Genomic DNA, 72089 nt, shown 5'->3' with positions numbered 1-72089 from the left:
AGAAGTTCGGTTTTTATTGCATATATCGACGTTTCAGCCGGAATAGAGCGGTTTTACGTGTACATCTTCCATCGGTAATATAAACGAAATATCAGGAACATTTTAGTTATTTCTAATGAAAACAAATTGATTTTTATCATTTGTATTGGAAACAACATTGTCATATGTCTTTTCTTTAATCTAAATAATACGAAACCTCGCTTTTTGATTCGAAGTTAAAATCCTTAAATTTGGTTTGATAGTGATTTTTTCACGTTTTTCATGTAGTTTGATATTACGGAACTATATTCATTTATACCAATATTTTGATACTATTTCATGTATTATCACGATATGTGATTTGGCCTTCAAATCTCAGAATTTCGCATAATATTGCATTTTAAGCAAGTTTTCTTCCATTTTGTTTCGTACTAAACATCACCGAATTTAGCAGGATTTTGACGTTTATCATACCCCTTTTCCTTTATGTGATATAAACAAAATATCATCGAATTAGGCAATATTTTGCTGTTTTTCCACGTTTTTGTGAATTTCCAGTTTATTGGTATTAATTCATTAAATATACGATAAAAATGATACAAACACAAAATTGATTAGATAATAACCTTAAATACTTCAATTTCAATCATCTATTTGTTTCTCGTTGAAATACTGAGTAAGATATTAAAAAGAGGAGAAGTTCGGTTTTTATTGCATATATCGACGTTTCAGCCGGAATTGTGCGGTTTTACGTGTACATCTTCCGTCGGTAATATAAACGGAAAATCAAGAACATTTTAGTTCATTCTAATGAAAACACATTGATTTTTATCATTTGTATTGGAAACAACATTGTCATATGTCTTTTCTTGGATCTAAATAATACGAAACCTCGCTTTATGGTTCGAATTTAAAATCCTTAAATTTGGTTTAATAGTGACTTTTTTCACGTTTTTCATGTAGTTTGATATGACGTAAATATATTCATTTTTACCAATATTTCGATACTATTTCATGTAGTATCACGATATGTGATTTGGCCTTCAAATCTCAGAATTTCGCATAATATTGAATTTTAAGCAAGTTTTCTTGCATTTTCTTCCGTACTAAAAATCATCGAATTTAGTAATATTTTGTCGTTTATCATTTCCCTTTTCCTTTATGTGATATAAGCAAAATATCATCGAATTAGGCAATATTTTGGTGTTTTTCCACGTTTTGTGAATTTCCAGTTTATTGGTATTAATTCATTCAATATACGATAAAAATGATACAAACACATAATTGATTAGATAATAACCTTAAATACTTCATTTTCAATCATCTATTTGTTTCTCGTTGAAGTACTGAGTAAGATATTGAAATGAGGAGAAGTTCAGTTTTTATTGCATATATCGACGTTTCAGCCGGAATTGTGCGGTTTTACGTGTACATCTTCCATCGGTAATATAAACGGAATATCAGGAACATTTTAGTTCATTCTAATGAAAACACATTGATTTTTATCATTTGTTTTGGAAACAACATTGTCATATGTCTTTTCTTGGATCTAAATAATACGAAACCTCGCTTTATGGTTCGAAGTTAAAATCCTTAAATTTGGTTTAATAGTGACTTTTTTCACGTTTTTCATGTAGTTTGATATGACGTAAATATATTCATTTTTACCAAAATTTCGATACTATTTCATGTAGTATCACGATATGTGATTTGGCCTTCAAATCTCAGAATTTCGCAAAATATTGCATTTTAAGCAAGTTTTCTTGCATTTTCTTTCGTACTAAAAATCATCGAATTTAGTAATATTTTGACGTTTATCATCCCCCTTTTCGTTTATGTGATATAAACAAAATATCATCGAATTAGGCAATAATTTGCTGTTTTTCCACGTTTTTGTGAATTTCCAGTTTATTGGTAGAAACTCATTAAATATACGATAAAAATGATACAAACACATAATTGATTAGATAATAACCTTAAATACTTCATTTTTAATCATCTATTTGTTTCTCGTTGAAATACTGAGTAAGGTATTGAAAAGGGGAGAAGTTCGGTTTTTATTGCATATATCGACGTTTCAGCCGGAATAGAGCGGTTTTACGTGTACATCTTCCATCGGTAATAAAAACGAAATATCAGGAACATTTTAGTTATTTCTAATGAAAACAAATTGATTTTTATCATTTGTATTGGAAACAACATTGTCATATGTATTTTCTTTAATCTAAATAATACGAAACCTCGCTTTATGATTCGAAGTTAAAATCCTTAAATTTGGTTTGATAGTGACTTTTTTCACTTTTTCATGTAGTTTGATATTACGTAACTATATTCATTTATACCAATATTTTGATACTATTTCATGTATTATCACGATATGTGATTTGGCCTTCAAATCTCAGAATTTCGCATAATATTGAATTTTAATCAAGTTTTCTTGCATTTTCTTCCGTACTAAAAATCATCGAATTTAGTAATATTTTGTCGTTTATCATTTCCCTTTTCCTTTATGTGATATAAGCAAAATATCATCGAATTAGGCAATATTTTGCTGTTTTTCCACGTTTTGTGAATTTCCAGTTTATTGGTATTAATTCATTCAATATACGATAAAAATGATACAAACACATAATTGATTAGATAATAACCTTAAATACTTCATTTTCAATCATCTATTTGTTTCTCGTTGAAGTACTGAGTAAGATATTGAAATGAGGAGAAGTTCAGTTTTTATTGCATATATCGACGTTTCAGCCGGAATTGTGCGGTTTTACGTGTACATCTTCCATCGGTAATATAAACGGAATATCAGGAACATTTTAGTTCATTCTAATGAAAACACATTGATTTTTATCATTTGTTTTGGAAACAACATTGTCATATGTCTTTTCTTGGATCTAAATAATACGAAACCTCGCTTTATGGTTCGAAGTTAAAATCCTTAAATTTGGTTTAATAGTGACTTTTTTCACGTTTTTCATGTAGTTTGATATGACGTAAATATATTCATTTTTACCAATATTTCGATACTATTTCATGTAGTATCACGATATGTGATTTGGCCTTCAAATCTCAGAATTTCGCAAAATATTGCATTTTAAGCAAGTTTTCTTGCATTTTCTTTCGTACTAAAAATCATCGAATTTAGTAATATTTTGACGTTTATCATCCCCCTTTTCGTTTATGTGATATAAACAAAATATCATCGAATTAGGCAATAATTTGCTGTTTTTCCACGTTTTTGTGAATTTCCAGTTTATTGGTAGAAACTCATTAAATATACGATAAAAATGATACAAACACATAATTGATTAGATAATAACCTTAAATACTTCATTTTTAATCATCTATTTGTTTCTCGTTGAAATACTGAGTAAGGTATTGAAAAGGGGAGAAGTTCGGTTTTTATTGCATATATCGACGTTTCAGCCGGAATAGAGCGGTTTTACGTGTACATCTTCCATCGGTAATAAAAACGAAATATCAGGAACATTTTAGTTATTTCTAATGAAAACAAATTGATTTTTATCATTTGTATTGGAAACAACATTGTCATATGTATTTTCTTTAATCTAAATAATACGAAACCTCGCTTTATGATTCGAAGTTAAAATAATTAAAATTTGGTTTGATAGTGACTTTTTTCACTTTTTCATGTAGTTTGATATTACGTAACTATATTCATTTATACCAATATTTTGATACTATTTCATGTTTTATCACGATATGTGATTTGGCCTTCAAATCTCAGAATTTCGCATAATATTGCATTTTAAGCAAGTTTTCTTCCATTTTGTTTCGTACTAAACATCACCGAATTTAGCTGTATTTTGACGTTTATCATCCCCCTTTTCTTTTATGTGATATAAACAAAATATCATCGAATTAGGCAATATTTTGCTGTTTTTCCACGTTTTTGTGAATTTCCAGTTCATTGGTATTAATTCATTAAATATATGATAAAAATGATACAAACACAAAATTGATTAGATAATAACCTTAAATACTTCATTTTCAATCATCTATTTGTTTCTCGTTGAAATACTGAGTAAGGTATTAAAAAGAGGAGAATTTCGGTTTTTATTGCATATATCGACGTTTCAGCCGGAATTGTGCGGTTTTACGTGTACATCTTCCGTCGGTAATATAAACGGAAAATCAAGAACATTTTAGTTCATTCTAATGAAAAGACATTGATTTTTATCATTTGTATTGGAAACAACATTGTCATATGTCTTTTCTTTTATCTAAATAATACGAAACCTCGTTCTATGATTCGAAGTTAAAATCCTTAAATTTGGTTTAGTAGTGACTTTTTTCACGTTTTTCACGTAGTTTGATATTACATAAATATATTCATTTTTACCAATATTTCGATACTATTTCATGTAGTATCACGATATGTGATTTGGGCTTCAAATCTCAGAATTTCACAAAATATTGCATTTTAAGCAAGTTTTCTTGCATTTTCTTTCGTACTAAAAATCATCGAATTTAGTGATATTTTGACGTTTATCATCTCCTTTTTCCTTTGTGTGATATAAACAAAAAATCATCGAATTAGGCAATAATTTGCTGTTTTTCCACGTTTTTGTGAATTTCCAGTTTATTGGTAAAAACTCATTAAATATACGATAAAAATTATACAAACACATAATTGATTAGATAATTACCTTAAATACTTCATTTTCAATCATCTATTTGTTTCTCGTTGAAATACTGAGTAAGGTATTTAAAAGGGGAGAAGTTCGAATTTTATTGCATACATCGACGTTTCAGTCGGAATAGAGCGGTTTTACGTGTACATCTTCCATCGGTAATATAAACGGAATATCAGGAACATTTTAGTTCATTCTAATGAAAACACATTGATTTTTATCATTTGTATTGGAAACAACATTGTCATATGTCTTTTCTTGGATCTAAATAATACGAAACCTCGCTTTATGGTTCGAAGTTAAAATCCTTAAATTTGGTTTAATAGTGACTTTTTTCACGTTTTTCATGTAGTTTGACATTACGTAACTATATTCATTTATACCAATATTTTGATACTATTTCATGTATTATCACGATATGTGATTTGGCCTTCAAATCTCAGAATTTCGCATAATATTGCATTTTAAGCAAGTTTTCTTCCATTTTGTTTCGTACTAAACATCACCGAATTTAGCAGTATTTTGACGTTTATCATCCCCCTTTTCCTTTATGTGATATAAACAAAATATCAACGAATTAGGCAATATTTTGCTGTTTTTCCACGTTTTTGTGAATTTCCAGTTTATTGGTATTAATTCATTAAATATACGATAAAAATGATACAAACACAAAATTGATTAGATAATAACCTTAAATACTTCATTTTCAATCATCTATTTGTTTCTCGTTGAAATACTGAGTAAGATATTAAAAAGAGGAGAATTTCGGTTTTTATTACATATATCGACGTTTCAGCCGGAATTGTGCGGTTTTACGTGTACATCTTCCGTCGGTAATATAAACGGAAAATCAATAACATTTTAGTTCATTCTAATGAAAACACATTGATTTTTATCATTTGTATTGGAAACAACATTGTCATATGTCTTTTCTTGGATCTAATTTTTTTTTTTTTTTTTTTTTTTTTTTTGAGATATATACAAGAGTTGTTACATTCTTGTACAGCCACTAGTACGCATAGCGTTTCGGGCAAGTCCTTAATCCTACGGTCCCTGGAATACGATCCCCTGCCGCGAAGAATCGTTTTTTCATCCAAGTACACATTTTACTGTTGCGTTAAACAGAGGCTACAGTTTAGGATTTGCGCCCAGTAAATCCTCCCCGGCCAGGATACGAACCCATGACATAGCGCTCGCGGAACGCCAGGCGAGAGTCTTACCACTACACCACGGAGACTGCAATAATAATAATACGAAACCTCGCTTTATGGTTCGAAGTTAAAATCCTTAAATTTGGTTTAATAGTGACTTTTTTCACGTTTTTCATGTAGTTTGATATTACGTAAATATATTCATTTTTACCAATATTTCGATACTACTTCATGTAGTATCACGATATGTGATTTGGCCTTCAAATCTCAGAATTTCGCAAAATATTGCATTTTAAGCAAGTTTTCTTGCATTTTCTTTCGTACTAAAAATCATCGAATTTAGTAATATTTTGACGTTTATCATCCCCCTTTTCGTTTATGTGATATAATATCATCGAATTAGGCAATAATTTGCTGTTTTTCCACGTTTTTGTGAATTTCCAGTTTATTGGTAGAAACTCATTAAATATACGATAAAAATGATACAAACACATAATTGATTAGATAATAACGTTAAATACTTCATTTTTAATCATCTATTTGTTTCTCGTTGAAATACTGAGTAAGGTATTGAAAAGGGGAGAAGTTCGGTTTTTATTGCATATATCGACGTTTCAGCCGGAATAGAGCGGTTTTACGTGTACATCTTCCATCGGTAATAAAAACGAAATATCAGGAACATTTTAGTTATTTCTAATGAAAACAAATTGATTTTTATCATTTGTATCGGAAACAACATTGTCATATGTATTTTCTTTAATCTAAATAATACGAAACCTCCCTTTATGATTCGAAGTTAAAATCCTTAAATTTGGTTTGATAGTGACTTTTTTCACTTTTTCATGTAGTTTGATATTACGTAACTATATTCATTTATACCAATATTTTGATACTATTTCATGTATTATCACGATATGTGATTTGGCCTTCAAATCTCAGAATTTCGCATAATATTGCATTTTAAGCAAGTTTTCTTCCATTTTGTTTCGTACTAAACATCACCGAATTTAGCAGTATTTTGACGTTTATCATCCCCCTTTTCCTTTATGTGATATAAACAAAATATCGAATTAGGCAATATTTTGCTGTTTTTCCACGTTTTTGTGAATTTCCAGTTTATTGGTATTAATTCATTAAATATACGATAAAAATGATACAAACACAAAATTGATTAGATAATAACCTTAAATACTTCATTTTCAATCATCTATTTGTTTCTCGTTGAAATACTGAGTAAGATATTAAAAAGAGGAGAAGTTCGGTTTTTATTGCATATATCGACGTTTCAGCCGGAATTGTGCGGTTTTACGTGTACATCTTCCGTCGGTAATATAAACGGAAAATCAAGAACATTTTAGTTCATTCTAATGAAAACACATTGATTTTTATCATTTGTATTGGAAACAACATTGTCATATGTCTTTTCTTTTATCTAAATAATACGAAACCTCGTTCTATGATTCGAAGTTAAAATCCTTAAATTTGGTTTAGTAGTGACTTTTTTCACGTTTTTCACGTAGTTTGAAATTACATAAATATATTCATTTTTACCAATATTTCGATACTATTTCATGTAGTATCACGATATGTGATTTGGCCTTCAAATCTCAGAATTTCGCAAAATATTGCATTTTAAGCAAGTTTTCTTGCATTTTCTTTCGTACTAAAAATCATCGAATTTAGTGATATTTTGACGTTTATCATCTCCTTTTTCCTTTGTGTGATATAAACAAAAAATCATCGAATTAGGCAATAATTTGCTGTTTTTCCACGTTTTTGTGAATTTCCAGTTTATTGGTAAAAACTCATTAAATATACGATAAAAATGATACAAACACATAATTGATTAGATAATTACCTTAAATACTTCATTTTCAATCATCTATTTGTTTCTCGTTGAAATACTGAGTAAGGTATTTAAAAGGGGAGAAGTTCGAATTTTATTGCATATATCGACGTTTCAGTCGGAATAGAGCGGTTTTACGTGTACATCTTCCATCGGTAATATAAACGGAATATCAGGAACATTTTAGTTCATTCTAATGAAAACACATTGATTTTTATCATTTGTATTGGAAACAACATTGTCATATGTCTTTTCTTGGATCTAAATAATACGAAACCTCGCTTTATGGTTCGAAGTTAAAATCCTTAAATTTGGTTTAATAGTGACTTTTTTCACGTTTTTCATGTAGTTTGATATTACGTAACTATATTCATTTATACCAATATTTTGATACTATTTCATGTATTATCACGATATGTGATTTGGCCTTCAAATCTCAGAATTTCGCATAATATTGCATTTTAAGCAAGTTTTCTTCCATTTTGTTTCGTACTAAACATCACCGAATTTAGCAGTATTTTGACATTTATCATCCCCCTTTTCCTTTATGTGATATAAACAAAATATCATCGAATTAGGCAATATTTTGCTGTTTTTCCACGTTTTTGTGAATTTCCAGTTTATTGGTATTAATTCATTAAATATACGATAAAAATGATACAAACACAAAATTGATTAGATAATAACCTTAAATACTTCATTTTCAATCATCTATTTGTTTCTCGTTGAAATACTGAGTAAGATATTGAAAAGAGGAGAAGTTCGGTTTTTATTGCATATATCGACGTTTCAGCCGGAATTGTGCGGTTTTACGTGTACATCTTCTGTCGGTAATATAAACGGAAAATCAAGAACATTTTAGTTCATTCTAATGAAAACACATTGATTTTTATCATTTGTATTGGAAACAACATTGTCATATGTCTTTTCTTGGATCTAAATAATACGAAACCTCGCTTTATGGTTCGAAGTTAAAATCCTTAAATTTGGTTTAATAGTGACTTTTTTCACGTTTTTCATGTAGTTTGATATTATGTAAATATATTCATTTTTACCAATATTTCGATACTACTTCATGTAGTATCACGATATGTGATTTGGCCTTCAAATCTCAGAATTTCGCAAAATATTGCATTTTAAGTAAGTTTTCTTGCATTTTCTTTCGTACTAAAAATCATCGAATTTAGTAATATTTTCACGTTTATCATCCCCCTTTTCCTTTATGTGATATAAACAAAATATCATCGAATTAGGCAATAATTTGCTGTTTTTCCACGTTTTTGTGAATTTCCAGTTTATTGGTAAAAACTCATTAAATATACGATAAAAATGATACAAACACATAATTGATTAGATAATAACCTTAAATACTTCATTTTCAATCATCTATTTGTTTCTCGTTGAAATACTGAGTAAGGTATTGAAAAGGGGAGAAGTTCGGTTTTTATTGCATATATCGACGTTTCAGCCGGAATAGAGCGGTTTTACGTGTACATCTTCCATCGGTAATATAAACGAAATATCAGGAACATTTTAGTTATTTCTAATGAAAACAAATTGATTTTTATCATTTGTATTGGAAACAACATTGTCATATGTCTTTTCTTTAATCTAAATAATACGAAACCTCGCTTTTTGATTCGAAGTTAAAATCCTTAAATTTGGTTTGATAGTGATTTTTTCACGTTTTTCATGTAGTTTGATATTACGTAACTATATTCATTTATACCAATATTTTGATACTATTTCATGTATTATCACGATATGTGATTTGGCCTTCAAATCTCAGAATTTCGCATAATATTGCATTTTAAGCAAGTTTTCTTCCATTTTGTTTCGTACTAAACATCACCGAATTTAGCAGGATTTTGACGTTTATCATACCCCTTTTCCTTTATGTGATATAAACAAAATATCATCGAATTAGGCAATATTTTGCTGTTTTTCCACGTTTTTGTGAATTTCCAGTTTATTGGTATTAATTCATTAAATATACGATAAAAATGATACAAACACAAAATTGATTAGATAATAACCTTAAATACTTCAATTTCAATCATCTATTTGTTTCTCGTTGAAATACTGAGTAAGATATTAAAAAGAGGAGAAGTTCGGTTTTTATTGCATATATCGACGTTTCAGCCGGAATTGTGCGGTTTTACGTTTACATCTTCCGTCGGTAATATAAACGGAAAATCAAGAACATTTTAGTTCATTCTAATGAAAACACATTGATTTTTATCATTTGTATTGGAAACAACATTGTCATATGTCTTTTCTTGGATCTAAATAATACGAAACCTCGATTTATGGTTCGAATTTAAAATCCTTAAATTTGGTTTAATAGTGACTTTTTTCACGTTTTTCATGTAGTTTGATATGACGTAAATATATTCATTTTTACCAATATTTCGATACTATTTCATGTAGTATCACGATATGTGATTTGGCCTTCAAATCTCAGAATTTCGCATAATATTGAATTTTAAGCAAGTTTTCTTGCATTTTCTTCCGTACTAAAAATCATCGAATTTAGTAATATTTTGTCGTTTATCATTTCCCTTTTCCTTTATGTGATATAAGCAAAATATCATCGAATTAGGCAATATTTTGCTGTTTTTCCACGTTTTGTGAATTTCCAGTTTATTGGTATTAATTCATTCAATATACGATAAAAATGATACAAACACATAATTGATTAGATAATAACCTTAAATACTTCATTTTCAATCATCTATTTGTTTCTCGTGTAAGTACTGAGTAAGATATTGAAATGAGGAGAAGTTCAGTTTTTATTGCATATATCGACGTTTCAGCCGGAATTGTGCGGTTTTACGTGTACATCTTCCATCGGTAATATAAACGGAATATCAGGAACATTTTAGTTCATTCTAATGAAAACACATTGATTTTTATCATTTGTTTTGGAAACAACATTGTCATATGTCTTTTCTTGGATCTAAATAATACGAAACCTCGCTTTATGGTTCGAAGTTAAAATCCTTAAATTTGGTTTAATAGTGACTTTTTTCACGTTTTTCATGTAGTTTGATATGACGTAAATATATTCATTTTTACCAATATTTCGATACTATTTCATGTAGTATCACGATATGTGATTTGGCCTTCAAATCTCAGAATTTCGCAAAATATTGCATTTTAAGCAAGTTTTCTTGCATTTTCTTTCGTACTAAAAATCATCGAATTTAGTAATATTTTGACGTTTATCATCCCCCTTTTCGTTTATGTGATATAAACAAAATATCATCGAATTAGGCAATAATTTGCTGTTTTTCCACGTTTTTGTGAATTTCCAGTTTATTGGTATTAATTCATTAAATATACGATAAAAATGATACAAACACAAAATTGACTAGATAATATCCTTAAATACTTCATTTTCAATCATCTATTTGTTTCTCGTTGAAATACTGAGTAAGATATTGAAAAGAGGAGAAGTTCGGTTTTTATTGCATATATCGACGTTTCAGCCGGAATTGTGCGGTTTTACGTGTACATCTTCTGTCGGTAATATAAACGGAAAATCAAGAACATTTTAGTTCATTCTAATGAAAACACATTGATTTTTATCATTTGTATTGGAAACAACATTGTCATATGTCTTTTCTTGGATCTAAATAATACGAAACCTCGCTTTATGGTTCGAAGTTAAAATCCTTAAATTTGGTTTAATAGTGACTTTTTTCACGTTTTTCATGTAGTTTGATATTACGTAAATATATTCATTTTTACCAATATTTCGATACTACTTCATGTAGTATCACGATATGTGATTTGGCCTTCAAATCTCAGAATTTCGCAAAATATTGCATTTTAAGTAAGTTTTCTTGCATTTTCTTTCGTACTAAAAATCATCGAATTTAGTAATATTTTGACGTTTATCATCCCCCTTTTCCTTTATGTGATATAAACAAAATATCATCGAATTAGGCAATAATTTGCTGTTTTTCCACGTTTTTGTGAATTTCCAGTTTATTGGTAAAAACTCATTAAATATACGATAAAAATGATACAAACACAAAATTGATTAGATAATAACCTTAAATACTTCATTTTCAATCATCTATTTGTTTCTCGTTGAAATACTGAGTAAGGTATTGAAAAGGGGAGAAGTTCGGTTTTTATTGCATATATCGACGTTTCAGCCGGAATACAGCGGTTTTACGTGTGCATCTTCCATCGGTAATATAAACGAAATATCAGGAACATTTTAGTTATTTCTAATGAAAACAAATTGATTTTTATCATTTGTATTGGAAACAACATTGTCATATGTCTTTTCTTTAATCTAAATAATACGAAACCTCGCTTTTTGATTCGAAGTTAAAATCCTTAAATTTGGTTTGATAGTGATTTTTTCACGTTTTTCATGTAGTTTGATATTACGTAACTATATTCATTTATACCAATATTTTGATACTATTTCATGTATTATCACGATATGTGATTTGGCCTTCAAATCTCAGAATTTCGCATAATATTGCATTTTAAGCAAGTTTTCTTCCATTTTGTTTCGTACTAAACATCACCGAATTTAGCAGGATTTTGACGTTTATCATACCCCTTTTCCTTTATGTGATATAAACAAAATATCATCGAATTAGGCAATATTTTGCTGTTTTTCCACGTTTTTGTGAATTTCCAGTTTATTGGTATTAATTCATTAAATATACGATAAAAATGATACAAACACAAAATTGATTAGATAATAACCTTAAATACTTCAATTTCAATCATCTATTTGTTTCTCGTTGAAATACTGAGTAAGATATTTAAAAGAGGAGAAGTTCGGTTTTTATTGCATATATCGACGTTTCAGCCGGAATTGTGCGGTTTTACGTGTACATCTTCCGTCGGTAATATAAACGGAAAATCAAGAACATTTTAGTTCATTCTAATGAAAACACATTGATTTTTATCATTTGTATTGGAAACAACATTGTCATATGTCTTTTCTTGGATCTAAATAATACGAAACCTCGCTTTATGGTTCGAATTTAAAATCCTTAAATTTGGTTTAATAGTGATTTTTTTCACGTTTTTCATGTAGTTTGATATGACGTAAATATATTCATTTTTACCAATATTTCGATACTATTTCATGTAGTATCACGATATGTGATTTGGCCTTCAAATCTCAGAATTTCGCATAATATTGAATTTTAAGCAAGTTTTCTTGCATTTTCTTCCGTACTAAAAATCATCGAATTTAGTAATATTTTGTCGTTTATCATTTCCCTTTTCCTTTATGTGATATGAGCAAAATATCATCGAATTAGGCAATATTTTGCTGTTTTTCCACGTTTTGTGAATTTCCAGTTTATTGGTATTAATTCATTCAATATACGATAAAAATGATACAAACACATAATTGATTAGATAATAACCTTAAATACTTCATTTTCAACCATCTATTTGTTTCTCGTTGAAGTACTGAGTAAGATATTGAAATGAGGAGAAGTTCAGTTTTTATTGCATATATCGACGTTTCAGCCGGAATTGTGCGGTTTTACGTGTACATCTTCCATCGGTAATATAAACGGAATATCAGGAACATTTTAGTTCATTCTAATGAAAACACATTGATTTTTATCATTTGTTTTGGAAACAACATTGTCATATGTCTTTTCTTGGATCTAAATAATACGAAACCTCGCTTTATGGTTCGAAGTTAAAATCCTTAAATTTGGTTTAATAGTGACTTTTTTCACGTTTTTCATGTAGTTTGATATGACGTAAATATATTCATTTTTACCAATATTTCGATACTATTTCATGTAGTATCACGATATGTGATTTGGCCTTCAAATCTCAGAATTTCGCAAAATATTGCATTTTAAGCAAGTTTTCTTGCATTTTCTTTCGTACTAAAAATCATCGAATTTAGTAATATTTTGACGTTTATCATCCCCCTTTTCGTTTATGTGATATAAACAAAATATCATCGAATTAGGCAATAATTTGCTGTTTTTCCACGTTTTTGTGAATTTCCAGTTTATTGGTATTAATTCATTAAATATACGATAAAAATGATACAAACACAAAATTGATTAGATAATAACCTTAAATACTTCATTTTCAATCATCTATTTGTTTCTCGTTGAAATACTGAGTAAGATATTGAAAAGAGGAGAAGTTCGGTTTTTATTGCATATATCGACGTTTCAGCCGGAATTGTGCGGTTTTACGTGTACATCTTCTGTCGGTAATATAAACGGAAAATCAAGAACATTTTAGTTCATTCTAATGAAAACACATTGATTTTTATCATTTGTATTGGAAACAACATTGTCATATGTCTTTTCTTGGATCTAAATAATACGAAACCTCGCTTTATGGTTCGAAGTTAAAATCCTTAAATTTGGTTTAATAGTGACTTTTTTCACGTTTTTCATGTAGTTTGATATTACGTAAATATATTCATTTTTACCAATATTTCGATACTACTTCATGTAGTATCACGATATGTGATTTGGCCTTCAAATCTCAGAATTTCGCAAAATATTGCATTTTAAGTAAGTTTTCTTGCATTTTCTTTCGTACTAAAAATCATCGAATTTAGTAATATTTTGACGTTTATCATCCCCCTTTTCCTTTATGTGATATAAACAAAATATCATCGAATTAGGCAATAATTTGCTGTTTTTCCACGTTTTTGTGAATTTCCAGTTTATTGGTAAAAACTCATTAAATATACGATAAAAATGATACAAACACAAAATTGATTAGATAATAACCTTAAATACTTCATTTTCAATCATCTATTTGTTTCTCGTTGAAATACTGAGTAAGGTATTGAAAAGGGGAGAAGTTCGGTTTTTATTGCATATATCGACGTTTCAGCCGGAATACAGCGGTTTTACGTGTGCATCTTCCATCGGTAATATAAACGAAATATCAGGAACATTTTAGTTATTTCTAATGAAAACAAATTGATTTTTATCATTTGTATTGGAAACAACATTGTCATATGTCTTTTCTTTAATCTAAATAATACGAAACCTCGCTTTTTGATTCGAAGTTAAAATCCTTAAATTTGGTTTGATAGTGATTTTTTCACGTTTTTCATGTAGTTTGATATTACGTAACTATATTCATTTATACCAATATTTTGATACTATTTCATGTATTATCACGATATGTGATTTGGCCTTCAAATCTCAGAATTTCGCATAATATTGCATTTTAAGCAAGTTTTCTTCCATTTTGTTTCGTACTAAACATCACTGAATTTAGCAGGATTTTGACGTTTATCATACCCCTTTTCCTTTATGTGATATAAACAAAATATCATCGAATTAGGCAATATTTTGCTGTTTTTCCACGTTTTTGTGAATTTCCAGTTTATTGGTATTAATTCATTAAATATACGATAAAAATGATACAAACACAAAATTGATTAGATAATAACCTTAAATACTTCAATTTCAATCATCTATTTGTTTCTCGTTGAAATACTGAGTAAGATATTAAAAAGAGGAGAAGTTCGGTTTTTATTGCATATATCGACGTTTCAGCCGGAATTGTGCGGTTTTACGTGTACATCTTCCGTCGGTAATATAAACGGAAAATCAAGAACATTTTAGTTCATTCTAATGAAAACACATTGATTTTTATCATTTGTATTGGAAACAACATTGTCATATGTCTTTTCTTGGATCTAAATAATACGAAACCTCGCTTTATGGTTCGAATTTAAAATCCTTAAATTTGGTTTAATAGTGACTTTTTTCACGTTTTTCATGTAGTTTGATATGACGTAAATATATTCATTTTTACCAATATTTCGATACTATTTCATGTAGTATCACGATATGTGATTTGGCCTTCAAATCTCAGAATTTCGCATAATATTGAATTTTAAGCAAGTTTTCTTGCATTTTCTTCCGTACTAAAAATCATCGAATTTAGTAATATTTTGTCGTTTATCATTTCCCTTTTCCTTTATGTGATATAAGCAAAATATCATCGAATTAGGCAATATTTTGCTGTTTTTCCACGTTTTGTGAATTTCCAGTTTATTGGTATTAATTCATTCAATATACGATAAAAATGATACAAACACATAATTGATTAGATAATAACCTTAAATACTTCATTTTCAATCATCTATTTGTTTCTCGTTGAAGTACTGAGTAAGATATTGAAATGAGGAGAAGTTCAGTTTTTATTGCATATATCGACGTTTCAGCCGGAATTGTGCGGTTTTACGTGTACATCTTCCATCGGTAATATAAACGGAATATCAGGAACATTTTAGTTCATTCTAATGAAAACACATTGATTTTTATCATTTGTATTGGAAACAACATTGTCATATGTATTTTCTTTAATCTAAATAATACGAAACCTCGCTTTATGATTCGAAGTTAAAATCCTTAAATTTGGTTTGATAGTGACTTTTTTCACTTTTTCATGTAGTTTGATATTACGTAACTATATTCATTTATACCAATATTTTGATACTATTTCATGTATTATCACGATATGTGATTTGGCCTTCAAATCTCAGAATTTCGCATAATATTGCATTTTAAGCAAGTTTTCTTCCATTTTGTTTCGTACTAAACATCACCGAATTTAGCAGTATTTTGACGTTTATCATCCCCCTTTTCTTTTATGTGATATAAACAAAATATCATCGAATTAGGCAATATTTTGCTGTTTTTCCACGTTTTTGTGAATTTCCAGTTTATTGGTATTAATTCATTAAATATACGATAAAAATGATACAAACACAAAATTGATTAGATAATAACCTTAAATACTTCATTTTCAATCATCTATTTGTTTCTCGTTGAAATACTGAGTAAGATATTAAAAAGAGGAGAATTTCGGTTTTTATTGCATATATCGACGTTTCAGCCGGAATTGTGCGGTTTTACGTGTACATCTTCCGTCGGTAATATAAACGGAAAATCAAGAACATTTTAGTTCATTCTAATGAAAACACATTGATTTTTATCATTTGTATTGGAAACAACATTGTCATATGTCTTTTCTTTTATGTAAATAATACGAAACCTCGTTCTATGATTCAAAGTTAAAATCCTTAAATTTGGTTTAGTAGTGACTTTTTTCACGTTTTTCACGTAGTTTGATATTACATAAATATATTCATTTTTACCAATATTTCGATACTATTTCATGTAGTATCACGATATGTGATTTGGGCTTCAAATCTCAGAATTTCGCAAAATATTGCATTTTAAGCAAGTTTTCTTGCATTTTCTTTCGTACTAAAAATCATCGAATTTAGTAATATTTTGACGTTTATCATCCCCCTTTTCGTTTATGTGATATAAACAAAATATCATCGAATTAGGCAATAATTTGCTGTTTTTCCACGTTTTTGTGAATTTCCAGTTTATTGATAGAAACTCATTAAATATACGATAAAAATGATACAAACACATAATTGATTAGATAATAACCTTAAATACTTCATTTTTAATCATCTATTTGTTTCTCGTTGAAATACTGAGTAAGGTATTGAAAAGGGGAGAAGTTCGGTTTTTATTGCATATATCGACGTTTCAGCCGGAATTGTGCGGTTTTACGTGTACATCTTCCATCGGTAATATAAACGGAATATCAGGAACATTTTAGTTCATTCTAATGAAAACACATTGATTTTTATCATTTGTTTTGGAAACAACATTGTCATATGTCTTTTCTTGGATCTAAATAATACGAAACCTCGCTTTATGGTTCGAAGTTAAAATCCTTAAATTTGGTTTAATAGTGACTTTTTTCACGTTTTTCATGTAGTTTGATATGACGTAAATATATTCATTTTTACCAATATTTCGATACTATTTTATGTAGTATCACGATATGTGATTTGGCCTTCAAATCTCAGAATTTCGCAAAATATTGCATTTTAAGCAAGTTTTCTTGCATTTTCTTTCGTACTAAAAATCATCGAATTTAGTAATATTTTGACGTTTATCATCCCCCTTTTCGTTTATGTGATATAAACAAAATATCATCGAATTAGGCAATAATTTGCTGTTTTTCCACGTTTTTGTGAATTTCCAGTTTATTGGTATTAATTCATTAAATATACGATAAAAATGATACAAACACAAAATTGATTAGATAATAACCTTAAATACTTCATTTTCAATCATCTATTTGTTTCTCGTTGAAATACTGAGTAAGATATTGAAAAGAGGAGAAGTTCGGTTTTTATTGCATATATCGACGTTTCAGCCGGAATTGTGCGGTTTTACGTGTACATCTTCTGTCGGTAATATAAACGGAAAATCAAGAACATTTTAGTTCATTCTAATGAAAACACATTGATTTTTATCATTTGTATTGGAAACAACATTGTCATATGTCTTTTCTTGGATCTAAATAATACGAAACCTCGCTTTATGGTTCGAAGTTAAAATCCTTAAATTTGGTTTAATAGTGACTTTTTTCACGTTTTTCATGTAGTTTGATATTACGTAAATATATTCATTTTTACCAATATTTCGATACTACTTCATGTAGTATCACGATATGTGATTTGGCCTTCAAATCTCAGAATTTCGCAAAATATTGCATTTTAAGTAAGTTTTCTTGCATTTTCTTTCGTACTAAAAATCATCGAATTTAGTAATATTTTGACGTTTATCATCCCCCTTTTCCTTTATGTGATATAAACAAAATATCATCGAATTAGGCAATAATTTGCTGTTTTTCCACGTTTTTGTGAATTTCCAGTTTATTGGTAAAAACTCATTAAATATACGATAAAAATGATACAAACACAAAATTGATTAGATAATAACCTTAAATACTTCATTTTCAATCATCTATTTGTTTCTCGTTGAAATACTGAGTAAGGTATTGAAAAGGGGAGAAGTTCGGTTTTTATTGCATATATCGACGTTTCAGCCGGAATAGAGCGGTTTTACGTGTGCATCTTCCATCGGTAATATAAACGAAATATCAGGAACATTTTAGTTATTTCTAATGAAAACAAATTGATTTTTATCATTTGTATTGGAAACAACATTGTCATATGTCTTTTCTTTAATCTAAATAATACGAAACCTCGCTTTTTGATTCGAAGTTAAAATCCTTAAATTTGGTTTGATAGTGATTTTTTCACGTTTTTCATGTAGTTTGATATTACGTAACTATATTCATTTATACCAATATTTTGATACTATTTCATGTAGTATCACGATATGTGATTTGGCCTTCAAATCTCAGAATTTCGCATAATATTGAATTTTAAGCAAGTTTTCTTGCATTTTCTTCCGTACTAAAAATCATCGAATTTAGTAATATTTTGTCGTTTATCATTTCCCTTTTCCTTTATGTGATATAAGCAAAATATCATCGAATTAGGCAATATTTTGCTGTTTTTCCACGTTTTGTGAATTTCCAGTTTATTGGTATTAATTCATTCAATATACGATAAAAATGATACAAACACATAATTGATTAGATAATAACCTTAAATACTTCATTTTCAATCATCTATTTGTTTCTCGTTGAAGTACTGAGTAAGATATTGAAATGAGGAGAAGTTCAGTTTTTATTGCATATATCGACGTTTCAGCCGGAATTATGCGGTTTTACGTGTACATCTTCCATCGGTAATATAAACGGAATATCAGGAACATTTTAGTTCATTCTAATGAAAACACATTGATTTTTATCATTTGTATTGGAAACAACATTGTCATATGTATTTTCTTTAATCTAAATAATACGAAACCTCGCTTTATGATTCGAAGTTAAAATCCTTAAATTTGGTTTGATAGTGACTTTTTTCACTTTTTCATGTAGTTTGATATTACGTAACTATATTCATTTATACCAATATTTTGATACTATTTCATGTATTATCACGATATGTGATTTGGCCTTCAAATCTCAGAATTTCGCATAATATTGCATTTTAAGCAAGTTTTCTTCCATTTTGTTTCGTACTAAACATCACCGAATTTAGCAGTATTTTGACGTTTATCATCCCCCTTTTCTTTTATGTGATATAAACAAAATATCATCGAATTAGGCAATATTTTGCTGTTTTTCCACGTTTTTGTGAATTTCCAGTTTATTGGTATTAATTCATTAAATATACGATAAAAATGATACAAACACAAAATTGATTAGATAATAACCTTAAATACTTCATTTTCAATCATCTATTTGTTTCTCGTTGAAATACTGAGTAAGATATTAAAAAGAGGAGAATTTCGGTTTTTATTGCATATATCGACGTTTCAGCCGGAATTGTGCGGTTTTACGTGTACATCTTCCGTCGGTAATATAAACGGAAAATCAAGAACATTTTAGTTCATTCTAATGAAAACACATTGATTTTTATCATTTGTATTGGAAACAACATTGTCATATGTCTTTTCTTTTATGTAAATAATACGAAACCTCGTTCTATGATTCGAAGTTAAAATCCTTAAATTTGGTTTAGTAGTGACTTTTTTCACGTTTTTCACGTAGTTTGATATTACATAAATATATTCATTTTTACCAATATTTCGATACTATTTCATGTAGTATCACGATATGTGATTTGGGCTTCAAATCTCAGAATTTCGCAAAATATTGCATTTTAAGCAAGTTTTCTTGCATTTTCTTTCGTACTAAAAATCATCGAATTTAGTAATATTTTGACGTTTATCATCCCCCTTTTCGTTTATGTGATATAAACAAAATATCATCGAATTAGGCAATAATTTGCTGTTTTTCCACGTTTTTGTGAATTTCCAGTTTATTGATAGAAACTCATTAAATATACGATAAAAATGATACAAACACATAATTGATTAGATAATACCTTAAATACTTCATTTTTAATCATCTATTTGTTTCTCGTTGAAATACTGAGTAAGGTATTGAAAAGGGGAGAAGTTCGGTTTTTATTGCATATATCGACGTTTCAGCCGGAATAGAGCGGTTTTACGTGTACATCTTCCATCGGTAATAAAAACGAAATATCAGGAACATTTTAGTTATTTCTAATGAAAACAAATTGATTTTTATCATTTGTATTGGAAACAACATTGTCATATGTATTTTCTTTAATCTAAATAATACGAAACCTCGCTTTATGATTCGAAGTTAAAATCCTTAAATTTGGTTTGATAGTGACTTTTTTCACTTTTTCATGTAGTTTGATATTACGTAAGTTATTTCTAATGTTATATATTCATTTATATATTCATTTATACCAATATTTTGATACTATTTCATGTATTATCACGATATGTGATTTGGCCTTCAAATCTCAGAATTTCGCATAATATTGCATTTTAAGCAAGTTTTCTTCCATTTTGTTTCGTACTAAACATCACCGAATTTAGCAGGATTTTGACGTTTATCATACCCCTTTTCCTTTATGTGATATAAACAAAATATCATCGAATTAGGCAATATTTTGCTGTTTTTCCACGTTTTTGTGAATTTCCAGTTTATTGGTATTAATTCATTAAATATACGATAAAAATGATACAAACACAAAATTGATTAGATAATAACCTTAAATACTTCAATTTCAATCATCTATTTGTTTCTCGTTGAAATACTGAGTAAGATATTAAAAAGAGGAGAAGTTCGGTTTTTATTGCATATATCGACGTTTCAGCCGGAATTGTGCGGTTTTACGTTTACATCTTCCGTCGGTAATATAAACGGAAAATCAAGAACATTTTAGTTCATTCTAATGAAAACACATTGATTTTTATCATTTGTATTGGAAACAACATTGTCATATGTCTTTTCTTGGATCTAAATAATACGAAACCTCGCTTTATGGTTCGAATTTAAAATCCTTAAATTTGGTTTAATAGTGACTTTTTTCACGTTTTTCATGTAGTTTGATATGACGTAAATATATTCATTTTTACCAATATTTCGATACTATTTCATGTAGTATCACGATATGTGATTTGGCCTTCAAATCTCAGAATTTCGCATAATATTGAATTTTAAGCAAGTTTTCTTGCATTTTCTTCCGTACTAAAAATCATCGAATTTAGTAATATTTTGTCGTTTATCATTTCCCTTTTCCTTTATGTGATATAAGCAAAATATCATCGAATTAGGCAATATTTTGCTGTTTTTCCACGTTTTGTGAATTTCCAGTTTATTGGTATTAATTCATTCAATATACGATAAAAATGATACAAACACATAATTGATTAGATAATAACCTTAAATACTTCATTTTCAACCATCTATTTGTTTCTCGTTGAAGTACTGAGTAAGATATTGAAATGAGGAGAAGTTCAGTTTTTATTGCATATATCGACGTTTCAGCCGGAATTGTGCGGTTTTACGTGTACTTCTTCCATCGGTAATATAAACGGAATATCAGGAACATTTTAGTTCATTCTAATGAAAACACATTGATTTTTATCATTTGTTTTGGAAACAACATTGTCATATGTCTTTTCTTGGATCTAAATAATACGAAACCTCGCTTTATGGTTCGAAGTTAAAATCCTTAAATTTGGTTTAATAGTGACTTTTTTCACGTTTTTCATGTAGTTTGATATGACGTAAATATATTCATTTTTACCAATATTTCGATACTATTTCATGTTGTATCACGATATGTGATTTGGCCTTCAAATCTCAGAATTTCGCAAAATATTGCATTTTAAGCAAGTTTTCTTGCATTTTCTTTCGTACTAAAAATCATCGAATTTAGTAATATTTTGACGTTTATCATCCCCCTTTTCGTTTATGTGATATAAACAAAATATCATCGAATTAGGCAATAATTTGCTGTTTTTCCACGTTTTTGTGAATTTCCAGTTTATTGGTATTAATTCATTAAATATACGATAAAAATGATACAAACACAAAATTGACTAGATAATAACCTTAAATACTTCATTTTCAATCATCTATTTGTTTCTCGTTGAAATACTGAGTAAGATATTGAAAAGAGGAGAAGTTCGGTTTTTATTGCATATATCGACGTTTCAGCCGGAATTGTGCGGATTTACGTGTACATCTTTTGTCGGTAATATAAACGGAAAATCAAGAACATTTTAGTTCATTCTAATGAAAACACATTGATTTTTATCATTTGTATTGGAAACAACATTGTCATATGTCTTTTCTTGGATCTAAATAATACGAAACCTCGCTTTATGGTTCGAAGTTAAAATCCTTAAATTTGGTTTAATAGTGACTTTTTTCACGTTTTTCATGTAGTTTGATATTACGTAAATATATTCATTTTTACCAATATTTCGATACTACTTCATGTAGTATCACGATATGTGATTTGGCCTTCAAATCTCAGAATTTCGCAAAATATTGCATTTTAAGTAAGTTTTCTTGCATTTTCTTTCGTACTAAAAATCATCGAATTTAGTAATATTTTGACGTTTATCATCCCCCTTTTCCTTTATGTGATATAAACAAAATATCATCGAATTAGGCAATAATTTGCTGTTTTTCCACGTTTTTGTGAATTTCCAGTTTATTGGTAAAAACTCATTAAATATACGATAAAAATGATACAAACACAAAATTGATTAGATAATAACCTTAAATACTTCATTTTCAATCATCTATTTGTTTCTCGTTGAAATACTGAGTAAGGTATTGAAAAGGGGAGAAGTTCGGTTTTTATTGCATATATCGACGTTTCAGCCGGAATAGAGCGGTTTTACGTGTGCATCTTCCATCGGTAATATAAACGAAATATCAGGAACATTTTAGTTATTTCTAATGAAAACAAATTGATTTTTATCATTTGTATTGGAAACAACATTGTCATATGTCTTTTCTTTAATCTAAATAATACGAAACCTCGCTTTTTGATTCGAAGTTAAAATCCTTAAATTTGGTTTGATAGTGATTTTTTCACGTTTTTCATGTAGTTTGATATTACGTAACTATATTCATTTATACCAATATTTTGATACTATTTCATGTATTATCACGATATGTGATTTGGCCTTCAAATCTCAGAATTTCGCATAATATTGCATTTTAAGCAAGTTTTCTTCCATTTTGTTTCGTACTAAACATCACCGAATTTAGCAGGATTTTGACGTTTATCATACCCCTTTTCCTTTATGTGATATAAACAAAATATCATCGAATTAGGCAATATTTTGCTGTTTTTCCACGTTTTTGTGAATTTCCAGTTTATTGGTATTAATTCATTAAATATACGATAAAAATGATACAAACACAAAATTGATTAGAAAATAACCTTAAATACTTCAATTTCAATCATCTATTTGTTTCTCGTTGAAATACTGAGTAAGATATTAAAAAGAGGAGAAGTTCGGTTTTTATTGCATATATCGACGTTTCAGCCGGAATTGTGCGGTTTTACGTGTACATCTTCCGTCGGTAATATAAACGGAAAATCAAGAACATTTTAGTTCATTCTAATGAAAACACATTGATTTTTATCATTTGTATTGGAAACAACATTGTCATATGTCTTTTCTTGGATCTAAATAATACGAAACCTCGCTTTATGGTTCGAATTTAAAATCCTTAAATTTGGTTTAATAGTGACTTTTTTCACGTTTTTCATGTAGTTTGATATGACGTTAATATATTCATTTTTACCAATATTTCGATACTATTTCATGTAGTATCACGATATGTGATTTGGCCTTCAAATCTCAGAATTTCGCATAATATTGAATTTTAAGCAAGTTTTCTTGCATTTTCTTCCGTACTAAAAATCATCGAATTTAGTAATATTTTGTCGTTTATCATTTCCCTTTTCCTTTATGTGATATAAGCAAAATATCATCGAATTAGGCAATATTTTGCTGTTTTTCCACGTTTTGTGAATTTCCAGTTTATTGGTATTAATTCATTCAATATACGATAAAAATGATACAAACACATAATTGATTAGATAATAACCTTAAATACTTCAATTTCAATCATCTATTTGTTTCTCGTTGAAAAACTGAGTAAGATATTAAAAACAGGAGAAGTTCGGTTTTTATTGCATATATCGACGTTTCAGCCGGAATTGTGCGGTTTTACGTGTACATCTTCCATCGGTAATATAAACGGAATATCAGGAACATTTTAGTTCATTCTAATGAAAACACATTGATTTTTATCATTTGTTTTGGAAACAACATTGTCATATGTCTTTTCTTGGATCTAAATAATACGAAACCTCGCTTTATGGTTCGAAGTTAAAATCCTTAAATTTGGTTTAATAGTGACTTTTTTCACGTTTTTCATGTAGTTTGATATGACGTAAATATATTCATTTTTACCAATATTTCGATACTATTTCATGTAGTATCACGATATGTGATTTGGCCTTCAAATCTCAGAATTTCGCATAATATTGAATTTTAAGCAAGTTTTCTTGCATTTTCTTCCGTACTAAAAATCATCGAATTTAGTAATATTTTGACGTTTATCATTTCCTTTTTCCTTTATGTGATATAAGCAAAATATCATCGAATTAGGCAATATTTTGCTGTTTTTCCACGTTTTGTGAATTTCCAGTTTATTGGTATTAATTCATTCAATATACGATAAAAATGATACAAACACATAATTGATTAGATAATAACCTTAAATACTTCATTTTCAATCATCTATTTGTTTCTCGTTGAAATACTGAGTAAGATATTGAAATGAGGAGAAGTTCAGTTTTTATTGCATATATCGACGTTTCAGCCGGAATTGTGCGGTTTTACGTGTACATCTTCCGTCGGTAATATAAACGGAAAATCAAGAACATTTTAGTTCATTCTAATGAAAACACATTGATTTTTATCATTTGTTTTGGAAACAACATTGTCATATGTCTTTTCTTGGATCTAAATAATACGAAACCTCGCTTTATGGTTCGAAGTTAAAATCCTTAAATTTGGTTTAATAGTGACTTTTTTCACGTTTTTCATGTAGTTTGATATTACGTAAATATATTCATTTTTACCAATATTTCGATACTACTTCATGTAGTATCACGATATGTGATTTGGCCTTCAAATCTCAGAATTTCGCAAAATATTGCATTTTAAGCAAGTTTTCTTGCATTTTCTTTCGTACTAAAAATCATCGAATTTAGTAATATTTTGACGTTTATCATCCCCCTTTTCGTTTATGTGATATAAACAAAATATCATCGAATTAGGCAATAATTTGCTGTTTTTCCACGTTTTTGTGAATTTCCAGTTTATTGGTAGAAACTCATTAAATATACGATAAAAATGATACAAACACATAATTGATTAGATAATAACCTTAAATACTTCATTTTTAATCATCTATTTGTTTCTCGTTGAAATACTGAGTAAGGTATTGAAAAGGGGAGAAGTTCGGTTTTTATTGCATATATCGACGTTTCAGCCGGAATAGAGCGGTTTTACGTGTACATCTTCCATCGGTAATATAAACGAAATATCAGGAACATTTTAGTTATTTCTAATGAAAACAAATTGATTTTTATCATTTGTGTTGGAAACAACATTGTCATATGTCTTTTCTTTAATCTAAATTATACGAAACCTCGCTTTATGATTCGAAGTTAAAATCCTTAAATTTGGTTTGATAGTGACTTTTTTCACGTTTTTCATGTAGTTTGATATTACGTAACTATATTCATTTATACCAATATTTTGATACTATTTCATGTATTATCACGATATGTGATTTGGCCTTCAAATCTCAGAATTTCGCATAATATTGCATTTTAAGCAAGTTTTCTTCCATTTTGTTTCGTACTAAACATCACCGAATTTAGCAGTATTTTGACGTTTATCATCCCCCTTTTCCAGTGATATAAACAAAATATCATCGAATTAGGCAATATTTTGCTGTTTTTCCACGTTTTTGTGAATTTCCAGTTTATTGGTATTAATTCATTAAATATACGATAAAAATGATACAAACACAAAATTGATTAGATAATAACCTTAAATACTTCATTTTCAATCATCTATTTGTTTCTCGTTGAAATACTGAGTATGATATTAAAAAGAGGAGAAGTTCGGTTTTTATTGCATATATCGACGTTTCAGCCGGAATTGTGCGGTTTTACGTGTACATCTTCCGTCGGTAATATAAACGGAAAATCAAGAACATTTTAGTTCATTCTAATGAAAACACATTGATTTTTATCATTTGTATTGGAAACAACATTGTCATATGTCTTTTCTTTTATCTAAATAATACGAAACCTCGCTCTATGATTCGAAGTTAAAATCCTTAAATTTGGTTTAGTAGTGACTTTTTTCACGTTTTTCACGTAGTTTGATATTACATAAATATATTCATTTTTACCAATATTTTGATACTATTTCATGTAGTATCACGATATGTGATTTGGCCTTCAAATCTCAGAATTTCGCATAATATTGCATTTTAAGCAAGTTTTCTTCCATTTTGTTTCGTACTAAACATCACCGAATTTAGCAGTATTTTGACGTTTATCATCCCCCTTTTCCTTTATGTGATATAAACAAAATATCATCGAATTAGGCAATATTTTGCTGTTTTTCCACGTTTTTGTGAATTTCCAGTTTATTGGTATTAATTCATTAAATATACGATAAAAATGATACAAACACAAAATTGATTAGATAATAACCTTAAATACTTCATTTTCAATCATCTATTTGTTTCTCGTTGAAATACTGAGTAAGATATTGAAAAGAGGAGAAGTTCGGTTTTTATTGCATATATCGACGTTTCAGCCGGAATTGTGCGGTTTTACGTGTACATCTTCCGTCGGTAATATAAACGGAAAATCAAGAACATTTTAGTTCATTCTAATGAAAACACATTGATTTTTATCATTTGTATTGGAAACAACATTGTCATATGTCTTTTCTTGGATCTAAATAATACGAAACCTCGCTTTATGGTTCGAAGTTAAAATCCTTAAATTTGGTTTAATAGTGACTTTTTTCACGTTTTTCATGTAGTTTGATATTACGTAAATATATTCATTTTTACCAATATTTCGATACTACTTCATGTAGTATCACGATATGTGATTTGGCCTTCAAATCTCAGAATTTTGCAAAATATTGCATTTTAAGCAAGTTTTCTTGCATTTTCTTTCGTACTAAAATCATCGAATTTAGTAATATTTTGACGTTTATCATCCCCCTTTTCCTTTATGTGATATAAACAAAATATCATCGAATTAGGCAATAATTTGCTGTTTTTCCACGTTTTTGTGAATTTCCAGTTTATTGGTAAAAACTCATTAAATATACGATAAAAATGATACAAACACATAATTGATTAGATAATAACCTTAAATACTTCATTTTCAATCATCTATTTGTTTCTCGTTGAAATACTGAGTACGGTATTGAAAAGGGGAGAAGTTCGGTTTTTATTGCATATATCGACGTTTCAGCCGGAATAGAGCGGTTTTACGTATACATCTTCCATCGGTAATATAAACGAAATATCAGGAACATTTTAGTTATTTCTAATGAAAACAAATTGATTTTTATCATTTGTATTGGAAACAACATTGTCATATGTCTTTTCTTTAATCTAAATAATACGAAACCTCGCTTTATGATTCGAAGTTAAAATCCTTAAATTTGGTTTGATAGTGACTTTTTTCACGTTTTTCATGTAGTTTGATATTACGTAACTATATTCATTTATACCAATATTTTGATACTATTTCATGTATTATCACGATATGTGATTTGGCCTTCAAATCTCAGAATTTCGCATAATATTGCATTTTAAGCAAGTTTTCTTCCATTTTGTTTCGTACTAAACATCACCGAATTTAGCAGTATTTTGACGTTTATCATCCCCCTTTTCCTTTATGTGATATAAACAAAATATCATCGAATTAGGCAATATTTTGCTGTTTTTCCACGTTTTTGTGAATTTCCAATTTATTGGTATTAATTCATTAAATATACGATAAAAATGATACAAACACAAAATTGATTAGATAATAACCTTAAATACTTCATTTAATCATCTATTTGTTTCTCGTTGAAATACTGAATATGATATTAAAAAGAGGAGAAGTTCGGTTTTTATTGCATATATCGACGTTTCAGCCGGAATTGTGCGGTTTTACGTGTACATCTTCAGTCGGTAATATAAACGGAAAATCAAGAACATTTTAGTTCATTCTAATGAAAACACATTGATTTTTATCATTTGTATTGGAAACAACATTGTCATATGTCTTTTCTTTTATCTAAATAATACGAAACCTCGCTCTATGATTCGAAGTTAAAATCCTTAAATTTGGTTTAGTAGTGACTTTTTTCACGTTTTTCATGTAGTTTGATATTACATAAATATATTCATTTTTACCAATATTTCGATAGTATTTCATGTAGTATCACGATATGTGATTTGGCCTTCAAATCTCAGAATTTCGCAAAATATTGCATTTTAAGCAAGTTTTCTTGCATTTTCTTTCGTACTAAAAATCATCGAATTTAGTAATATTTTGACGTTTATCATCTCCTTTTTCCTTTGTGTGATATAAACAAAAAATCATCGAATTAGGCAATAATTTGCTGTTTTTCCACGTTTTTGTGAATTTCCAGTTTATTGGTAAAAACTCAATAAATATACGATAAAAATGATACAAACACATAATTGATTAGATAATAACCTTAAATACTTCATTTTCAATCATCTATTTGTTTCTCGTTGAAATACTGAGTAAGGTATTGAAAAGGGGAGAAGTTCGGTTTTTATTGCATATATCGACGTTTCAGTCGGAATAGAGCGGTTTTACGTGTACATCTTCCATCGGTAATATAAGCGAAATATCAGGAACATTTTAGTTATTTCTAATGAAAACACATTGATTTTTATCATTTGTATTCGAAACAACATTGTCATATGTCTTTTCTTTAATCTAAGTAATACGAAACCTCGCTTTATGATTCGAAGTTAAAATCCTTAAATTTGGTTTGATAGTGACTTTTTTCACGTTTTTCATGTAGTTTGATATTACGTAACTATATTCATTTATACCAATATTTTGATACTATTTCATGTATTATCACGATATGTGATTTGGCCTTCAAATCTCAGAATTTCGCATAATATTGCATTTTAAGCAAGTTTTCTTCCATTTTGTTTCGTACTAAACATCACCGAATTTAGCAGTATTTTGACGTTTATCATCCCCCTTTTCCAGTGATATAAACAAAATATCATCGAATTAGGCAATATTTTGCTGTTTTTCCACGTTTTTGTGAATTTCCAGTTTATTGGTATTAATTCATTAAATATACGATAAAAATGATACAAACACAAAATTGATTAGATAATAACCTTAAATACTTCATTTTCAATCGTCTATTTGTTTCTCGTTGAAATACTGAGTATGATATTAAAAAGAGGAGAAGTTCGGTTTTTATTGCATATATCGACGTTTCAGCCGGAATTGTGCGGTTTTACGTGTACATCTTCCGTCGGTAATATAAACGGAAAATCAAGAACATTTTAGTTCATTCTAATGAAAACACATTGATTTTTATCATTTGTATTGGAAACAACATTGTCATATGTCTTTTCTTTTATCTAAATAATACGAAACCTCGCTCTATGATTCGAAGTTAAAATCCTTAAATTTGGTTTAGTAGTGACTTTTTTCACGTTTTTCACGTAGTTTGATATTACATAAATATATTCATTTTTACCAATATTTTGATACTATTTCATGTAGTATCACGATATGTGATTTGGCCTTCAAATCTCAGAATTTCGCATAATATTGCATTTTAAGCAAGTTTTCTTCCATTTTGTTTCGTACTAAACATCACCGAATTTAGCAGTATTTTGACGTTTATCATCCCCCTTTTCCTTTATGTGATATAAACAAAATATCATCGAATTAGGCAATATTTTGCTGTTTTTCCACGTTTTTGTGAATTTCCAGTTTATTGGTATTAATTCATTAAATATACGATAAAAATGATACAAACACAAAATTGATTAGATAATAACCTTAAATACTTCATTTTCAATCATCTATTTGTTTCTCGTTGAAATACTGAGTAAGATATTGAAAAGAGGAGAAGTTCGGTTTTTATTGCATATATCGACGTTTCAGCCGGAATTGTGCGGTTTTACGTGTACATCTTCCGTCGGTAATATAAACGGAAAATCAAGAACATTTTAGTTCATTCTAATGAAAACACATTGATTTTTATCATTTGTATTGGAAACAACATTGTCATATGTCTTTTCTTGGATCTAAATAATACGAAACCTCGCTTTATGGTTCGAAGTTAAAATCCTTAAATTTGGTTTAATAGTGACTTTTTTCACGTTTTTCATGTAGTTTGATATTACGTAAATATATTCATTTTTACCAATATTTCGATACTACTTCATGTAGTATCACGATATGTGATTTGGCCTTCAAATCTCAGAATTTTGCAAAATATTGCATTTTAAGCAAGTTTTCTTGCATTTTCTTTCGTACTAAAAATCATCGAATTTAGTAATATTTTGACGTTTATCATCCCCCTTTTCCTTTATGTGATATAAACAAAATATCATCGAATTAGGCAATAATTTGCTGTTTTTCCACGTTTTTGTGAATTTCCAGTTTATTGGTAAAAACTCATTAAATATACGATAAAAATGATACAAACACATAATTGATTAGATAATAACCTTAAATACTTCATTTTCAATCATCTATTTGTTTCTCGTTGAAATACTGAGTACGGTATTGAAAAGGGGAGAAGTTCGGTTTTTATTGCATATATCGACGTTTCAGCCGGAATAGAGCGGTTTTACGTGCACATCTTCCATCGGTAATATAAACGAAATATCAGGAACATTTTAGTTATTTCTAATGAAAACAAATTGATTTTTATCATTTGTATTGGAAACAACATTGTCATATGTCTTTTCTTTAATCTAAATAATACGAAACCTCGCTTTATGATTCGAAGTTAAAATCCTTAAATTTGGTTTGATAGTGACTTTTTTCACGTTTTTCATGTAGTTTGATATTACGTAACTATATTCATTTATACCAATATTTTGATACTATTTCATGTATTATCACGATATGTGATTTGGCCTTTAAATCTCAGAATTTCGCATAATATTGCATTTTAAGCAAGTTTTCTTCCATTTTGTTTCGTACTAAACATCACCGAATTTAGCAGTATTTTGACGTTTATCATCCCCCTTTTCCTTTATGTGATATAAACAAAATATCATCGAATTAGGCAATATTTTGCTGTTTTTCCACGTTTTTGTGAATTTCCAATTTATTGGTATTAATTCATTAAATATACGATAAAAATGATACAAACACAAAATTGATTAGATAATAACCTTAAATACTTCATTTAATCATCTATTTGTTTCTCGTTGAAATACTGAATATGATATTAAAAAGAGGAGAAGTTCGGTTTTTATTACATATATCGACGTTTCAGCCGGAATTGTGCGGTTTTACGTGTACATCTTCAGTCGGTAATATAAACGGAAAATCAAGAACATTTTAGTTCATTCTAATGAAAACACATTGATTTTTATCATTTGTATTGGAAACAACATTGTCATATGTCTTTTCTTTTATCTAAATAATACGAAACCTCGCTCTATGATTCGAAGTTAAAATCCTTAAATTTGGTTTAGTAGTGACTTTTTTCACGTTTTTCATGTAGTTTGATATTACATAAATATATTCATTTTTACCAATATTTCGATAGTATTTCATGTAGTATCACGATATGTGATTTGGCCTTCAAATCTCAGAATTTCGCAAAATATTGCATTTTAAGCAAGTTTTCTTGCATTTTCTTTCGTACTAAAAATCATCGAATTTAGTAATATTTTGACGTTTATCATCTCCTTTTTCCTTTGTGTGATATAAACAAAAAATCATCGAATTAGGCAATAATTTGCTGTTTTTCCACGTTTTTGTGAATTTCCAGTTTATTGGTAAAAACTCATTAAATATACCATAAAAATGATACAAACACATAATTGATTAGATAATAACCTTATATACTTCATTTTCAATCATCTATTTGTTTCTCGTTGAAATACTGAGTAAGGTATTGAAAAGGGGAGAAGTTCGGTTTTTATTGCATATATCGACGTTTCAGTCGGAATAGAGCGGTTTTACGTGTACATCTTCCATCGGTAATATAAGCGAAATATCAGGAACATTTTAGTTATTTCTAATGAAAACAAATTGATTTTTATCATTTGTATTCGAAACAACATTGTCATATGTCTTTTCTTTAATCTAAATAATACGAAACCTCGCTTTATGATTCGAAGTTAAAATCCTTAAATTTGGTTTGATAGTGACTTTTTTCACGTTTTTCATGTAGTTTGATATTACATAAATATATTCATTTTTACCAATATTTCGATAGTATTTCATGTAGTATCACGATATGTGATTTGGCCTTCAAATCTCAGAATTTCGCAAAATATTGCATTTTAAGCAAGTTTTCTTGCATTTTCTTTCGTACTAAAAATCATCGAATTTAGTAATATTTTGACGTTTATCATCTCCTTTTTCCTTTGTGTGATATAAACAAAAAATCATCGAATTAGGCAATAATTTGCTGTTTTTCCACGTTTTTGTGAATTTCCAGTTTATTGGTAAAAACTCATTAAATATACGATAAAAATGATACAAACACATAATTGATTAGATAATAACCTTAAATACTTCATTTTCAATCATCTATTTGTTTCTCGTTGAAATACTGAGTAAGATATTGAAAAGGGGAGAAGTTCGGTTTTTATTGCATATATCGACGTTTCAGCCGGAATTGTGCGGTTTTACGTGTACATCTTCCATCGGTAATATAAGCGAAATATCAGGAACATTTTAGTTATTTCTAATGAAAACACATTGATTTTTATCATTTGTATTCGAAACAACATTGTCATATGTCTTTTCTTTAATCTAAATAATACGAAACCTCGCTTTATGATTCGAAGTTAAAATCCTTAAATTTGGTTTGATTGTGACTTTTTTCACGTTTTTCATGTAGTTTGATATTACGTAACTATATTCATTTATACCAATATTTTGATACTATTTCATGTAGTATCACGATATGTGATTTGGCCTTCAAATCTCAGAATTTCGCATAATATTGCATTTTAAGCAAGTTTTCTTCCATTTTGTTTCGTACTAAACATCACCGAATTTAGCAGTATTTTGACGTTTATCATCCCCCTTTTCCTTTATGTGATATAAACAAAATATCATCGAATTAGGCAATATTTTGCTGTTTTTCCACGTTTTTGTGAATTTCTAGTTTATTGGTATTAATTTATTAAATATACGATAAAAATGATACAAACACAAAATTGATTAGATAATAACCTTAAATACTTCATTTTCAATCATCTATTTGTTTCTCGTTGAAATACTGAGTAAGATATTGAAAAGAGGAGAAGTTCGGTTTTTATTGCATATATCGACGTTTCAGCCGGAATTGTGCGGTTTTACGTGTACATCTTCCATCGGTAATATAAACGAAATATCAGGAACATTTTAGTTATTTCTAATGAAAACAAATTGATTTTTATCATTTGTATTGGAAACAACATTGTCATATGTCTTTTCTTTAATCTAAATAATACGAAACCTCGCTTTATGATTCGAAGTTAAAATCCTTAAATTTGGTTTGATAGTGACTTTTTTCACGTTTTTCATGTAGTTTGATATTACGTAACTATATTCATTTATACCAATATTTTGATACTATTTCATGTATTATCACGATATGTGATTTGGCCTTCAAATCTCAGAATTTCGCATAATATTGCATTTTAAGCAAGTTTTCTTCCATTTTGTTTCGTACTAAACATCACCGAATTTAGCAGTATTTTGACGTTTATCATCCCCCTTTTCCTTTATGTGATATAAACAAAATATCATCGAATTAGGCAATATTTTGCTGTTTTTCCACGTTTTTGTGAATTTCCAGTTTATTGGTATTAATTCATTAAATATACGATAAAAATGATACAAACACAAAATTGATTAGATAATAACCTTAAATACTTCATTTTCAATCATCTATTTGTTTCTCGTTGAAATACTGAGTATGATATTGAAAAGAGGAGAAGTTCGGTTTCTATTGCATATATCGACGTTTCAGCCGGAATTGTGCGGTTTTACGTGTACACCTTCCATCGGTAATATAAACGGAAAATCAGGAACATTTTAGTTCATTTGAATGAAAACACATTGATTTTTATCATTTGTATTGGAAACAACATTGTCATATGTCTTTTCTTGGATCTAAATAATACGAAACCTCGCTTTATAATTCGAAGTTAAAATCCTTAAATTTGGTTTAATAGTGACTTTTTTCACGTTTTTCATGTAGTTTGATATTACGTAAATATATTCATTTTTACCAATATTTCGATACTACTTCATGTAGTATCACGATATGTGATTTGGCCTTCAAATCTCAGAATTTCGCAAAATATTGCATTTTAAGCAAGTTTTCTTGCATTTTCTTTCGTACTAAAAATCATCGAATTTAGTAATATTTTGACGTTTATCATCCCCCTTTTCCTTTATGTGATATAAACAAAATATCATCGAATTAGGCAATAATTTGCTGTTTTTCCACGTTTTTGTGAATTTCCAGTTTATTGGTAAAAACTCATTAAATATACGATAAAAATGATACAAACACATAATTGATTAGATAATAACCTTAAATACTTCATTTTCAATCATCTATTTGTTTCTCGTTGAAATACTGAGTAAGGTATTGAAAAGGGGAGAAGTTCGGTTTTTATTGCATATATCGACGTTTCAGCCGGAATAGAGCGGTTTTACGTGTACATCTTCCATCGGTAATATAAACGAAATATCAGGAACATTTTAGTTATTTCTAATGAAAACAAATTGATTTTTTCATTTGTATTGGAAACAACATTGTCATATGTCTTTTCTTTAATCTAAATAATACGAAACCTCGCTTTATGATTCGAAGTTAAAATCCTTAAATTTGGTTTGATAGTGACTTTTTTCACGTTTTTCATGTAGTTTGATATTACGTAACTATATTCATTTATACCAATATTTTGATACTATTTCATGTATTATCACGATATGTGATTTGGCCTTCAAATCTCAGAATTTCGCATAATATTGCATTTTAAGCAAGTTTTCTTCCATTTTGTTTCGTACTAAACATCACCGAATTTAGCAGTATTTTGACGTTTATCATCCCCCTTTTCCTTTATGTGATATAAACAAAATATCATCGAATTAGGCAATATTTTGCTGTTTTTCCACGTTTTTGTGAATTTCCAGTTTATTGGTATTAATTCATTAAATATACGATAAAAATGATACAAACACAAAATTGATTAGATAATAACCTTAAATACTTCATTTTCAATCATCTATTTGTTTCTCGTTGAAATACTGAGTATGATATTAAAAAGAGGAGAAGTTCGGTTTTATTGCATATATCGACGTTTCAGCCGGAATTGTGCGGTTTTACGTGTACATCTTCCGTCGGTAATATAAACGGAAAATCAAGAACATTTTAGTTCATTCTAATGAAAACACATTCATTTTTATCATTTGTATTGGAAACAACATTGTCATATGTCTTTTCTTGGATCTAAATAATACGAAACCTCGCTTTATGGTTCGAAGTTAAAATCCTTAAATTTGGTTTAATAGTGACTTTTTTCACGTTTTTCATGTAGTTTGATATTACGTAAATATATTCATTTTTACCAATATTTCGATACTACTTCATGTAGTATCACGATATGTGATTTGGCCTTCAAATCTCAGAATTTCGCAAAATATTGCATTTTAAGCAAGTTTTCTTGCATTTTCTTTCGTACTAAAAATCATCGAATTTAGTAATATTTTGACGTTTATCATCCCCCTTTTCCTTTATGTGATATAAACAAAATATCATCGAATTAGGCAATAATTTGCTGTTTTTCCACGTTTTTGTGAATTTCCAGTTTATTGGTAAAAACTCATTAAATATACGATAAAAATAATACAAACACATAATTGATTAGATAATAACCTTAAATACTTCATTTTCAATCATCTATTTGTTTCTCGTTGAAATACTGAGTAAGGTATTGAAAATGGGAGAAGTTCGGTTTTTATTGCATATATCGACGTTTCAGTCGGAATAGAGCGGTTTTACGTGTACATCTTCCATCGGTAATATAAGCGAAATATCAGGAACATTTTAGTTATTTCTAATGAAAACAAATTGATTTTTATCATTTGTATTCGAAACAACATTGTCATATGTCTTTTCTTTAATCTAAATAATACGAAACCTCGCTTTATGATTCGAAGTTAAAATCCTTAAATTTGGTTTGATAGTGACTTTTTTCACGTTTTTCATGTAGTTTGATATTACGTAACTATATTCATTTATACCAATATTTTGATACTATTTCATGTATTATCACGATATGTGATTTGGCCTTCAAATCTCAGAATTTCGCATAATATTGCATTTTAAGCAAGTTTTCTTCCATTTTGTTTCGTACTAAACATCACCGAATTTAGCAGTATTTTGACGTTTATCATCCCCCTTTTCCTTTATGTGATATAAACAAAATATAATCGAATTAGGCAATATTTTGCGGTTTTTCCACGTTTTTGTGAATTTCCAGTTTATTGGTATTAATTCATTAAATATACGATAAAAATGATACAAACACAAAATTGATTAGATAATAACCTTAAATACTTCATTTTCAATCATCTATTTGTTTCTCGTTGAAATACTGAGTAAGATATTGAAAAGAGGAGAAGTTCGGTTTTTATTGCATATATCGACGTTTCAGCCGGAATTGTGCGGTTTTACGTGTACATCTTCCGTCGGTAATATAAACGGAAAATCAAGAACATTTTAGTTCATTCTAATGAAAACACATTGATTTTTATCATTTGTATTGGAAACAACATTGTCATATGTCTTTTCTTTAATCTAAATAATACGAAACCTCGCTTTATGATTCGAAGTTAAAATCCTTAAATTTGGTTTGATAGTGACTTTTTTCACGTTTTTCATGTAGTTTGATATTACGTAACTATATTCATTTATACCAATATTTTGATACTATTTCATGTATTATCACGATATGTGATTTGGCCTTCAAATCTCAGAATTTCGCATAATATTGCATTTTAAGCAAGTTTTCTTCCATTTTGTTTCGTACTAAACATCACCGAATTTAGCAGTATTTTGACGTTTATCATCCCCCTTTTCCTTTATGTGATATAAACAAAATATCATCGAATTAGGCAATATTTTGCTGTTTTTCCACGTTTTTGTGAATTTCCAGTTTATTGGTATTAATTCATTAAATATACGATAAAAATGATACAAACACAAAATTGATTAGATAATAACCTTAAATACTTCATTTTCAATCATCTATTTGTTTCTCGTTGAAATACTGAGTATGATATTAAAAAGAGGAGAAGTTCGGTTTTTATTGCATATATCGACGTTTCAGCCGGAATTGTGCGGTTTTACGTGTACATCTTCCGTCGGTAATATAAACGGAAAATCAAGAACATTTTAGTTCATTCTAATGAAAACACATTCATTTTTATCATTTGTATTGGAAACAACATTGTCATATGTCTTTTCTTGGATCTAAATAATACGAAACCTCGCTTTATGGTTCGAAGTTAAAATCCTTAAATTTGGTTTAATAGTGACTTTTTTCACGTTTTTCATGTAGTTTGATATTACGTAAATATATTCATTTTTACCAATATTTCGATACTACTTCATGTAGTATCACGATATGTGATTTGGCCTTCAAATCTCAGAATTTCGCAAAATATTGCATTTTAAGCAAGTTTTCTTGCATTTTCTTTCGTACTAAAAATCATCGAATTTAGTAATATTTTGACGTTTATCATCCCCCTTTTCCTTTATGTGATATAAACAAAATATCATCGAATTAGGCAATAATTTGCTGTTTTTCCACGTTTTTGTGAATTTCCAGTTTATTGGTAAAAACTCATTAAATATACGATAAAAATAATACAAACACATAATTGATTAGATAATAACCTTAAATACTTCATTTTCAATCATCTATTTGTTTCTCGTTGAAATACTGAGTAAGGTATTGAAAATGGGAGAAGTTCGGTTTTTATTGCATATATCGACGTTTCAGTCGGAATAGAGCGGTTTTACGTGTACATCTTCCATCGGTAATATAAGCGAAATATCAGGAACATTTTAGTTATTTCTAATGAAAACAAATTGATTTTTATCATTTGTATTCGAAACAACATTGTCATATGTCTTTTCTTTAATCTAAATAATACGAAACCTCGCTTTATGATTCGAAGTTAAAATCCTTAAATTTGGTTTGATAGTGACTTTTTTCACGTTTTTCATGTAGTTTGATATTACGTAACTATATTCATTTATACCAATATTTTGATACTATTTCATGTATTATCACGATATGTGATTTGGCCTTCAAATCTCAGAATTTCGCATAATATTGCATTTTAAGCAAGTTTTCTTCCATTTTGTTTCGTACTAAACATCACCGAATTTAGCAGTATTTTGACGTTTATCATCCCCCTTTTCCTTTATGTGATATAAACAAAATATAATCGAATTAGGCAATATTTTGCGGTTTTTCCACGTTTTTGTGAATTTCCAGTTTATTGGTATTAATTCATTAAATATACGATAAAAATGATACAAACACAAAATTGATTAGATAATAACCTTAAATACTTCATTTTCAATCATCTATTTGTTTCTCGTTGAAATACTGAGTAAGATATTGAAAAGAGGAGAAGTTCGGTTTTTATTGCATATATCGACGTTTCAGCCGGAATTGTGCGGTTTTACGTGTACATCTTCCGTCGGTAATATAAACGGAAAATCAAGAACATTTTAGTTCATTCTAATGAAAACACATTGATTTTTATCATTTGTATTGGAAACAACATTGTCATATGTCTTTTCTTTTATCTAAATAATACGAAACCTCGTTCTATGATTCGAAGTTAAAATCCTTAAATTTGGTTTAGTAGTGACTTTTTTCACGTTTTTCACGTAGTTTGATATTACATAAATATATTCATTTTTACCAATATTTCGATACTATTTCATGTAGTATCACGATATGTGATTTGGGCTTCAAATCTCAGAATTTCGCAAAATATTGCATTTTAAGCAAGTTTTCTTGCATTTTCTTTCGTACTAAAAATCATCGAATTTAGTAATATTTTGACGTTTATCATCCCCCTTTTCGTTTATGTGATATAAACAAAATATCATCGAATTAGGCAATAATTTGCTGTTTTTCCACGTTTTTGTGAATTTCCAGTTTATTGGTAGAAACTCAATAAATATACGATAAAAATGATACAAACACATAATTGATTAGATAATAACCTTAAATACTTCATTTTTAATCATCTATTTGTTTCTCGTTGAAATACTGAGTAAGGTATTGAAAAGGGGAGAAGTTCGGTTTTTATTGCATATATCGACGTTTCAGCCGGAATAGAGCGGTTTTACGTGTACATCTTCCATCGGTAATAAAAACGAAATATCAGGAACATTTTAGTTATTTCTAATGAAAACAAATTGATTTTTATCATTTGTATTGGAAACAACATTGTCATGTATTTTCTTTAATCTAAATAATACGAAACCTCGCTTTATGATTCGAAGTTAAAATCCTTAAATTTGGTTTGATAGTGACTTTTTTCACTTTTTCATGTAGTTTGATATTACGTAACTATATTCATTTATACCAATATTTTGATACTATTTCATGTATTATCACGATATGTGATTTGGCCTTCAAATCTCAGAATTTCGCATAATATTGCATTTTAAGCAAGTTTTCTTCCATTTTGTTTCGTACTAAACATCACCGAATTTAGCAGTATTTTGACGTTTATCATCCCCCTTTTCCTTTATGTGATATAAACAAAATATCATCGAATTAGGCAATATTTTGCTGTTTTTCCACGTTTTTGTGAATTTCCAGTTTATTGGTATTAATTCAATAAATATACGATAAAAATGATACAAACACAAAATTGATTAGATAATAACCTTAAATACTTCATTTTCAATCATCTATTTGTTTCTCGTTGAAATACTGAGTAAGATATTAAAAAGAGGAGAATTTCGGTTTTTATTGCATATATCGACGTTTCAGCCGGAATTGTGCGGTTTTACGTGTACATCTTCCGTCGGTAATATAAACGGAAAATCAAGAACATTTTAGTTCATTCTAATGAAAACACATTGATTTTTATCATTTGTATTGGAAACAACATTGTCATATGTCTTTTCTTTTATCTAAATAATACGAAACCTCGTTCTATGATTCGAAGTTAAAATCCTTAAATTTGGTTTAGTAGTGACTTTTTTCACGTTTTTCACGTAGTTTGATATTACATAAATATATTCATTTTTACCAATATTTCGATACTATTTCATGTAGTATCACGATATGTGATTTGGGCTTCAAATCTCAGAATTTCGCAAAATATTGCATTTTAAGCAAGTTTTCTTGCATTTTCTTTCGTACTAAAAATCATCGAATTTAGTGATATTTTGACGTTTATCATCTCCTTTTTCCTTTGTGTGATATAAACAAAAAATCATCGAATTAGGCAATAATTTGCTGTTTTTCCACGTTTTTGTGAATTTCCAGTTTATTGGTAAAAACTCATTAAATATACGATAAAAATGATACAAACACATAATTGATTAGATAATTACCTTAAATACTTCATTTTCAATCATCTATTTGTTTCTCGTTGAAATACTGAGTAAGGTATTTAAAAGGGGAGAAGTTCGAATTTTATTGCATACATCGACGTTTCAGTCGGAATAGAGCGGTTTTACGTGTACATCTTCCATCGGTAATATAAACGGAATATCAGGAACATTTTAGTTCATTCTAATGAAAACACATTGATTTTTATCATTTGTATTGGAAACAACATTGTCATATGTCTTTTCTTGGATCTAAATAATACGAAACCTCGCTTTATGGTTCGAAGTTAAAATCCTTAAATTTGGTTTAATAGTGACTTTTTTCACGTTTTTCATGTAGTTTGACATTACGTAACTATATTCATTTATACCAATATTTTGATACTATTTCATGTATTATCACGATATGTGATTTGGCCTTCAAATCTCAGAATTTCGCATAATATTGCATTTTAAGCAAGTTTTCTTCCATTTTGTTTCGTACTAAACATCACCGAATTTAGCAGTATTTTGACGTTTATCATCCCCCTTTTCCTTTATGTGATATAAACAAAATATCATCGAATTAGGCAATATTTTGCTGTTTTTCCACGTTTTTGTGAATTTCCAGTTTATTGGTATTAATTCATTAAATATACGATAAAAATGATACAAACACAAAATTGATTAGATAATAACCTTAAATACTTCATTTTCAATCATCTATTTGTTTCTCGTTGAAATACTGAGTAAGATATTAAAAAGAGGAGAATTTCGGTTTTTATTGCATATATCGACGTTTCAGCCGGAATTGTGCGGTTTTACGTGTACATCTTCCGTCGGTAATATAAACGGAAAATCAATAACATTTTAGTTCATTCTAATGAAAACACATTGATTTTTATCATTTGTATTGGAAACAACATTGTCATATGTCTTTTCTTGGATCTAATTTTTTTTTTTTTTTTTTTTTTTTTGAGATATATACAAGAGTTGTTACATTCTTGTACAGCCACTAGTACGCATAGCGTTTCGGGCAAGTCCTTAATCCTACGGTCCCTGGAATACGATCCCCTGATGCGAAGAATCGTTTTTTCATCCAAGTACACATTTTACTGTTGCGTTAAACAGAGGCTACAGTTAAGGATTTGCGCCCAGTAAATCCTCCCCGGCCAGGATACGAACCCATGACATAGCGCTCGCGGAACGCCAGGCGAGTGTCTTACCACTACACCACGGAGACTGCAATAATAATAATACGAAACCTCGCTTTATGGTTCGAAGTTAAAATCCTTAAATTTGGTTTAATAGTGACTTTTTTAACGTTTTTCATGTAGTTTGATATTACGTAAATATATTCATTTTTACCAATATTTCGATACTACTTCATGTAGTATCACGATATGTGATTTGGCCTTCAAATCTCAGAATTTCGCAAAATATTGCATTTTAAGCAAGTTTTCTTGCATTTTCTTTCGTACTAAAAATCATCGAATTTAGTAATATTTTGACGTTTATCATCCCCCTTTTCCTTTATGTGATATAAACAAAATATCATCGAATTAGGCAATAATTTGCTGTTTTTCCACGTTTTTGTGAATTTCCAGTTTATTGGTAAAAACTCATTAAATATACGATACAAATGATACAAACACATAATTGATTAGATAATAACCTTAAATACTTCATTTTCAATCATCTATTTGTTTCTCGTTGAAATACTGAGTAAGGTATTGAAAAGGGGAGAAGTTCGGTTTTTATTGCATATATCGACGTTTCAGCCGGAATAGAGCGGTTTTACGTGTACATCTTCCATCGGTAATATAAACGAAATATCAGGAACATTTTAGTTATTTCTAATGAAAACAAATTGATTTTTATCATTTGTATTGGAAACAACATTGTCATATGTCTTTTCTTTAATCTAAATAATACGAAACCTCGCTTTATGATTCGAAGTTAAAATCCTTAAATTTGGTTTGATAGTGACTTTTTTCACGTTTTTCATGTAGTTTGATATTACGTAACTATATTCATTTATACCAATATTTTGATACTATTTCATGTATTATCACGATATGTGATTTGGCCTTCAAATCTCAGAATTTCGCATAATATTGCATTTTAAGCAAGTTTTCTTCCATTTTGTTTCGTACTAAACATCACCGAATTTAGCAGTATTTTGACGTTTATCATCCCCCTTTTCTTTTATGTGATATAAACAAAATATCATCGAATTAGGCAATATTTTGCTGTTTTTCCACGTTTTTGTGAATTTCCAGTTTATTGGTAAAAACTATTCATTATTATTCATTAAATATACGATAAAAATGATACAAACACAAAATTGATTAGATAATAACCTTAAATACTTCATTTTCAATCATCTATTTGTTTCTCGTTGAAATACTGAGTAAGATATTAAAAAGAGGAGAATTTCGGTTTTTATTGCATATATCGACGTTTCAGCCGGAATTGTGCGGTTTTACGTGTACATCTTCCGTCGGTAATATAAACGGAAAATCAAGAACATTTTAGTTCATTCTAATGAAAACACATTGATTTTTATCATTTGTATTGGAAACAACATTGTCATATGTCTTTTCTTTTATCTAAATAATACGAAACCTCGTTCTATGATTCGAAGTTAAAATCCTTAAATTTGGTTTAGTAGTGACTTTTTTCACGTTTTTCACGTAGTTTGATATTACATAAATATATTCATTTTTACCAATATTTCGATACTATTTCATGTAGTATCACGATATGTGATTTGGGCTTCAAATCTCAGAATTTCGCAAAATATTGCATTTTAAGCAAGTTTTCTTGCATTTTCTTTCGTACTAAAAATCATCGAATTTAGTGATATTTTGACGTTTATCATCTCCTTTTTCCTTTGTGTGATATAAACAAAAAATCATCGAATTAGGCAATAATTTGCTGTTTTTCCACGTTTTTGTGAATTTCCAGTTTATTGGTAAAAACTCATTAAATATACGATAAAAATTATACAAACACATAATTGATTAGATAATTACCTTAAATACTTCATTTTCAATCATCTATTTGTTTCTCGTTGAAATACTGAGTAAGGTATTTAAAAGGGGAGAAGTTCGAATTTTATTGCATACATCGACGTTTCAGTCGGAATAGAGCGGTTTTACGTGTACATCTTCCATCGGTAATATAAACGGAATATCAGGAACATTTTAGTTCATTCTAATGAAAACACATTGATTTTTATCATTTGTATTGGAAACAACATTGTCATATGTCTTTTCTTGGATCTAAATAATACGAAACCTCGCTTTATAGTTCGAAGTTAAAATCCTTAAATTTGGTTTAATAGTGACTTTTTTCACGTTTTTCATGTAGTTTGACATTACGTAACTATATTCATTTATACCAATATTTTGATACTATTTCATGTATTATCACGATATGTGATTTGGCCTTCAAATCTCAGAATTTCGCATAATATTGCATTTTAAGCAAGTTTTCTTCCATTTTGTTTCGTACTAAACATCACCGAATTTAGCAGTATTTTGACGTTTATCATCCTCCTTTTCCTTTATGTGATATAAACAAAATATCATCGAATTAGGCAATATTTTGCTGTTTTTCCACGTTTTTGTGAATTTCCAATTTATTGGTATTAATTCATTAAATATACGATAAAAATGATACAAACACAAAATTGATTAGATAATAACCTTAAATACTTCATTTTCAATCATCTATTTGTTTCTCGTTGAAATACTGAGTAAGATATTAAAAAGAGGAGAATTTCGGTTTTTATTGCATATATCGACGTTTCAGCCGGAATTGTGCGGTTTTACGTGTACATCTTCCGTCGGTAATATAAACGGAAAATCAATAACATTTTAGTTCATTCTAATGAAAACACATTGATTTTTATCATTTGTATTGGAAACAACATTGTCATATGTCTTTTCTTGGATCTAATTTTTTTTTTTTTTTTTTTTTTTTTTTTGAGATATATACAAGAGTTGTTACATTCTTGTACAGCCACTAGTACGCATAGCGTTTCGGGCAAGTCCTTAATCCTACGGTCCCTGGAATACGATCCCCTGCCGCGAAGAATCGTTTTTTCATCCAAGTACACATTTTACTGTTGCGTTAAACAGAGGCTACAGTTAAGGATTTGCGCCCAGTAAATCCTCCCCGGCCAGGATACGAACCCATGACATAGCGCTCGCGGAACGCCAGGCGAGTGTCTTACCACTACACCACGGAGACTGCAATAATAATAATACGAAACCTCGCTTTATGGTTCGAAGTTAAAATCCTTAAATTTGGTTTAATAGTGACTTTTTTCACGTTTTTCATGTAGTTTGATATTACGTAAATATATTCATTTTTACCAATATTTCGATACTACTTCATGTAGTATCACGATATGTGATTTGGCCTTCAAATCTCAGAATTTCGCAAAATATTGCATTTTAAGCAAGTTTTCTTGCATTTTCTTTCGTACTAAAAATCATCGAATTTAGTAATATTTTGACGTTTATCATCCCCCTTTTCCTTTATGTGATATAAACAAAATATCATCGAATTAGGCAATAATTTGCTGTTTTTCCACGTTTTTGTGAATTTCCAGTTTATTGGTAAAAACTCATTAAATATACGATAAAACAACCCGTTCTCACACAAGACAGTACATATATGACTAGTGCTTAAAGTCAATATGTGGAATGTGATTTAGTACATATGTGATATATTCCCAGTTAACTTTTTTACCAAGGCTCAAACTCTTCCTCACGTACCAATTTACGTCTCACAGTACTCGTCCATCAACGTAGATAGCTGAATAGTCGTGATTGGTTCAATTATAACGAAAATTGTAGTTTTCAGGTCCCACATGGGTTGTGAAATTCACCTACTATTGTCCATGCTCTTATAATATTACAGATCAGCTACATCCTATTGAAGGCTCGTAGTTTTGTTTTGAGAAATATTAGTTGTTCTTAGTAAATTATAATAAGCACAATAAATTATTACATAGAATAAGTGCTTCACCAATCAATATTATATACCATAGTTTGTGCTTTAGAAATCTTTAAAGAATGTTTTGTAGGAACGCTAACAGAAAACGATGTTATGTTGGAATGTATATAGGGTAAACTACTGCAAACAGGATGGTATGGTGTGGATTATTGGAAACTATAGGATTAGTATAGGGTCCACTACCACCTGTTAGGTGGGTAAGGGGTCCAATAACACCCGCAGGATGAGTATGGGGGTCACATCCACCCACAGGAATGGTATGGGGATCACTTCCACCCACAGGAAGGGTATGGGATCCAATACCATCCACTGGATGTGTATTGCGTCCACTACCACCGACAGGATGGGTATGGGCTCACAACCACCCACAGGATAGGTATGGGGTCCAATACCACCCACAGGATGAGTATGGGGTCCACTATAACCCACAGGATGGGTATGGGGCTCCAACCACCCACAGAATAAGTATGGGGTACAATAACACCCACTGGATATGTATGGCATCCATTGCCCCCACAGGATGACTATAGGGTACAGTATCGCCCACAGGATTAGTATATAGGGTTCACTGCCGCCCACAGAGTCGGTATGGGGTCCACCGCCACCCACAGGGTCGGTATGGGGTCCACTACCGCCCACTGGGTCGCTATGAAGTCAACTACCGTCCACAGGGTCGGTAGGGGTCCACTACCGCCCACAGGGTCGGCAGGGGGTCCACTGCCACCCACTGGGTCGGTAGGGGGTCCACTGCCGCCCACAGGATCGATAGGGGGTCCACTGCCGCCCACAGGGTCGATATGGGGGGGGTCCACTACCGCCCACAGGATCGATAGGGGGTCCACTGCCGCCCACAGGGTCGGTAGGGGGTCCACTGCCGCCCACACGTTCGGTAGGGGTCCACTGCCGCCCACAGGGTCGGTAGGGGGTCCACTGCCGCCCACAGGACCGATAGGGGGTCCACTGCCGCCCACAGGGTCGATAGGGGGTCCCTTACCGCCCACAGGGTCTCTATGAAGTCAACTACCGCCCATAGTGTTTGTATAGTGTCCACTATCGCCCATAGTGTTATTATGGGGTCCACTACCCCTCATAGGGTCGGTATGGGGGTCCATTACTACCCACAGGGTGTGTCTGGGGTCTATTTTGGCAATACTGCTTTTCCAATCTCATTTGTTGTTCAATGTAAAATATTTGTTGCTCGACTTGCAACAATTTATATATATATATATATAGTATAGTGCCTTTGCAATAATGTACCAATGTGTGTATTTTCATAACTCGTTTTAAATTGTTGAAAAATAAATAACTACATTGTGAATGCAAGTCAATGTTTACATGCTAAATCAGAGTTGCCAGATTCCGCTTAAAATAGCAAATTGTGCTTATTTTCAAAGCTTGAGAATTTAGCTTTAAAGTAGTTAAAAAACTACGAATTTCGCAATTTGCTATGTACTTTAGTGTACTATTTTAAAATAAGGTTGGTTTTTAAGCTGCAAGTCATATGAATCTCAAAAAAAGTATATTATTAACAATCTTATCTCCATAGTTCACTAGTTTCTGTAAATCAGATCTGGTAACTGTAGGCCAAGTACTGGTAGACTCAAGACACAATGTGTGTTGAAGCTATTCTCTTTGAAGAAGTCATCTCGACAGGATCTTCCAGCTCCAGCTATAAAACTTCACCAAACATTGATCTACCTAGTACATCAAATGGTAAGAAATTACTAAACTGTAGTAAACTGAATCTGACACTGTCATATATATATATATATATATATGTATGTGTGTATGTATGTATGTATGTATGTATGTATGTATATATATATATATATATATATATATATATATATATGTTGTACCTAGTAGCCAGAACGTCGTACTCGGCTTACTATGCAAGGCCCGATTTGCATAATAAGCCAAGTTTTCCTGACAGTATATTTTCTCTAATTTGTTTTCTGATGAAATGATAAAGCTACCCATTTCATTATGTATGAGGTCAATTTTTTTTATTGGAGTTAAAATTAACGTAGATATATGGCCGAACCTAACCAACCCTACCTAACCTAACCTAACCTATATTTATAGGTTAGGTTAGGTTAGGTAGCCGAAAAAGTTAGGTTAGGTTAGCTTAGGTAGGTTAGGTAGTCGAAAAACAATTAATTCATAAAAACTTGGCTTATTAGGCAAATCGGGCCTTGCATAGTAGGCTGAGAAGTGCGTTCGGGCTACTAGGTACGACATATATATATATATATATATATATATATATATATATATATATATATATATATATATATATATATATATATATATATATATATATATATAATATATATATATATATGAGGGGTACCACCTCTGGTGCAAGTGTAGGGACCCATAGCCTCGGAGAAGAAAATAAAGAGTACTCAGAGAAGACCTTGTGGATCCTCACTGAACACTTTCATATTTTCTTCTCCTACCACCCTTATTCTTTTGGTATGTGTGTATATTTATCTAACTTTATTTGAAAACGTCATTACACAAAAAAAGTTACAATATTGATTATATATATATATATATATATATATATATATATATATATATATATATATATATATATATATATATATATATATATATATATATATATATATAATTTTTTTTTCTTCCAATAATATAGTATTCGCTTGAAATTAACAGCCTGGTCAATCAGGCTGTTGGATTCAACTCCTCTCAGTTTTGTTATACGAGTTACAGCATGGTTAATCACATCCAAAATTAAAGTTATTTCCAGATGCAGTCCTAAAATTTTTAACATTGCTCTCACTAGTGTTAATGTAGATTATTTCATAATTTAAATAATATATTTAATTACTGTAGTACATTTTAACAACAATTTAACTTATAATTTTTGCAGCATAGGTCATTTGAATATAAGTATTTTATTAGAAACTATTTCCTTCAGGTCTTCAGGGAAAATTCTTGAGGAGATGCACAAACTGCAAACAATGTGTGCATGTCCGAAGCAATGTTTGCAAGTTCTGCCAGTGTGACTTCCGAAACAGTAGAGAATTAATGAAGAAAGAAGAGGAAGCCCGTTTTCTACTTAAAGGCAAGAAGGCTTTAGAACGAAATAAAGCAAGCCGGGTTCTACGAAGGATTGAAAATCAGGTATTGAAGTTTGTCTACATCTGTTGTATTCATTTGTATTCTTCTTATGCTGAACTTGCTTGATAAGGTATAGAATCAACATGAATAATGCTGTACAGTACTTACATACTATTTGTTTATTTATTTATATACAAGATAGCACACTGGGATTATGAGAGTACATAGAATTGATGTTTTTACATTCTTGTAAAGCCACTAGCACACATAGTGTTTTGGGCAGGTCCTTAATCTAACAGATAATTTTAAATAGGCAATTTAAAGCTTAAATGGAAAAAATTGGCTGGTACATTGTAAGAAAGTATCACAAAGATTACTATGTACATTAAAGTAAAATTTGAGGGTTATCAACATATAAATTGTAGCATAATTTGAGGAATATTTCAAGGTATAATATAGTAAGATATGCATTCAATATAACAATCATGATATAAGGTGATAGCAATGATTACAATGGAAAAGTTGTATGGTTTAGGCACATATATTCTGGCATTGGATTTCATAAGATACAGTGCGAGTTTAATACACTAGTTAGGAAACTATCAAGAAAAAATTTAGGTACTTTTTGGTTTTATTTTTTAAAATGGCAGAAGTTGGACAGTTTTTAAATTTGTTAGCAAGTTAGTTCCATAGACAAGGTCCCTTTATTTGCATAGAGTATTTACACAGAATAACTTTGACTCTGGGGATATCAAAGATATTTATTTCTGGTATTGTGATTCTATTATGGGTTCTATTGCACATGCCCAGCTATGCTTCAAACATTTATTTTGTTGCATTTTCCCAGATAGTGTTATTGTTTAAATATTATTTGCTTTTCAGCTAACATATCTGCGTGGCTGTGGGTATGAATCAATCGTTATCTATTACAAGAAAGGACCAGCACGGGTGACGCATGGTATCCTACCAAACAACGTAATACAAGAAGAGGACAAGAAGATCTTCACCACTAACTTCTTTTTGTGTAAGTAGTTCACATAATATATAAATATATCACCACCTATTATTTTCTCTCATATATATATATATATATACATATGTATATATATATATATATATACATATGTATATATATATATATATACATATGTATATATATATATATATATATATATATATATATATATGTATATATATATATATATATATATATATATATATATATATATATATATATATATATATATATATATATATATATATATATATATATATAATTTCAATTCAATCATCTCTGTCGTTGATGTATATGGCAAAAAGTGTGTGGCCCAATACAGCACTATGTCTTAACGTAATGGGTCCAAGGGCCCATAAGGTCTCGACAGCATTAAGGGCCCTTTAGCAAACCAGTGTGCTGGTGCCCCTATGACACCCATGACGTCTTTGTATCATTTCAAGTTTGTACATGTACTTCTTAAGATATGGGCACCATACAACTGCTGCATATTCTAGCTTTTGTCTAAAAAAATCATGAACAATTTATTTATTATTTATCCATGAATGCCAGAACTAAACCCTGTGGTACTCCACTCGTGACATTTCTCCAGTCCAATACATTGCCTCTGATTACTGCCCTCATTTTTCTATCAGTTTGAAATTTTTTAATCCATGTTAGAAGCTTACCTGTCACCCCTCCAATATGTTCCAGTTTCCAGAACAAACTCTTATGTGGAATTCTATTGAATGCCTCTTTTAGGTCCAGATAGATGCAGTCAACCCAACCATATCTTTCCTGTAAAATTTCTGCGGCTCGATCATAGTAACTGATTAAATTTGTTACACAGGATCTTCCATTTCAAAATTTTTTATTTTTTATTTTTATTTTTTTTTCCAGCACGCACAAGGAAGCTTGATGCAGATAAACTTACATTAGGATCAGAAGGTGATAGCGATAATGCCCTGGAAAAAAATCCTGACGAGCTACAAGTGCAGCAGGTGCATAAAGTCCAAAAAGTACCGCAGGTGCAAGAAATTCAACAATTACAAAAAGTTCCGCAGGTGGAACATTTACAAAAAGTTCCGCCGGTGCAACAAGGGCTACCATTAGCAATCCTTCAGAAACAGCAAGAAGTACAAGTAGTAAAATTTGAACCACAGGGAACTACACCAGGAAAACAGTGTAGTAACAACGGAATGGGAATTTTAAAATACCTGAGGAAACAGGTAAAAAAGGACAAACAATAGAAATGGTTCCTTACACATTATTTGGTAGTTTATAGGTATTTTACTTATAATACTTTATATTATGTCTACAGTTTATAATTTAGTTTACAGTTAATTTACTTTTCAACTTCCATATCTTACATGAAGGATTTTTACTGTTTTTCATTTTTAAAACCTTATTAGTATCATTTATAGTTTAGTGTCAATTCACTTATAATACAATATATGGAATAATTTACTAAATTCATTTAACTATAATAAATTTAAATAAACATTTTTACCCCAGGATGAGTTTCAGTCACCCTACCCAAAAAATTAATGTTTCTTTATTACTAATCTTGTGAGAGGTAGCTTATTGTGCAGCCCATACTCATTCTGTGAGTGTTAGTTTATTGTGCACCCCATAGTCATCATGTCACCCAAGCCTGCTGCAGCTGCACCTGAGGGGTGGTGTAGGGAACCATTAGTGTACTATTATGATTTGAGAGAGAGAATGCTCTGTGGACAGAGCATCAATATGGCTTAAGGCATTGAGCTTTGCCTCAAGATGAAGCTTGGGCTGATCTCTGATTTGCTTCTTGGGAGTCTTCATTTACGTGCACCCCATACTCAACCACTTTGTAGTAATTAATTGTGCAACCCATACTCATCCTGTTACCAGTAGTTTGTGCAACCCATACTTATCCTGTGATCCCTATCCCTCTACTTCAAGTCCCTCAAGGGGCGCACGAATTCAGTTTGGCATACTGCATCCTGCCTTCCCATCCCTAGCTACTGACCCATCACAATATTTTATTTTATTTTATTTATATATATACAAGTAGGTACATTGGGGTTGTGAGAATACATTGAATAGTACAGTATTTACAATCTTGTAAAGCCACTAGTATGCGCAGCGTTTCAGGCAGGTCCTTAATCTAACAGATAATTTTAAGTAGGTAATTTCTATCAGAATTGATAAATGATAATAAATACATTGTTTACATACATACATTACAAATACATACATATAAGCTCAAAAGCTTCATTGAAGGTTGTAACAGAACCCATGAGCACCACACCAGAAAAAAATACAGTTTTGATATTCCAAGAATACGACTTAATCAAACTAGAAATGCTCTACAAATCAAGGGACCCAGAATGTGGAATGATCTTCCCAACCATGTTAAAGACTGTACCTCTCTCAACCAGTTTAAGATAAAAACTAAACACTACCTAATAAATTCACTAACCTACCTTACCCCTCTATTGTCAACCCATGTCTGTTATTTTTTTTTTTTTTTTTAATCAACACTGTTTGTCAACCTATTGTATTTGTGCTGCTTTTTCAGTCATGTTCCCTCTTTTTTTATCTTTATTTGTATTTGTTCTCAACACATTTTATTCTTTATGCTCAATTAGTATTAAGTTCTAGATATTAATGTTTTTCCTGCCCGAAACGCGTTGCGTAATAGTGGCTTTAGGCATTGTATGTACTAGCTCTATCTATATATCGATCCATTAATGTAACATTACTTGTATGTATGTACCTTACCTGAATAAACATATTTATTTATTTATTTATTTATTTATACAAGTTTAACTCTGGGGATATCAAAGAGATATTTATTTCTGGTGTGGTGATAATGGGTCCTATTACATCTGTCCAGGAAGAGTTTCAGAGCAGGATTTGCATTTAAGAACAGGGTTTTGTAAATGTAGTTGACACAAGAGAATTTATGGAGTGAGATTATGTTTAGCATGTTTAGGGAGTTAAACAAGGGGGCTGTGTGTTGTCTGAAAGCAGAATTTGATATTATTCTGATAGCAGATTTTTGCTGGGTGATGATGGACTTGAGGTGGTTTGCAGTGGTTGAACCCCATGCACAGATACCATAGTTGAGATAGGGATAGATTAGTGTATAATATAGAGAGATGAGAGCAGGGTTAGGTACATAATATCTGATTTTGGAGAGTATACCAACTGTTTTAGAGACTTTCTTAGTTATGTATTGTATGTGGGTACTGAAGTTGAGTCTCTTGTCTAAGAATAGACCAAGAAACTTTCCATCATTGTTATTGCTAATGTTTACATTGTCATCTGAAGCTGAATTGCATTTGTAGATTTGCTTCCAAATACGATGTAGTAGGTCTTTTCTATGTTAAGTGTTAGTTTGTTGGTTGACATCCATAAGTGGACTTTTTTTAGTTCATTATTAACAACATTACAGTATTTAGTGTATGTGGGTTGGGGTTGGAGTAGATGAGTGTAGTATCATCAGCAAACAATATAGGTTTCAGAATGTTAAGAACATATACATCCTGCCTTCCCATCCCTAGCTACTGACCCATCACAATATACATGTAGTAGAGTGTTTTCTGTAGGCAATTTTCTAATTATACAATCATATGTTGCCCTCAGCTCTCCTATTTCATACATACTTTTTTTCTTTTGCAAGGGAGTAATTACTACATCTACATTACAATCCTCCCATGGTGGTGTAAATTTTCTCTTGGGCACAGCAATACACTCTGAAATAACATCATACTTAATAACATTAGAACATAAGGTATTCATATATGCTCTTTTCTTCATCATACATTGTTCAGTACTTCCCACCTTTTGAACTGAGAGGACCAATTCATTAGCTCCCCCACCTCTCATTAATCTAATGGCAGAAGCTACATTTATCTCTGCAATTCTATCCCCAATACTCTGCAGATTCAACTCCATCCTGATTTTCTCAATCATAGCATTTCTTGGGCATCCTAAGATAATTCTCATGGCTTCATTTTGTACCTGTGGGAGGTTGGTGCTGGGGTTACTGTGGGAGGTGTACTGTGTGAGGTTGGTGTTGGGGTTACCTGTAGGAGGTGTACTGTGGGAGGTTGGTGCTGGGGTTACCTGTGGGAGGTGTACTGTGGGAGGTTGGTGTTGTGTACTGTGGGAGGTTGGTGCTGGGGTTACCTGTGGGATGTGTACTGTGGGAGGTTGGTGTTGTGTACTGTGGGAGGTTGGTGCTGGGGTTACCTGTGGGAGGTGTACTGTGGGAGGTTGGTGTTGTGTACTGTGGGAGGTTGGTGTTGGGGTTACCTGTGGGAGGTGTACTGTGGGAGGTTGGTGCTGGGGTTACCTGTGGGATGTGTACTGTGGGAGGTTGGTGTTGTGTACTGTGGGAGGATGGTGTTGGGGTTACTGTGGGAGGTTGGTGTTGGGGTTACCTGTGGGAGGTGTACTGTGGGAGGTTGGTGCTGGGGTTACCTGTGGGATGTGTACTGTGGGAGGTTGGTGTTGTGTACTGTGGGAGGTTGGTGTTGTGTACTGTGGGAGGTTGGTGCTGGGGTTACTGTGGGAGGTGTACTGTGTGAGGTTGGTGTTGGGGTTACCTGTAGGAGGTGTACTGTGGGAGGTTGGTGCTGGGGTTACCTGTGGGAGGTGTACTGTGGGAGGTTGGTGTTGTGTACTGTGGGAGGTTGGTGCTGGGGTTACCTGTGGGAGGTGTACTGTGGGAGGTTGGTGTTGTGTACTGTGGGAGGTTGGTGCTGGGGTTACCTGTGGGATGTGTACTGTGGGAGGTTGGTGTTGTGTACTGTGGGAGGTTGGTGCTGGGGTTACCTGTGGGAGGTGTACTGTGGGAGGTTGGTGTTGTGTACTGTGGGAGGTTGGTGTTGGGGTTACCTGTGGGAGGTGTACTGTGGGAGGTGTACTGTGGGAGGTTGGTGTTGTGTACTGTAGGAGGTTGGTGTTAGGGTATTCACCTAGTATATCTTGTTTCTGGGTGTACTAACTTAGTATATGTTGCGTGTGTGTGTATACTCACCTAGAATATCTTGTGTGTAAGTACTCAACTAGTACTCACCTAGTATACCTTGTATGTGTGTATTCACCTAGTATATCTTGTTTCTGGGTGTACTAACTTAGTATATGTTGCGTGTGTGTGTATACTCACCTAGTCTCACCTAGAATATCTTGTGTGTAAGTACTCAACTAGTACTCACCTAGTATACCTTGTATGTGTGTATTCACCTAGTATATCTTGTTTCTGGGTGTACTAGTTGGAGGGAGGGAGTTGGAGGGAGGGAAATGTAGTTGGTGGACCTGTGGTCAGGGTGGCTCCAGAGGTAGGGTGTCAAATTTCAGTGTTTATGGCAGGGTAAGGGAATGGTCGTCGTTGGTCTTGTGATTCAATATTTTCTTGTTGTCGCTAAGTTACACTTTTTCAGGTCTATATAGTACAATGGCCAGTCCTCATGTACCTAGTAATTATGTACCTTAAATTATGTACGTAAATTATGTAATTATGTTCATGTACCTAGTAGCTAGTAGTTATAGTGTCAGTTGGGGGTTAATGGGCCAGGCCGAGTGTGCCTGTGCCCCACAAATATCACCCTTATTGCTGACTAGTTGGTATAACGGCTTTTCCCAAACCTCTCTCTCGCCAGAATTATACTGACATGTGAATATCTTTGGCAGTTGATGAATCCTAAATATAAATAATAAATAAATAAATGTTTATTTAGGTAAGGTACATCCATACAAGAAATTTTTACAAAGATTGGTGGACTTATAGATAGATTCATACATTGCATAACTGCATGGCATAACTGGCAATCCCCTCACAGTGTTCAAGTGAGAACTGGATAAGCACCTCCAAAGGATACCCAAGTATGCCAAGTATGCTGCCCTGAGGAACACCAATGTTGATGGGTAGGGTGGGAGAAATTGAATTATTCACAGAAACATATACTGGAGCCTGTCAGTGAGGTACGTAGGATTTGAGGTATTGCAGGGGATACAAGACACTGATCACTGGTCTCCCATTTGGTCCTCATTGCTTTATCTTACTATTATTGAATGTCAATAACCGTATTATGCAATTTCAATTTCTTCTATTGCTTTCTTTATTATGCACCCCATACCCATCCCGTGGGCCGTGGTGTAAAGGATTACAGAGGCACATAATCGGTTCAGGACCGGAACCCTCTAGTTCGTTTAGCTAAGCAAATAACAATGTTTGACGCTAGTTACAAAATTATTAATGTTGTATACACATGTACACACACACTCATACATACATATATATATATATATATATATATATATATATATATATATATATATATATATATATATATATATATATATATATATATATATATATATATATATAAATATATATATATATATATATATATATAATTATACCAGTATAATCTAATAATATATACTGGTCTAATAAAATAATTATACCAGTTAATACTCTCACTCGTTGTGTTAGGATATGTTAGCTTGATAAAACTGACTGTTCATTGTTGAGAAATGTGTTAACAAACAATATATCTGACTTATCAAGACTGTAGCTTGCTTAGCAAGGAACTTTTTTTAAATTTGGGTTCAGTTTAACTACCGCTCAAGGGATGAGTAATTGGGGCATAATAAAGGAACTAAGCTGATAAAATGAAAGATGGGAAAACAACATTAGAAAGATAAACTCGAGAGACGTTTTCATGTTAACCCGAAAATTATTTGAGGAGCAAGACAGACTGCGGGTCAAGCAATTGGTCTTTATGCTATCGTGATGGGGGATCAGCCATTACACGTGTTAATGACTCTTGTATAGTTGTGTAGTTAAGGACATCAGGGTAAAGGGGTAATGGGCATTGTGGTTGATTGTTCTACCTGGGAATCCTCCACTGTTTTATATCTTATGTATGTATGTATGTACTAACCTAGTTGTGGTTGCAAGGGTTGAACTTTGGCTCTTTGGTCCCGCCACTTGAATACATACACTTTCCATACACTTGAAACTGTGTATGGAATCAGCCTCCACCACATTACTGCCTAAAGCATTCCATTTATTAACTACTCTGACACTGAAAAGTTCTTTCTATAATCTCTCTGTGGCTCATTTGGGTACTCAGCTTCCACCTGTGTCCCCTTGTGCGTGTACCACATGTGTTAAATAAATGTATGTATGTATGTATGTATGTACGTATGTATGTATGTACGTATGTATGTATGTATGTATGTATGTATGTATGTATGTATGTATGTATGTATGTATGTATGTATGTATGTATCGAGATCGAGACAGAGAAATAGATATAGACAGAGTCAGGGAGAGAATGTTAGACACAGAGACGTATAGATAAGGATATGCAAAGTCAGTGAGAGAATGACAGAGATAGAGCGAGGAAAGAGACAGAGAGATAGGCTGACACAGAGAATGTCAGAAACGAGGAGAGGCAGAGACAGAGGGACAGGGACAGACGGACAGGGCCAGAGGAGGGACGGGGGAACAGAGGGGGAGCAGTGGGACAGGGAGGGAGACAGGGACAGAGAGGGGGACATGGACAGAGACAGAGACAGAGGGACAGGGTCAGAGAGGGGGGACCGGGGGACAGAGGGAGGAGAGGGGGGCAGGAGACCAAGAGAGAGGGGACAGAGGAGAGACAGGGACAAGGGGACAGAGATGGATAGGGGGACTGGAGGAAAGGGAGGGGGACAGATGATGGACAGCGGACAGAAAGAGTGGGCAGGGGGACAGAGAGGTACAGGGGACAGAGAGATGGACAGGGGGACATAGAGGAACAGGGGACAGAGAGTGACAGGGGGACAGAGAGAGGAACAGGAGGACAGAGAAGAACAGGGGGACAGAGAGAGACAGGGGGGACAGAGACAGGGACAATGGGATAGAGAGGGACAGGGGGACAGAGAGATGGAAAGGGGGGACAGGGGGACAGAGAGGGGGAAAGGGATCTGGGACAGAGGACAGAAAATGTGGGCAAGGGGACAAAGTGAGGGACAGGGGACAAAGATGGACAGGGGGACAAAGATGGACAAGGGGGACAGGAGGAAAGGGGGGAGATGTATGAGGGGAAATGTTTGCGGAAGATGGAGAAGGGGTATTTAGAACGGTAAGTTAGAGAGGGGGCAACTAAGGCCCATCATTGAAAAACAAATGAGCATCATTGCAATAGCAGGAGCCACGCACATCTTTAGCCTGCGTTGTTGAGACATTGTCAATTAAGCGGTGTCCAATAGCAGTATCTTCGGTATTTAAGCGTTACCTTAAAAATACTGGAAATATTGAAAGCTATTAATCTATTAATCTATTAAGAAAGCTATTAATTAATAGCTATTGAGCTCTGGCTCTTTGGTCCCACCTCTCAACTGGCAATCAACTGATGTACAGATTCCTGAGCCTACTGGGCTCTATCATATCTGCATTTGAAACTGTGTATGGAGTCAGCCTCCACCACATCACTGCCTAATGCATTCCATCTATTAACTACTCTGACACTGAAAAAGTTCTTTCTAACATCCTAGTGGTTCATTTGGGTACTAAGTTTCCACCTGTGTCCCCTTGTTCGCCTACCACCCGTGTTAAACAGTTTATCTTTATGTACCCTATCAATTGCATTTCTCGCAGCCTGTCCTCGTAACTCATGCCTCTTAGTCCTGGGACTAGCCTATTGGCATACCACTAAACTTTTTCAAGCTTCGTCTTGTGCTTTTTTTTTTTTTTTTTTTTTTTGAGATATATACAAGAGTTGTTATATTCTTGTACAGCCTAGTACTAAGTATATGGTGTTTGGCTAGATAAGAGTAAAACTGCTTGTAGATTAGTTTTCAAAAAATGTTGACAAGTTAGGCAGGATTGATATAGGTCTGTAGTTGTTAACATCTGTGAGATCACCACATTTGTGTACAGGGGTAACTCGCTTTTTTAGGATAACTGGAAAGGTTTGGAGTTCAAGTTCAAGTAGCTTTTCAAAAAATGTTGACAAGTTAGGCAGGATTGATATAGGTCTGTAATTGTTAACATCTGTGAGATCACCACATTTGTGTACAGGGGTAACTCGCTTTTTTAGGATAACTGGAAAGGTTTGGAGTTCAAGTGACCTGTTGAAGAGCATGAGAATTCTTTGGAGACAATTCCTAACCTATACTTCTTCTCAAGGTCATGTTTTTTATTAATGGGTTTAAGTATTCCCTTTGTAAGCAAGGATTGTTAAGCCTTTTGGTTATGCTTACAAAAAGTCACAGGACAGACATTATCAGCAGCAGTTATAAAATTGTCAATAGCAGTTTCATTGTGCAGCCTAAAACTTAACTCCCTTGACTCTAGAGGTATATATATTAGGTTTAGGTTAGGTTTTTTTAATTAAACCAGCCAGGATGAGTGAAGCCATGAAGGGCGTTTTTATTAATTAAAACACCCAAATGTTGGGTGCTTCAGGTGTTGTTCCTCTTGGATGATCTTGTACCTCTCTGTCTCACACCTGTAAGAATGAGTGATATGGTTAAGGGGGAAACAAAGTGCAGGCAAGGCAATGGAGGCCAGTAGTAATCTTAGGGCTAGGATAATTAGAAATTAGAGAAATTAAGTAAGAGAAATTAGCAAGAGAAATCAGGTAAAATTTATTATACTTAACTTTTGTATCATCAGTTTAGTAGTAATTCTTCATCTTCATCATCATCATCATCTTCACTGTCACAAAGCTCAAGGTAGGCTCGGAAACATCAACATCCTCTTCCTGGTATCCAAATAAACGCTTTGCATCACTCAGCTTGTCAGAACACAACTTTTGCCCTTGCTTCAAAAGAGCCAAGATTCCACTCTTATTTTTGGTTGATAGGTGCTTCTCTTCAATAGTGTACTTGTTAGGATCCTGTAATATATAGACTATTTAATGGGTTTAAGACATTTACAAATTTCCCTGAAAATACTAAAGAAATTAGAATAAATAAATAAAGTTTTCGGTAAAAGTTCAAATATATGTAAAACACACCAGTACAGTATATGAAAACCATGGAATTGTCTACCTGTCAAAGTTGTAAATAGCAAGACTTTACTCAAGTATAAAATTCTGCTGGATAAATGTTTATGAAGAACTGAATTGCAACACACATTTAGGCTGTTAGCTTACCTTGCTTAGATATGAAGGAAAAATTCCACATAAAACTCTTCAGTATGTTCGGTTAAAATCTCTCTCTTATTCTTGTAATATGCGAGATAATGCAGCATTTCTTGAACAGTGTGTTGTTGCTCTTCTCTGATCTCTTCTGAAGCTCCACATCTTCTACTGCCTTCTTTTTTTGAGCAAGGGACACTATAAAAGAGGAAAATTATATTTACTGCAAGTAAACTACAACTCAATTTAATGTAATACAGTTTAGGTACTTGCATTATACATACTATACATAGTTATTGTGCAGTATCAACCTGATAAAAACCTACGGATATGATACTGCACCTATTTTACAAACAGTAGTGATGATATTTTACTTCAAAAATAAGTAAAGCTTATCCATTATGCATGCTAAATGTTAGTTTATCTTGATAAGGCCGAATTGTAACCCCTGATAAAATGAGATGTAGTTACATACCATTTTGGCTACTGATGAGGCAATAAATTGTGCCATGGCAGGATACCTTCTATTGCATCCTTTTCACTGAGAATTCAGAGTTTTCACTATTGTAGATTTTTATGAAGCCTTGAAGCTTTTTCCTATCACACTCATTTCTGTGCCGGAGTGAAGAGCGCATTTTTACTGGATGCTGCAAATAAAGTTTTTTTGGCTGAAAGTTTTAAAGTTGTTAAAAAAAATTTCCTCATCATTTACCTACATAGAAATTATAGACAAGAGCTAAATAGAAATTGCTTCAGAGTTAACAAAGAAATAGTAAGCCTACCTGCATCAGTGGCAATCAGATTTTTTGCGATGCCTGATAGAGTCTGCAACTGCCTCGATTAGAATATTTTATGTTCTTCGAGGTTGTTCCAGTGTTTAACTCTAACTCCTTACAAATCATTTGTAGGTCAGATCGCCATTCTTGAATCAATGACTTTTGAACATCAAGTTTGTCGATCTCATTTGAAACTGTTATTTCCGTCCTCTCTGGCCTATTTGAAAATATAATAAATTTAATGAACAAATCACATTAACCATGATGAGTGGTTCGAACCTATGGGCTTGGCATTCCCAGATGCTTGCTGTAGTTGAATGCGCCACAACATGGTCAAAAGAATTGCAACCTAGGGTACTAATGAACCCACAATTCAATTTTTGTTAATTATGCACCCCCATACCCATTCCATGGGCGGTTGTGCATGCAGTTTCCCATGTACTTGGTCTGTGTCCTCCAGTAGTTTTACCTCTGATGGCCCTTTCAATACACATAGAATTCATATTATTGTGATATATCAATACATGGAGAAAGACATTGAAATGGGGGCATCAAAGGCAGAACTACTGAATGACAGAGACCGAGTTCATGGGGGAATTGTGTGAAACCTGGTTTGGCTTCAGTGGAAGCCTTGGGATCCTTGTGGGTGCAGTAGTACTCCAAGTTGCAATTCATCTGACCATGTCGTGGCGTAGTGAACTAGAGCATGCATCTGAGAGCACTCAGTGCATGGGGTTCAAACCCTCATCACAGTTCCCGTGATATATCACGATACTGTGATTTCTCTGTGAACACATTTGATATATCTCGGAATCATACATTTAGGTTAATTAAATACTATATACTTTATACAAATTAACCTTATTGATATATTGAAAAAGTTCAAGCAGTTAATTCAAGGAAATGGTCGCTAATTTATAATGGAAAATATATGTAGTACATGATCTGAACACATAACTAACCTATAAATGCATTATAATACCTTTCACATATAAATGCATTATAATAAGTTTCAAAATAAATACAAATAAATAAAATAAATATATATTATTTTTAGTACCTTTCTGAGTCGAGTAACTAATGCACGAGCCAGTCCATCAATTTTTCGATGGTTCCAAAAGACTGCACCCTCTGTGAGTTCTTCTGTTCTTTCTGAGAAAAATATTTATAGCAATGAACATCTTGAAGAGCATAGATTAATAACAGTTTCATAACATACCTTTACTCACCACGACCAACTCAAGTTTGACCAATATGTTTTCATTCTTTTATTGATTATTTGAGGGAGTTGATACTTATTGAATACTGAATACAAATCGCATTATACTGATTACAGGGCAGGTAAAATAATAAAAAACTTGATCAGATGAACCATATAAACAAATACCAGCTTTCAGCATGTTTTTAGTTGTAGAGTTGTATCGTGAGAGGTATGCAAACACTTGCTCTGCCTCTTCCCCTAAAGTCATGCCACTTCCTTCTTGCCACCGCCCTCCATACAATACCTTTAACATAAAAGTATACAGTAAAAAAAAATTCAAATTATTGTACAAAAATTAAAAGCCTCCTACTATATTAAATGATACGTATATCATTAATCTTAAACAATCAGAAATCTTAAATTTTTTACACAAACTGTACTTATTATATTTAATGTAATGTATACATTACATTAAATTTAATTAGTATACATAAATGTAATGTTATATTTTTATTTACCTGACAATACCAAGCATGTCCTTTTGCATGTAGGACTCCTAAAAATGGCTTTGCTTGACCAATGTGAAAATGTGATTGTTTCTGAGCCACAGTTAAGGCCCATGGCCAATATTTGCAAATTATGTCTTGACAAATAAACTTTACGTATTTGAAATACATAATTTGCAAATAGTGGGCATAACTGTACAGCTCTCCTTGATACATATTCAAGGTGTGGAGGATAATACCATGACGGGTAGAAGGTAGAGATTATTTTGCGCGATAGGCATTGTTGTTGCACATAAGAATTTCTATGGGTTATATTTCCTTATTCAATATATATAAACTATAATGAAAAAATACAAAAATGGCCACCATATGTTATAGTCGCCAAACAGTTATTAGGTAAAATTGAAGGTTTCTCAATATATAATAAAACTCACCTTAGTTTTCAAGCTCTGAATAGTGCCAACATGAGCTTGAACATCTTCATCTTTGCTGAAGATACTATCAGAATAATAGGGGTTTCTGATACCTCTGCAATGATAATTCAGAAATAATTATTTATTGTCTGTAACCACTATAATATTAAACAATGGGTAATGGGGTATCAAAAAATGTTTTATATGAAGAATTCTGATGCACTGCTAAATTTTACATAAAACAAAAATTTACATGGTGTTAGATAAATAAAATGATGATATGGATGCAATTGAAAGGCAAACTATAAAGACATACTCAGTTAAAAAATATGTCATATGACAATGTATATTTATATGTGCATACTTTATTTATAAGAACATTAATTTGAAGACAATATAATTCATTATAATATAGTGTGTGTAGAGAACAAAAGAATACTATACATTAAGTATCTGTAAAGCACATTTTATTACCTCCCAACTTTGTTGTAACGATACAGCTTCTTGTTGCCATCAATATGTACTGCTAAAGGGGTTTTATCACAAGCAGGACACTCATTGTCAGCTTCTCCTCTAATTTTTCTCAGCTCATATTGCTGGAATCGCCATTCGAAGAACACTCTCTTCGAAGTTATATAATTAATGGGTCCAATCTAGGAATAGAATTTTTTAGATGGTGACATTTAAAATGCATATTATGACATAAGATAAATAAACAAAAAAAACATTCCATTTTGTGTTTGAACAAAATTAAAAACTAATTATTAATAAATGAATATACATTACTACAAAATTTTGATAATTTTTGTATTGAAATATAAAACTGAAAATATTAAGAATAACGGTATCAAAACATACACGCCCACGAGAAGCACCAAAGGATTCCAGTGCAGTGACTAATGCCCGAAATGATGTTCCGGGACAATTTCTTTTGATATGGTGCCATGATTCAAGCAGACTGGTGCTGTAGAATGTGCTGCTCTTTCCTAATGATGAATAGAAACCAGACTTGTGCATGGTCTTGCCTAGTTGTTGATGCTCATATCCACAGTGGCATGTATAGATTGGAGTATAGAGGTCATACCTTCCTGTAGTTTAAAATACAGTGCATTGAGTGGTGTGGCGACTTGCTAAAATAGTGATGTAAAAATTAACATTTATAGCAACAAAAATTTCAAAATGTATTGTGATTCAGGAATATCCGGTAATGGAAATAAAAGGGTAAATTTTAAAGTTTATTTACCCATTATAGTGATGAAGATGCAGAGATTGCTGGAGCTTGAAATTTTAAACTTGCAATCTGTGCAGTTGGGGCAAGAATTTGGTGGTTGGGCTGGTACAACAGGTTCTGGTAACAAAGAAAAGGAAGACAGTTTGACAAAATGAGTTTTATGGAAAAGAATTTCAGACTGAATATTTCATTGTTTCTTGATTGTACAAAATATTGACATTATTCTCCAGATAATGACTGAGAAATTCACAGAAAAGAAACAATCAGACGATTAAATCAATCTATAAAACCAAGTGTCAGGTTTAAACTTTAAGACTTCTCCAAATGTTGTAATGACTGAAATGAAACATTTATTCATTTTATTTTGTTATACCAAGATAATCGTAGCTCTAGACTGGGATTGGGAAGTAGAAGTAATCTCGGAACAAAGTACGGATTTTATACAGGTATCGTATACTTACTCCAGTGAAAGATATTTCCTTCAGGGCACACAGTTTGTGTCGGGTCTAATGGCTCATAAAAGCCATTTTTCCAATATAATCTGTGGTGGAAAGGCATGAGAAAATGTTGCATTTGGTCACAAATGTGACACAAAAATGCAAAACAGTCTTCACATTTGATGCTTGCCTCACAATTTGTACATTGTACACAAATTTTACCTGATGAAAAAAGGGGTAATTATTTATACTAATTTTAAATACTGTATACCTAACATTTTAAACAATCTGAAGTCTAAATGTATTAATAGAGTGTCATTAATTTGCATATGATGCTTATTATACAGTATAACCTTAATGAACACAGCAATATTTAATTTACCTTTATCTGGAACACCCAACTCAGACAATGTCCAATCGAACAGCATTGCCCTGCTTTCTCCCCAATTAATCTCTGCATTTTTTCTTCTTTTTTGCCAGTCAGAAACACTTGGCTGAGAATCTTTAATTTGTTCAAGTTCTGCAGCAAGTACTTTGAAATATGGGATTAAAAATTAGTAAGAAAAATTTGTAAGTGAAAGGAATGATTAGTATAATATGTTAAACAAAATTTCATAGGCATTAAGCACAATTTTGGTACATAATATTTATGACGTGTGTCCATTAAATAAACCCTCATTTAAATACCAACAAATGATGTTGGGACATACCAACATCAAATGATTCCAAAGTTTCTTCACCAGCTGCCAAATAACTTTGAGTGTACGTTCTGCCACTAGTAGAATAGCCCGCATTTTGAATGTGTGGTGGTGAAAGTATAGCAGGCAGAATGTCTGGGTGGCACATTTGAAGATTTAAGCATGGTACATAATTGCAAATTGTATACAAGTATTAATATTTTCAGACAAATCTCAAGATATTACTATAACTAACTTTATGCTACCAAGTTGTTCAGTGTTATAGTAATTTAATCTCCATAATTGTCTAGCATACACTTAAAAATAGGCAACAAATATTATTGGAAAGTACACAAATAACAGCTGTAGAAATAGTTAAAAAAATAATAGAAGATTACCATCAGATTGGGGTGCAGCTGGTCTTTGTTTTGAATTAATGTGTGATACATCCTGTATGTTATCTTTTTTCTGTTTCTTGTTTGTCACCTTTATTGAGTTTGGTTCCTCCACGTTTAAGAGTCTCTTCAAGTACTCATTTCTTTGTATCATTGCAGCACGTGCTTTCTGGTACTCACGTTCAAGATGTTCTCTAGTCATCACTGCTATTCTCCGGTGAAATTCTGAAGAGAAAATAATAGTGTTCGAAGGAAAAGTACAAGAACAAAACAAGAAAATTATGCTTATGCAAAATTATGCTACAATGTACCTATTAATAATCTTAAAATTTGCTACAAATTACCTACTTATAATTATGTGTTAAATTATGGACTTTCCCATAATGATATGCATGTTAGTGGCATTACCTATACTGCCTACCTGGAGCCCCCTAGAGAGATAGTGACACAAGTTAAGGTAATCCCTTTAGTAAGGTGCTGGGTCAACATAAATAAGCTATAACTAATAAGGACACAAATCAATATGTTCATTTAACAGTGGTATTAACATTTATATAAATATAGCTAAGAATAAGTTTTTACAAGTGTAACAAAGTGAAAGAAATGTATGAAAATTTTGATGATATATTAAAATGCTCATTGATTGAACTTGTCTTCCTATATATAAAGTATAAAAATAGTAAACACAGTACCATTATTGTTGTCTGTAGTTATTTTTGGAACATCTGGTATGTACAGCATACTGTCAAAATCCGATGATCTATCTGAAAAATTGATTGGTAGCGTAAATATTTGAATTCATTGCATAGCCTTTTATACAAACAAAAAAGAAAAATTGTACAGAAAAGCTAACACAACATTATAACACCTTTCTGTGGTACTTTCTATGGTACAAAAGAAAACAAACCTTAATTATAAAGGAAAATAAACTGACAGAAGAACTATGAATACTGCTGAAAATACTTTCCACAAAATATCTGAACCAAGGGATAGTACCCCGAGATTTGAAATATGAAAATTTCACCCTTACAGTATTTAAAAAAAAAGCAGAAAGAGTTAAGCACAAAACTAATGTCCGATCAGCTAGGTATAACACATCTGCAAGCTCATGGCGAAAATCCTAAGGGAGGGAATCATTTACCATCTTTCAGTGAAAAATCTTATTCAATCGACACACCATGGTCTTCTTAAAAACAGATGCTACCTTATAAACCTCCTCACTTTTGGGACATGGTAACATGGTACTCAGATAAAGGGTTTCCGGTGGATGTAGTATACATGGATTATGCTAAAGACTTTAATAAGGTACCACATGGAAGACTAGCAAGGAAATTACAGGTTCATGAAAAAAATTGTAAAGTGCACAAAACAATAGTTAAAACAAAGAGAGCAAAAGGTCATACTAAATGGGAATGAATATGAAGAAATGTGTTAAGTTGAGTACCTCAGGGGTCCATTTTTAAGTCTAAAATATTTTTCATATATTGAACATCTATGATATAGAAAAGAATATAATCTAATCAACCACATCCTCATATTTGCAAATGCCTGGCATTTCACGAGCACTTTGTCCGGGGTTTATATTCTAGCCGGGGAGGATTTACTGGGTTAGGCTAACCTAACCTAACTTAACCAAACCAAACCAAGTATCTCAAGTTACAAATATCTCTGGGAATTCATATTATCTGCTGTTGTAGAATTGACAAAATGGACAGTGTCAACAAAATTATTCCCACATACTCCGTCACTATGTGATAGAGTACACATAGAATAGGGACTGAATTGTCCCTGACAGGGACAATTCTGTAACAAATGTTCTAGCATAAAACTTTGTACAGTTTAGTAATTCCTTACCATTTGATGTACTAGGTAGATCTATGTTTGGTGAAGTTTTATAGCTGGAGCTGGAAGATCCTGTCGAGATGACTTCTTCAAAGAGAATAGCTTCAACACATTGTGTCTTGAGTCTTCCAGTACTTGGCCTACAGTTACCAGATCTGATTTACAGAAACTAGTGAACTATGGAGATAAGATTGTTAATAATATACTTTTTTTGAGATTCATATGACTTGCAGCTTAAAAACCAATCTTATTTTAAAATAGTACACTAAAGTACATAGCAAATTGCGAAATTCGTAGTTTTTTAACTACTTTAAAGCTAAATTCTCAAGCTTTGAAAATAAGCACAATTTGCTATTTTAAGCGGAATCTGGCAACTCTGATTTAGCATGTAAACATTGACTTGCATTCACAATGTAGTTATTTATTTTTCAACAATTTAAAACGAGTTATGAAAATACATACATTGGTACATTATTGCAAAGGCACTATACTATATATATATATATATAAATTGTTGCAAGTCGAGCAACAAATATTTTACATTGAACAACAAATGAGATTGGAAAAGCAGTATTGCCAAAATAGACCCCAGACACACCCTGTGGGTAGTAATGGACCCCCATACCGACCCTATGAGGGGTAGTGGACCCCATAATAACACTATGGGCGATAGTGGACACTATACAAACACTATGGGCGGTAGTTGACTTCATAGAGACCCTGTGGGCGGTAAGGGACCCCCTATCGACCCTGTGGGCGGCAGTGGACCCCCTATCGATCCTGTGGGCGGCAGTGGACCCCCTACCGACCCTGTGGGCGGCAGTGGACCCCTACCGAACGTGTGGGCGGCAGTGGACCCCCTACCGACCCTCTGGGCGGCAGTGGACCCCCTATCGATCCTGTGGGCGGTAGTGGACCCCCCCCATATCGACCCTGTGGGCGGCAGTGGACCCCCTATCGATCCTGTGGGCGGCAGTGGACCCCCTACCGACCCAGTGGGTGGCAGTGGACCCCCTGCCGACCCTGTGGGCGGTAGTGGACCCCTACCGACCCTGTGGACGGTAGTTGACTTCATAGCGACCCTGTGGGCGGTAGTGGACCCCATACCGACCCTGTGGGTGGCGGTGGACCCCATACCGACTCTGTGGGCGGCAGTGAACCCTATATACTAATCCTGTGGGCGATACTGTACCCTATAGTCATCCTGTGGGGGCAATGGATGCCATACATATCCAGTGGGTGTTATTGTACCCCATACTTATTCTGTGGGTGGTTGGAGCCCCATACCCATCCTGTGGGTTATAGTGGACCCCATACTCATCCTGTGGGTGGTATTGGACCCCATACCTATCCTGTGGGTGGTTGTGAGCCCATACCCATCCTGTCGGTGGTAGTGGACGCAATACACATCCAGTGGATGGTATTGGATCCCATACCCTTCCTGTGGGTGGAAGTGATCCCCATACCATTCCTGTGGGTGGATGTGACCCCCATACTCATCCTGCGGGTGTTATTGGACCCCTTACCCACCTAACAGGTGGTAGTGGACCCTATACTAATCCTATAGTTTCCAATAATCCACACCATACCATCCTGTTTGCAGTAGTTTACCCTATATACATTCCAACATAACATCGTTTTCTGTTAGCGTTCCTACAAAACATTCTTTAAAGATTTCTAAAGCACAAACTATGGTATATAATATTGATTGGTGAAGCACTTATTCTATGTAATAATTTATTGTGCTTATTATAATTTACTAAGAACAACTAATATTTCTCAAAACAAAACTACGAGCCTTCAATAGGATGTAGCTGATCTGTAATATTATAAGAGCATGGACAATAGTAGGTGAATTTCACAACCCATGTGGGACCTGAAAACTACAATTTTCGTTATAATTGAACCAATCACGACTATTCAGCTATCTACGTTGATGGACGAGTACTGTGAGACGTAAATTGGTACGTGAGGAAGAGTTTGAGCCTTGGTAAAAAAGTTAACTGGGAATATATCACATATGTACTAAATCACATTCCACATATTGACTTTAAGCACTAGTCATATATGTACTGTCTTGTGTGAGAACGGGTTGGATAAAAATGATACAAACACATAATTGATTAGATAATAACCTTAAATACTTCATTTTCAATCATCTATTTGTTTCTCGTTGAAATACTGAGTAAGGTATTGAAAAGGGGAGAAGTTCGGTTTTTATTGCATATATCGACGTTTCAGCCGGAATAGAGCGGTTTTACGTGTACATCTTCCATCGGTAATATAAACGAAATATCAGGAACATTTTAGTTATTTCTAATGAAAACAAATTGATTTTTATCATTTGTATTGGAAACAACATTGTCATATGTCTTTTCTTTAATCTAAATAATACGAAACCTCGCTTTATGATTCGAAGTTAAAATCCTTAAATTTGGTTTGATAGTGACTTTTTTCACGTTTTTCATGTAGTTTGATATTACGTAACTATATTCATTTATACCAATATTTTGATACTATTTCATGTATTATCACGATATGTGATTTGGCCTTCAAATCTCAGAATTTCGCATAATATTGCATTTTAAGCAAGTTTTCTTCCATTTTGTTTCGTACTAAACATCACCGAATTTAGCAGTATTTTTACGTTTATCATCCCCCTTTTCCAGTGATATAAACAAAATATCATCGAATTAGGCAATATTTTGCTGTTTTTCCACGTTTTTGTGAATTTCCAGTTTATTGGTATTAATTCATTAAATATACGATAAAAATGATACAAACACAAAATTGATTAGATAATAACCTTAAATACTTCATTTTCAATCATCTATTTGTTTCTCGTTGAAATACTGAGTATGATATTAAAAAGAGGAGAAGTTCGGTTTTTATTGCATATATCGACGTTTCAGCCGGAATTGTGCGGTTTTACGTGTACATCTTCCGTCGGTAATATAAACGGAAAATCAAGAACATTTTAGTTCATTCTAATGAAAACACATTGATTTTTATCATTTGTATTGGAAACAACATTGTCATTTGTCTTTTCTTTAATCTAAATAATACGAAACCTCGCTTTATGATTCGAAGTTAAAATCCTTAAATTTGGTTTGATAGTGACTTTTTTCACGTTTTTCATGTAGTTTGATATTACGTAACTATATTCATTTATACCAATATTTTGATACTATTTCATGTATTATCACGATATGTGATTTGGCCTTCAAATCTCAGAATTTCGCATAATATTGCATTTTAAGCAAGTTTTCTTCCATTTTGTTTCGTACTAAACATCACCGAATTTAGCAGTATTTTGACGTTTATCATCCCCCTTTTCCTTTATGAGATATAAACAAAATATCATCGAATTAGGCAATATTTTGCTGTTTTTCCACGTTTTTGTGAATTTCCAGTTTATTGGTATTAATTCATTAAATATACGATAAAAATGATGCAAACACAAAATTGATTAGATAATAACCTTAAATACTTCATTTTCAATCATCTATTTGTTTCTCGTTGAAATACTGAGTATGATATTAAAAAGAGGAGAAGTTCATTTTTTATTGCATATATCGACGTTTCAGCCGGAATTGTGCGGTTTTACGTGTACATCTTCCGTCGGTAATATAAACGGAAAATCAAGAACATTTTAGTTCATTCTAATGAAAACACATTGATTTTTATCATTTGTATTGGAAACAACATTGTCATATGTCTTTTCTTGGATCTAAATAATACGAAACCTCGCTTTATGGTTCGAAGTTAAAATCCTTAAATTTGGTTTAATAGTGACTTTTTTCACGTTTTTCATGTAGTTTGATATTACGTAAATATATTCATTTTTACCAATATTTCGATACTACTTCATGTAGTATCACGATATGTGATTTGGCCTTCAAATCTCAGAATTTCGCAAAATATTGCATTTTAAGCAAGTTTTCTTGCATTTTCTTTCGTACTAAAAATCATCGAATTTAGTAATATTTTGACGTTTATCATCC

General features: G+C 31.5%; 1 protein-coding gene across 1 annotated transcript; it reads left to right on the top strand.

The window, feature by feature from the left end:
• Positions 1-47949: 47949 nt before the first annotated feature.
• On the top strand, positions 47950-51994 carry LOC138358259 (uncharacterized). Its single transcript, XM_069316052.1, has 4 exons — positions 47950-48109; positions 49344-49549; positions 50369-50510; positions 51381-51994. The coding sequence occupies exons 1-4, from the start codon at positions 48007-48009 to the stop codon at positions 51728-51730; spliced, it is 801 nt and encodes a 266-aa protein (XP_069172153.1). The 5' UTR covers positions 47950-48006; the 3' UTR covers positions 51731-51994.
• Positions 51995-72089: the final 20095 nt, after the last annotated feature.

Source organism: Procambarus clarkii, chromosome 7, assembly GCF_040958095.1.
Source record: "Procambarus clarkii isolate CNS0578487 chromosome 7, FALCON_Pclarkii_2.0, whole genome shotgun sequence".
Lineage (NCBI taxonomy): Eukaryota > Metazoa > Arthropoda > Malacostraca > Decapoda > Cambaridae > Procambarus > Procambarus clarkii.
The sequence above is the reverse complement of the archived record's forward strand: the minus strand, read 5'-3'. Positions and strand labels throughout refer to the sequence as shown.

Coding starts and splice junctions, on each gene's coding strand:
- LOC138358259 (XM_069316052.1), top strand. CDS start 48,007: ATGTGTGTTGAAGCTATTCTCTTTGAAGAAGTCATCTCGACAGGATCT. Junction 48,110..49,343: donor TCTACCTAGTACATCAAATG/GTAAGAAATTAC, acceptor TATTTCCTTCAG/GTCTTCAGGGAAAATTCTTG. Junction 50,511..51,380: donor CACCACTAACTTCTTTTTGT/GTAAGTAGTTCA, acceptor TTTTTTTTCCAG/CACGCACAAGGAAGCTTGAT.